This window comes from Indicator indicator, chromosome 11 (genome assembly GCF_027791375.1).
Source record: "Indicator indicator isolate 239-I01 chromosome 11, UM_Iind_1.1, whole genome shotgun sequence".
NCBI lineage: Eukaryota > Metazoa > Chordata > Aves > Piciformes > Indicatoridae > Indicator > Indicator indicator.
In genome coordinates, this window is record NC_072020.1 from 21549032 (window position 1) to 21621120 (window position 72089).

At 39.6% G+C, this 72089-nt stretch overlaps 2 protein-coding genes across 2 annotated transcripts; one reads left to right on the top strand and one right to left on the bottom strand.

Annotated features, from left to right (window-relative positions):
* Positions 1 to 5375: 5375 nt before the first annotated feature.
* Positions 5376 to 11715, top strand: LOC128969848 (von Willebrand factor D and EGF domain-containing protein-like). The gene is made up of 5 exons (XM_054384819.1): positions 5376 to 5598; positions 8337 to 8432; positions 9460 to 9564; positions 9979 to 10074; positions 11606 to 11715. Exons 1-5 carry the CDS (start codon positions 5376 to 5378, stop codon positions 11713 to 11715), a joined length of 630 nt encoding a protein of 209 aa, XP_054240794.1.
* Positions 11716 to 17916: 6201 nt separating this feature from the next.
* VWDE (von Willebrand factor D and EGF domains) lies at positions 17917 to 49812 on the bottom strand. Its single transcript, XM_054384820.1, has 29 exons — positions 49768 to 49812; positions 46765 to 46996; positions 44397 to 44656; positions 42677 to 42766; positions 41592 to 41736; positions 40744 to 40958; positions 40366 to 40439; positions 39357 to 39630; positions 37823 to 38031; positions 36342 to 37327; positions 34997 to 35133; positions 32237 to 32392; positions 31589 to 31693; positions 31123 to 31237; positions 30014 to 30264; positions 29677 to 29896; positions 28650 to 28787; positions 28002 to 28064; positions 25836 to 26513; positions 25412 to 25507; positions 25232 to 25327; positions 23225 to 23320; positions 22009 to 22104; positions 21585 to 21680; positions 21023 to 21118; positions 20836 to 20931; positions 19496 to 19591; positions 18871 to 18974; positions 17917 to 17937 (listed from the first exon to the last, which is right to left on the bottom strand). The coding sequence occupies exons 1-29, from the start codon at positions 49810 to 49812 to the stop codon at positions 17917 to 17919; spliced, it is 5286 nt and encodes a 1761-aa protein (XP_054240795.1).
* Positions 49813 to 72089: the final 22277 nt, after the last annotated feature.

Here is a 72089-nt window from a genome sequence, read left to right on the forward strand (position 1 = left end):
TCATGTCCTTTTTTGCCAGGATGTGTGGCTTGATATCACAGTGCTGAAGAAAAAAGGACATTTCCAGATGGCTCTAAAGCAAACTGGATGTGCTACTTTTAAAGTGCTTCTTGCTTTATCTGGTCCTTGATCTTAAGACTCATTTTAGTGCATGAATCACCCATTTAATTTCCACTGATGGGTATCTGCTCAGCATCTTTCAGATGGTGCATTTATAGAATGGGGCTGGTCTTAAGACCTATAGCATGAGCAGAAAGTTCCTCAGTTATAGTGAGACTGGCCTCAGCTTTCAAAATTAAATTGTATGATATTTGTATGAACATTTGGTCCCTCCTCATTACAGCAATTAACCAAGGTGATCTACAGCAGAAAATCAGGGTCCTGTTTTATAAAATTGAAACTCTGAAATAATGCTTTATGTTTGTGAAATCAGATGAAGGGTCACTGGCCTACCTGCTTTGTAGAAATGGAAGGTTTCTTAGCTTTGACATCAACAAACAATTCTGAAAGACAAAATGAGATCCAACAAGGAATTAAAATTACAGCTGAAAGCTGAGCTGTTTGCTAAGGAGTAAGACAAGCCTTGATTTTTTTGCTCAATAATCTTTTAATGGGCAAAAGCAACATAGTTTCCTTTCCTGTCAGGTAAATTACATCCAGCTTTCAAAAGAGGGAGTAGTGACTGAGTGACCTTGGCTTGCATAAAACGGCACTTCAAACAGAGCTAAACTGCTTCTACTGAGCCTGGCTGGTCTTTTGACAATACTCTTGTATTGCTTTGAGATACCCAGAATCCCCAGGCACAGATTTATTCTGCACTCTAATTGGAAATGCCTTGGAAAGGTGACAATCCAAGAGATTTATAGCTAATTGCAATGATTAAAGTGTTAATTCTGTAATATCTCACTAGCATATACCATTTTCATGTTTCTATCCAGTAAGCAAGATAAATCTCTGAACAAGGACTTCAGTGCACATGAGCCTTGTTGACGAAACAGCATATTGAGAGTTTGCTGTTATGTGAAGAAAACGACTTATTAGAATAATGGTTTTGAAGGCTGCATACAAGACTGGCATAATTCAGATGAATATATCTCTTTCAGATAAATTAAAATGGGGTGTCATATTATAAAATCAGTGCTATATACAGTAATGGGGACAATCTGTAATTGCAGTCCACAAAGGCCCCTAATTTGGGATACCAACAAGAGATGTGCATGGCAGTTGTGGATGAATGTTTGTGCACAGCTTGCAAATATCTGTAATATCTCTGCTCACCTAATTCATATATGGGCATGTTTGAAAATAAACCCATATATCACTTCCCTTCTTTTAGCACAATTATAGTGACTTTCAGATATATTTCTCAAATGCCACCAGAGCCCAATGGCACTGGAAGACAGATCAGTATTCAAACTGTCAATGAAGAAGACTGATGTTGGTCATAAGTCCCTATTATCTGAAAGACTTCTTGTGGACTTCAGTTGGGATACAGCTTTGAGTGATGCTACTTAACTGTATCATCACCTGATGGCTCATCTACAAATGGTAGAATGGAGATTAAATTATGCTGAAAAATCCTTATAAATGTGGGTGTTCATTGGGATGCTCCACTGATAAGCAAAGTGTCAGCTCTGGATGACAAATTGTTAGATGTACTTAAGCACAGCACTGATTCCAGCTGTAACAGTGCAGCTATGACTGTGTCAGAGCTTGGCACCACACACACTGCACAGTGCTAGGGAAGAGGTTAGCTGTGTGTTACACCTCCTAGCATTACCTCCTACCCTACTAAATCTACTTGATTAATGAGATACTGACATTTCATTAGATTAACATGCATCACCACTGAGCACCACAAGCACCCTGTAAAATGTCATATCCTCATTTCTTGGCTTACCATTTTCTTAACAAGTCACTACTTTTCAGAGCAGGTTGTGCTGTACTGTGGCTGGCTGACTCACAAAATCCCACAGCATATGAAGATCTGAGTTTATGCTTCTTGAATATTTTTTCACACTTATATGAAATAAGTCTTTGAAATAGGAAAGAGGTGTATGTCCATGTTTTTAGGATGGCCAGAACTGGGGTATTCCCATGGTGTCATAGGAAAGCCCAGCTCTTGTATCTGCTTTGCCTTATAGGCAGAGCAAGATCACAAACTCCAGGTGAGCATCCTCATTTCCCCAGTACACTGCCATACCTTAGCTCCAACTATAATGCAGGTTTCATTCCTTCCCTGCCTTCTTCTCCAGACTGGACAGCACTGACCCTCAAGAGTCTCTCACATATTGCTGTTTACAAATACAGGGAGCCAGTACAGCAGAAGGATGTTGACACTCTTTCCTCTGCTCTTGAAATATGCAGAAGATGAGCCTGTGACTGTCCTGGACCTAGAACTGCTTTTTTTTTTTGTGTGTTTAATTTGAAATCAAGTATCAAATATAACCATTATGACATGAATGAATGAGAGGAACTTCTCTTTGTCTAACTTTACTTAGCAACTCCATTAACTACTGTCTTTTTTAAATTTCTTGTTTTTTGGTTTTTGTTTTTTTTAATCTCATTATGCTTCTAAGGCTAAAGCATGTCATATGCCTGGAAGCATTTCTGGTTTCACTAAGAACCTCTGTTAACATGACACAATCCCTTTAAAACGCAGATGTGTGCTCAGCAAATTTGATAAGCCCTGAGATGAATTTAGATGCACAAAGATGGTGAAGCAGCTTAATCCTTCCTACAGAAGATAATATTTAAACAAATTTATTTCATTCATTGAAACACCTGGGATAGCTTATTTAATATAGTCTTTGCATTTAATTATCTCCATGGAGGCGCACTTGCTATATTTCAAAATATGATTCTTTTCTTTCCCATTAATTATTTTAAGATCCTCAAAGGAAACCTGGAGAGGAATTTTTAAAGAGCCTTTTTAAAAAGGGCTCTTAATTAATCCCAGACACCAGAAGCTATTTTTTTGGAATAGGGAAGCTGGAATATGGGAGTGAAAATAGATAGTACTTTAAAAAACAGACTTTCTACTTTTATAATGAAGAATAGCTATTAAAAAGTGAAAAGAATTCAATGTGAATTGTTACTAGGTAGTAGCATCAGAAAGGCATACACATTAAAGTGCTTTTTAGAGAAAGGCAAAAACACACAAAAAATAACTCTCTGAAGAAATAAATGTGGTCAAAATTATTGACAGAAGTCAAGGAAGTGTAAAATTATGATATACCCAGAGAACAATATAATAGCCCAGACTCAGCATCTCAGTTCTTCTCTCCTTTTGCTCTTGTGGGGTTGGCATAAAGAAAGCTATTCCTTTTGGGAAGAATTTATCCCCCAATATATTTCTGGCAAGCAATATTATCACGAGTTCTCTCATGGCACAATCCAATTACCCTTACACTTGAAAGAGGGGAATGCTCTATATGAAAACAGGAGACCTTAAGGGTTCTCCCTGCCACAACTGGAACTGCAATATGAACGAGGTTTGGATATTTTTATTCTAGATGTCAGATGAACAGACTATGGCAACTTCTGCAGGAGTAACTACATCACTGGTTTGTTTCGGGTTTTTTCAGCATCAGTATTGCATGAAAGGATACTTGCAACATGGGTTTGCACAGCATGAATGTAATTGTTTGTATAATCTAAAAGTTGCTCTGGTTGCCTAGGCACAAGCAAGAGGGGAATTGTGCCCACTTTAGGCAATTATTCAGCACTGCACTTCTAGCTTCTCTTGTTTAATCATTTAACATGTCACTTTGCACCTTGAAAGGCTAAATGCAGACTTGGAAAGATCACATTACATGTGGATAACCTTTGCAAGAAACTAGGCAGCACCTTGCGGTGTCACTAACACTTTTGCCTTGTACTCTACTCCCTCTAGCAACTCCATGTTCCACACTGCCTAAGTATGAAAGGGGATCAGAGTCAGTTTTCCAGCAGAACTACTTTTGCTTTTCTTTCTATCGGGCAACTACAGAAATTTTAATTTCCAGTCAAAGTGAATGCAGTTACCAGATCATACTACTGCTTCAGCAGGACAACAAATTAACCTGCTTTGTGTCACAGAACTAATTCAAAGTCAGCTCTCACTGTTGAAGACAGACTTGGGTTTTTTCCTTAGTTTTTCAAAAGGTTTGAGGGTATATTTCACTTTTCTGTATATGCTTCATATAGATGCTTATACTTTCTTTTTATCATTATGTTTCAATCAAAATAATCTAAAAAAAAATCAGATTCATAGAATTGTTTTGGTTGGAAAAGATCATTGAGTCCAACCATTATCTAGCTCTACCAAGTCTGGTGCTAAATCATGTTTCTCAGCACATCTCTGCATCCTTCAAATACCTTCAAAGATAGGAATTCAACCAACTTCCCTTGGGAGCCTGTTCCTGTGGTAGAGAACACTCCAGTGAAGAAGTTTCTTCTAATGTCCAACCTAAACCTCCACTGGCACAATGTGAGGCTGTTTCCTCTCATCCAGTCATTTGTTACCAGGGAGAAGACCCAACACTTACCTATGACCTGTTTTCAGGGACTCTGGTCTCAGTCTCGGTGTTGAAAGTGTGCTTCCTCTGGGAAACATTTAAAATGGTAGGAGATGCTTGTGAAAGATGGGAAACAATGAAAGGAAGAGTGTTTTCTGACCGTTTCCATTTGTGTTCTTGCAACTGAAGGTTATCTTCACAACTGAACCTAAATATATTGCTATTTTACTTGTCACAGAACTGTATTCAAGCCATTCTGTGAGATTGGATGTGGAGGAGGAACATGATACTCCTCCTGTCTTCCTATCTGCAAAGCAGCAGTGACAGCAGTGTGTCTGCCCTTCTGCTCAAATCACACACAAGTATTGTGCCCCGATGCTCGTATCGCATGGGGATATCAAAGATGGAAGTGAATAGAAATCAGGAGTCTGTAAGGAGGCCAAGAGTGAAGTCAGTCAGTCAGACGGCAAGAGCTGTGCCATCCTGGAAACAGGTGGAAGGGCCTGCAGGCGTGACCTACGTACAGTGTAGCTTTGACGAATGACTCCCTGGTACCTGGTCCTCCGCCTGTAGACGCCCCCAGTCCCGGTTTATTTCAGCCACCGCAGTCGCCCCCGGCCGGGTAAGCCGCCGGCTGTCACCGAATGCCGGGTGGGGCTTTCACCCACCGTGTCATGGCGCCGGGGAGAGGGAGGCGGGGGCGCAGGGGCCGGCGCCTCAGTGGGGGTGAGGAGGAGGGAGTGGAAAGGACCCGAGAGGGCAAAAGGCGACGGGACATTAAAGAGCGGGGTGTGAAAGGGCAGTGAGCAGAGAGGAGGCGTCTGCGTGGAGGGCAGCGGACGGCGGCGAGCTGCCCGAGCCAGAGGCGCCCGGGCCATGTCGCGGCAGGACGGCGAGGGGCTGCTCCGTCTGCTGCTGTGGCTGGCGCTATGGGGACTGTGGCGCGGCGCTGGCGCCCTGCCCTCCCTCGGGGCGGCTCTGCCCTTCGGCCGGGGTACGGCGGCGGCCTGCAGCCCGCGCTGCCAGCACGGCGGGCTCTGCCTCGGCAATAGCACCTGCCTCTGCTCCAAGGGCTACGAGGGCGAGCTCTGCCAGCACGGTAACCCTCCGACCTCGCTCCGCGGGAAGGGGTGGCGGTGGGGTTCTTGGGGCGGGGACCGTCTGCGGGCCGATGGAGGGCGGAGAGAGGCCGTTCCGCCGGGAAAAGTGAGAAAAGTCCCGCCCGGAGAGCCCAGCAGCGGGGTGCCCGGCCGTCCATCCCCTGCCCGAGGCTGCGGGCACCTCCTCTTTGTGGTGCTTCCCTAGGGAGGCATCTCGGCCTGACCAGAGCTGGGCACAAGCACGGTGTTGGCTCTCCGAGACACCAGCCTTCGTGTGAGCAATCTCTCCAGGAAGGTCTGAAAAGGTTGGGTTTGGATCTTGTGTGAGAGGTTGGTGGTTAGATGCCGGCAAAGACATTTGCAAATGTGTGGTGGAAAAAGAGAGAAAAATACCTGGGTTTGGCTGAGGTGAGGCAATAACAGCAAACTGACAGAGCACAACCAGAGCTAGATCCTTTGTGAAGACTCATGTAGGTGAGTAGGCCATCTGAAAAGGCAATGTTGTCAGAAGATAGCTTTTAGCCATGTGAACATTGGGTAGATGTCTACTTACTGGACAGGCATTTGCATCAGCATCCTTTGATCATTTTCACTGTGCATGTTCAAGTACTTGCCTGAATAAGGAAAGGTACTTTTAGAGGCTCGATTGCTTTCTAATCTTCAGTGAAGTTAAAGTGGTATTTCTAGATATGATTTCTGAGAACAATATTAACAAAGAGATCAAAAAAGTGTGTAGAAAGTAGGGTATTTTCTGGATCTCTTGTTTATTTAGACTTTGTGGTACTTGTAAAAAGACTTCGGTTTACTTCCTAGATGTTACCTGCCCCACAGAGTCATCTGTACGTCCCCTTTCGACACTAGGAGGCATAAAGCTAGGGGGGCTGAACTCTGTTCTTGACAATTTCCATAAAGAGGCAAAGTATTTTTGGAAATGTCATCCGATATGCAAAAGTAAACACTGGAAAGAAGAGTTTTGTTTTAAAACCTGTTTAATGCAACATGCCTGATTTCTAATTTCTTTCTTCAGAAGTTTAATGGCAGAGCATTGAGTCTATTAATTGCTAAAACCCACTTGGCATCAGGAGTTCTTTTGCTTCACACGTTATCCTGTGAGAAGCGGTGATATGATTTGTACAATATTTATTCCTAGTTCTCAATGCCCTTCATTTAAAACGTAATTATTTTTTTTAAACTCTGGAATGGGATGCTGAAAATTTCATTGGGCACTCTAAACATTCATGACATGTTGTTTTATTTAGAAGCTAAGGCTATCAGGTGGTGACAAATGGTGTATAGCTAATGTGCAGCATAGTGGGGATGAATAACTGTAGTATGCACTGTTCTGAGCAGCTATTGAATCCTAGACATTTTTGGGTATAGGAGATGTGAAAGATTGTTGGAGATGCAGATCTGCTTTTGAACTGGAGAGGTGGTGACCTGTCTGGAATTGTTAAGAGAACCACTGACTGCTTCGATAAGGCCGTCAACATAGAAAAAAAATTTGGATGAATGAAGCTTCATTCCTTGTTCTGTCAAGAAAACTGAACTGAAAACTATGTGAATAATACAGAAATAGAATTTTCTTAAATTGAGAGCTCTCGTATGGCATGTCCAGTCAGCTGAAAGTATCTGGTAAAACAGTTATGCAGTGCTGAGCGCTGAATGGTTCTTTCATTAGGGTCCTTTATTTGCATGGAAATCCTCATTCTGCAGATACTATTGTGAAAAATCCTCTTTCTTTCAGAGTTGTTTCAGAGTGTTGTAGGTATGCAAGATGTGGTGTTACTGCTCATCTTTCCCTATTTCTTCCTTCTGTTTCAGACTTACCCACCTAGTCAAAAGATGAAGCAGTGTGGTGTAGAGAACTCATCTTGCACCTCCAGTTAGTTCAGCTGAGGCTCTCTGAAACACATAGAGTTCTAAAATCTGTGTATAAGCAAACGTTTTCTCAGACACCAGGGCTGATTAGGGAATGATTCATGAGTAGCAAGGAGGTCTATGTGATAAATAATTTAGTTTCAATCTGAATTTACCCAGAGTTTTGCAAAATGAAGATTTTTGTTTGTGCCATATCCAACCTGTCAGCAATGAAAAAGCTGCAGAATGTGTGATGGTCGTAGGTGCTTTTCTCCCATCAGATAATTACAGTTATAAGTTAAGATTTATCTCAAGTGATTTCTAAACAAACATTGTACATTTCAGAAAGGTCTCTCAGAGGCCAGATGAGGCAGAAAAAGAGGGTAGAGGAAAAGGAAGTGCTGACTTACTTCTGGATATGTTTTAGAGAAGAGGTATGAGGTGTTTTTTCTGGAGAGGTGTGTAGGAATCCACTAAAGAATGAAAGTTGGTATTTCATCTTAAGGATCTGAAGATGCCTCTGAAGTTGCATCATTTTTTTATGAAATCTTCTTATTACTTTTTTTCACACCTGTCATTTCTTGACTTCAATTATCAAAAGCTTCTTTGGCAGACCATCTGTGTTGCTTTGTTCCCTTTTAATGTGGCTCTTTCTTCTGCCTGTCCTGTCTAGCATCCAAAAACATCCTTAGTTTTGAGTGTTTAAAAGCTCCAAATGGTGGAATGCTCCTTTGCAGAAAAGCTGCCTCACATGACCAGTAATGCAGGATCACAGGATGAATCTGTCAGAGGAAATGTGTAGACAAACTGAGTGCTCAGAGGCTAGAACAATGCAGATCACCAATATTTATCCAAGCTTTGTTTCTTCTCTGTCTTACAGCAACATGTTATCCAAAATGCAAAAATGGTGGGGAGTGCCTCAGACCTGGAAAATGCAGATGTCCACCTGGCTATGGGGGTAGATACTGTCATAAGGGTAAGTCCCTATAAAATGATAACTTGGAAAGACAAGGAGTTTGAAAACAGACAAAATTAATTTGGGACTCCTCAAGCCCAAGATCTGATGTACTTAGAAATAATGACCTTAATTGCTTGGACCTCTGACCTCACTGTCAAAAAATGCAAGGCCTAGAGCATCGGCTTGCTTGCAGGAGGTTAGGATGGACTGTATGTACTGAAATGTGTTGTAAGAATCTGGGAGACTTTTGTCCCTTGGAAAACACCTTGTATATATTCCATCAATATTCTGTTAGCTCTGTAATAGGCCATTTCTGAATAATTTAGTGAGCTGACTTCTATAGATACATACTTCTGTGTTAAGTGGTTGAAACTTTTGGGTGGTATCTGCAATCCATGCTTCTGTGAGGATGCTGTGGGAGACAGTGTTGAAAGCCTTGCTGAAGTCAAGGTAGACCACATCCACTGCCTTCCTATTTTCCAATCCATAGGTCTCTCTCTCTCGTTCCCTTTTGGGAAGGAAAAGGGGTTAATAGAGAGCATCTGTCACTTGTTTAGTGGCTGGGCCAGCCCTAACCCTTGACAGTTAATTTATCCAAGTAATATCTCCCCTTCTTCTCTTGCTTGTGTTGTGTATAGGTCCTGTCAGGTAAGAAAATATGGGAATCCTTCATCACAGGTCACTGGTTCACAGCTGTGATTTGGCAAGATGGATAAGAACACATGGTAGTAGTTACTGTGGTGTAGCTGCTAACTGTTGGTTGGACAAGAGCTGTGCCACAGCAGTAACCATGCGTGCTGGTTGGTACTCTCAGGCTAAATGCTCAACAAGCTTTGAAGCACATGCTTAATTTTAACTGCATTTGGTGTTGGCATTTGCAGACATGGTTGTCACCCTCACTCCTTATAGATCTTTGCCTTGCTCTCAAGAGTTGAAAATTTAGCCTTCGGAAACATGATAAAGCAAATAGATGATGGCAGACCAGATGTTTAAAGATAGTTCTTTGAAGCTGCTTCTGAAAATTGCTGTGTGTGCTGTTCTGCAGTGAGCTGTGAAGGAGGCTGTCAAAATGGTGGGGAATGCATCTCTGTCAATGGAGTTGTGAAGTGCCTTTGTGCTTCTGGATGGACAGGATCAAGATGCCAAGAAGGTGGGTATCTCCATTCATGAAAATATCTTTACTGATTAAAAATATAACTGCAGTAACAAAAACGATTAAAAAGTATTAAGAGGCTAATAACTATGGAAATTCATTGCATTGCTACAGAAATGAAGGACCTTTATTATCGGTACATACTCAGGTAAAATACTGTCAAATTACTTTGCATTACAGTGTATATACATCTGTTAACATTTAAACCAAAATTCTTACAGACTCCATAAATATTTTCTTCTATTTCCATCGTCCTGGAAATGCCTTTAGAGTTATACCAGTTGAGTATCTGGCCTGGAAGAAAATGTGTTTTGCCATTTTGATTTGTATCATCCTGAATCTTTCATTCTGTCAGAATTCTTTTATATCAGTTTTATAAATCCTGCTGACTTACCCATTCTTTTCTTCTAGCAATTTGTCCTCAAGGTTGTCGGAATAATGGAGCTTGTGTGGCTCCTGGAATTTGTAGCTGTCCAGCTGGATGGGTGGGTGGAGCATGTCACTTAGGTAAATGACTTCTGACATCCTTCGTTTATCCTTTTCTCTACTTGTTTCATTTACCAATATAGTGCTCAAACCTCCAGTGCCTAACAAAACTGCTAGAAACGTGTCTTAAGAATAGTAAATGAGAGCTGCTTCAGCATACTGGGGATCTTACAGGTGTGCATAAAGAGTAGATGGCTTTTAAGTTTGGTTGGAAAGACCACCTCAAGTAACTTCAGATTCAGATTTTGGGTGTCCCCAGATTCATTACTTGGTATGTCTGAAATATTTTCTGTAAAGCAAGATCCCAATATAAAGACCTGGAAATGACCTTTACAGAAACACTGTTGTTACTCATGTGGGTTAGAATCTTCCTTAAATTTAAGGATGTGGAAAATTGAAACTTGCTTCTCATTTTGAGAGTAAGTTGGCAGAATGAACTCCATGTGCTCTTAAATGAGTAATCTGTAATCAGGATTAGTACTGACTGACACTCTTGCTAGACAACCGTTTTCCCAAATTTTGGTTGACAAAAGCAGGTGACGATTACAAAACCTTTAAACTTTCTTCAGGAACGGCCTTGTATGCTCATAGCATCACTGTCCTGATGCTAAAGGCAGTTGTCCTGAGAGTGTAAAAAGGAAACTCACAGTGTTTGCTCTCTGAGAGTAAGCCAGTTGGAAAGCAATGGTTAAATGAGCTGTCAGGGGTGCAAGCTCTTTGGATCAAGCCCTCAAAGCCTTCAGCATTTGAAATTTTTGTGTGGTGGTGAGAATCCAAATTAGCTAGTGTTAGCTCTTCTGTAATCTGTGTAGTCATCAACCATTAACAAATAATGCTTACCATTCCCATTTGACAAGCAAAGCACATATCTTTTGTATAGACTGATGTATTGAGATAGAGAGTGATATTCAAAGGTAGGTATGGGAGGTGCAGAGAACTTACAAGATGCTTAGCTCCATTCCCTGCACCAGCAGTAGAGGTAGAATGGTAGAAGCATTCAGGTTCTCCATGTCTTGGAACTCACTAGATCCGTGTCCAGTCTGACTTCTGTTGGTGCAGATGCTCATGAGCACATAGCAGCCCCTGGCTTGTTAACTGAGCTGCTGTGTAGCTAGGGGACAACTAAAGCTGTGCCTGCTCAGTCCTCCTCTGCCCTTCTTGTGGGGAGCAACAGCTAGTGTGTGGCAACTGTTTCCTTATGGGTCAGGATCCACGAACTTCAGTAAGTTTCAGCAGGAATTTTTATTGTTCCCTCATTTTGTGGAGGCATCCATCTCAGCAATAGCCTGTGTCTTAAAGAACAATAGAAATGATGGTATTTTAAAAGGGGAATAGAGCATGAATGAGACCAGAAGTACTGTGGCTGTATTCCAGTGAAGGCCACCATGCCATAAATTGAGAGGCATTGCTTTTCAGTTCTTCCATTATGCTTTTATTTATACTGTTGCAGCACAGTCACCAGGGAACAATTCAGCTAGCACAGTAAGACAAAGAAGAAAAATGATGCTGTGTTGTGCTGAAGACATACTGTGTGTCTGGTGTCTCATTTCAGCTGTATGTAAACTACCTTGTCAACGTGGAGGAAAATGCATAGCTCCAAACGTGTGTAGGTGTCGAGTGCCATACTCTGGTCTGCAGTGCACAAAGAAAAGGAAGGAATGAAGCAACTTCAGCAAAGATAAGCTGCATTTTCGTCATCTAACTCTTCATACAGGGATGAAGCCTGCAGCAGGAGGTGGGGGGGACCTTAAAACAAATGTGGTAGCTGATTGATTTTGGATAGCTTTTTGTCTTCAGTATAAATGCTTTTCTGTGTGGAAGAACAGATTGTAACAGAGCTGATGCTTAAACAAGCGTCCAAGTGTGTGTAGTGTGTGGCACATGTTTTCTTCCATTCTTTCTTTGTAAGCAGGAGTATTATGTCTTGGTTATACATCTGACCTTGAAATAAAATACACTCTTCAAATAAAGTACTTGAGAATAGATCTTTGCTCTTCTATTCATTTTTATCCACCTTTGAATAGAATTATTGCATTATATTAATGATGTGTCTTTAATTCAGGTATCAGAAGTGGATGTTAGTGCAACTATTATTTACCTGCAATAAGATTGCACAGTTGCAAGAGGAAACTTGCAGAGCTTGCATCTTTCTGGAACAACTATAAATCATCTTACGAAAATCTTGGTTATCTCTTTGTGTATGCTTCCTGCTGCCCCTGCCTCTCAAATCAGTTTGGATCTTGATCAGTTAAGCAGTGTTTAAAAAAACCCCAAAGCACAGTTCAGACAGTTCCACTTCTATTTTCTAAAAGCTTAATCCTTGATCTTTTAGAGTCCTTATCTTGACATCTTCTACAATCACATTATCTGATCATCTCTCAACTTCCAATTATTTCTTTGCCTTGTTCCCAGATAGGGAAATGTGTTTATCTCCCTTCTGGAGATGCAGACATTGATGATTCATTCCTGTTCAAGAGTTTGTTGTTACAGGAGCAATATAATGGGACGCCACAGACTGGCAATGAGGAAAAGCCATGTCTGTCACAAATCACCTGTGGGGAGGATGCTGAGGCTTGTCTTCTTGTTGTGTTCCAGTTTGGCCTTATCTAGGATTTGCAGCCTTTTGAATGGGCTGCATGTTGTTGGACCAAGACTCCTAGGTTCACTCTTCCATGTCTTACTTGTGCTGTTTCTTGAAGGCTGCAGTTAGGGAAAGTTTTGCCCAAACATGCAAGTTGAATCAGTTTTTTGAGAGATTGATTTTCATTGGCTTCTGGGTGAAACTGGATTTTTGGTGGGAGCATTTTTAACTGTGCATTATTTAAGCCATTTGCCTGTGCATTGTTTTAATCCATTTGATGGAATAGCATTTTATGCTACCAGAACATGCAGGTTTCATAGGCTGAGTGACTTAGATGGAGATGTTTCTCCATGGATTACAAGCCACAGAGCATTGACAAGAAGCAAAGCAAACAGAGCTCTCTGGTTACCAACCCTCTCTAAAAGAAAACCCAGGCATACAAAGGGCAAATGAAGGATAATGGTTTAGTTCATGAGATTCCTATTTTTCTGTTAGAGGCAGTTGCTGCCTCACAGTGTTGAGAAGTCTTCGCCCTTGCTTTGGAGGGTGTTGCCTTTGGTTTTGATGAAACCTGCTACAGACAGGTGGTGTGCAGGTTTGGTTGCCAGGGGCAGGGGATGCAGTAAGAGGAGTGTATATGTTTTGTGCCTTTGCTGTGATGAATTTCAATTGAAGGAGAATAGGATTAGATTGGATCTTAGAAAGAAATTCTTCACTATGAGGGTGGCAAGACTCTGGAATGGACTGTCCAGAGAGGCTGTGAATGCCTCCTCCCTGAAGATGTTCAAGGCCAGGTTGGATGGTGACATGAGTAACCTGGTCTAGTTGAGAGGTGTCCCTGCCTATGACAGGGAAGTTGGATTAGATTAAAGTCTCTTCCAGCCTAGACCATTCTATGATTCTATGATACACTGGGTGTTTGAGTCATGCTAGTGAAAAATGTGGGTTTCACATATGCAATACAATTATTTTATCCATGGTTCTGCAGTAGGCTTTGTGATGATGAAATTTGGTGTGTGTGTGTCACATTTCACTACAATAACTATGCCATAATTCAGAAACTCAGGAATTAATTTGGATACCTTTGCTGACATACTGGTTGCAGGGAAGTGAATGGAAAAAAAATTAATTGCTTCAGACCCAGGATTTCATAGTAAATGAGCAGAAGTATGTAAATGCAAAGAAAATGTTCCTGGAAAGACTGACTTCTGCTAATGAAGTCAGAAGTGGCAATAATGGTGATTAGAAGCCAAAAGAGATATTGGCATTGTTAGGAGAATGAGACTGGGAGCAGTCAGTGAGAGACACTTGCAATTGGTGTTTCTGAGCAGGCCAGAACAAATGCTAATCCAAGCAGTTCCCTGTTCAGAAATGACTGAAGTCAGCAGGACTTTGATGGCACACAGAATGTGGTGGCATATTTTAGAACTCCTGCTTGAATTTAGCACCATCTACTGGCTACACGGGTTCTCCTTGGGTTTGCTTTTGTTTTTGAGGAATATAATTAACATCTCTGTAATGTTTTAAGTGAGTTTGAAAATGAATTTTCTAGTAGTTACTTTAAAGTAGAAGAGCCTTGGAATGTATTATTGATGACAACCCACGCCCCCAAATTATCATTTCCACAGTTTCCAGCACCCTAACCCTATATTTATCTAAGGAGCTGTCAGTATTCCTTGTCTTCTCTTTCTTTCCAACTCACTGGAGGACAGAAAATGCCAGTTAACAGCATGAAGTTTTTGGAGACAGCTGTGTCTTCCTGTGCAAAGCCAGTCACAGAACAGGTTACCTCCCTTATTTATTACAGCTAACTGAAACATGCAGATACTCAGATTTCACTAAAAAATGACTGGTAATTTTGTAGGGAGTGAGTTTTTGATATTCTGTCTCTGTAGAGGGCATGTGGAAAGGTGAGGACTGGTTCTTTTTAAGTCACTTAGATGCAGATTTTACCATTTGTGCTTTCTCTTCTCCTGTAAGTGGCTCTAGCAAGAACGTAGCAAGAGTTGTGTGGTTTATGCATAAAAGATCCTTTGCTTGTTAAACTGAGCTGTGGCTGAGTAAAACGAGCCAGTGTTGCTATCTGATCTTTTTATACCATAACATGTAAACATCTTCAATCATGAGCAACACTTTCTCATCTCTATATTTGGTTTTGGCTGTGCACCCAGATGTTATGTTTTACTGAGAATTTAAACTTTGGATTTTCCTATTAGAGCAAGCAATGGAATGGCTATAGCTAAGCTGTCAAGTAGATGAAGCTTTTATACTGATTTTCTTGAGGTTTTACACTGATTCTTCTTCCCAGGTTTGCTTTTGGTGGATGGAAATGGCAACTTACTTTCAGTTCTCAGCTTTAAGCAGATGCAAATAATGTTCATAAAAAAGAAGGAGCGTGTCATTTGAGACACATTTTTTTTTTTAAATCACAGCCAACAAGGGTACAGCTATAGGAAACTGAGTCCTTGCCAAGATCTGTGGTATTTCCTCTGATACCAGTCCTTCCTTCAGAAAACATTCATTATACTGCATTTTACACATCTTTTTGACATCGTGGGCAAAAGTCAGACTGCTCTTGGGAGAATTTCTGCTGGCCTGCAGAGAACTTTAGTGCAAGCAGGTAACAAGATAGATGTTGTACACAGGTACTTTCCAGTACTGTCCAGTATTGAATGTCACAGAACTGCAGAACGGTAGGGGTTGGAGCTCATCTGGTCCAACTCCTGCTAAAGCAGGTTCACCTGGAACAGGCTGCAAATCATGCAAGAATATTCAGTGAAGAGAGTTGTAGTCTGTTTAATGTGCTAAGAATCACTGCCAGATCTTCAGTTTGGCACAAGGTGCCCTTCATCCCATCAGAGCAGAACCATGGCAACTCTTACTGTATGCAACCCTTTCCCCCCATTCTGAATCTCCTCTTTTGGGCCTCATTTCAGATTGCTTTATGCAATTCTAGACCAATTTTGTTAACCTGTGTGCCTAAGCATTCTATTTTCCTCTGGCTCTTGTTAAATAGAGCAATTTCACTGCATTATTGCAATTTCAGTGAATTCTGTTTCATGTGTGTGATGGACAGGCTAGTAACAAAATAGTTTCAACTAATTACATAATTACCAGGCAGTTTCTGAGTAGCAGCCTGGTTTTATGCCTGTTTTAGTCATTTTTCTGCATCATGTGCTAGCTGGAAAACAGCACAGCTTAGCACTGAGCATTTTTAACTCCTGTAGCAAAACTGTGGCTGTGCTTTTGTTCACACAGCTTGCATTTGGAAAATGTAAAAGAAAGAATTTCTGGCTTTAGATACGCTGAAAATAAATGGGAGATACTCAAATTTATGATTAAAAAAAAAAAACAACAACAAAAACCTCCATCCTTTATTCATCCTGAAATCCTAGGAAGGCAAATATACATTGATTTAGTTTTGTGAATGGAGGGTTGCAGAAACTCATTAACCAAAGTACTATTAACAGATGTTATCTCTCTCTTTAGCACACCACCTCAAACTGACAGGTGGAATGGGGGTTATTACAATACGAGATGATGTGATATTGGTGTGTTTGCATTTTCAAACATTTTCAGAACCCTGTGTATTCAAAGCGTCTTCCTGAGGCACCAGTTCCAATAGCTCGTCAAGGCTTTGTTCAGAGCAATCTTTGTGAGTTGTGAGAATGGAAATGGTTCTAGGTAGAGTAGGTCTTAAATAACACAACAGTTCCCAGAAGGTCAGGCTATTAGCCACTTGGATGTTGTATTAAAAAAAAAAACTATGGAAACACCAAAACTTAAAATGCAAGTGGGAAATTGAAAAAAAAATGTTAAATATACCAGTTAGGCACTTGGAAGTCCATCAGGTATCATTCTGGAACAATGCACTACTCTCAGAACACCATCTTACTCTGCAAAATTACTATCAAAAGGTGAGGAGAAATCTAGGCACAGGGCTGCCACTGGCTATGGTTTGGCAACCAGCATCCCACAGTGGTAGTAAACAGCAAAATGAGCTCCATTTTCCTCCTGCTCTGAATGGGTTTATGTAAATTAAATACTGCTGTGGAGAACAGGAAGTGATGCTGTTTATTTTTGTTTATAAACAAAACAAAACAAGAAAATCTCCCCAAAACACCCCCAAAACAAGACAAAACTGTAAACTTCAATGGTTTGGCTAAAGGGATGTTTGTGTCTATTACCAGAACTCAGCTGGTTGCAGCAGGAACTGCAATGTCTTCTGCAGCTCTAGAGGAAGAAGATGGTTGTTCTCTGTAGGAAACTTCAGAAAAACAGGGATTTTATTTGTTCAAAAACTGTCAGGCAGCTGGTAGGTGCTAACAGTTCATTGGAGATGGAAAAAAACTCCTCTGTGACAGCTCTACAAACACTTTCTGATTTGATGTATGGAGATGGCACGATGTATGGCAAGTTCTTCCTCTTAGTAGGTCATATTTTAAGATTCGGCACAGCTAAAAGCATTGTCAAATTTATCTAAGAGACTTGGGGATCAAATTTCCTCATGTTACAGAGGGCCACCTCAAACAGGGCATAAAACAGGACACGGGAATCATTTAGGAGCTGGGCACTCACCAGCATGAGCGTAGTAAGTAATGAAGTCAAAACAGAAGAGTTGGTACCTTGCTACAAAGGCTTGCCATAGATAAACCACAATTATTCTGCATCTGTTTGTGAATAAGACCTGCAGCCCTGCCTCCATTTTGAGTAGCCATGCCTTGGTTTAGGTTGCCCCTCCTTCCTCACTACTAGCCTGTCATTATAACAAGCTGATAGAAATACAAAGGAAAGAAGAAAAAAAAACAGTTCTGCTTTTGTTCTGTACACAGCCAATTAATATCTATGTAAACAATGCTTAAAATCAGAAAGTACCATTCACAGGTGATGGAAGTGCTGCCTTCCTTCCTAGAGACATTCAGCAGCTATCACAATCTTATTCCCACAATGGAAGCCTGGTAGTCTAGATGACTACAGCAACAAACTGCAGCATTTTGGGTTTGCATCCTTCATCTAATTTGTGAGCCCAGTGAAGAATCAGAGGGGTCGGGTTTGTGCATGAGGTAGCAAAAAAAATTAAAGAAATATACATATGTTTTGACTACAAAACTGTCATTTTGAAGCACACCAAAACTCGTGACTGCAATACAAAGCTTTAAAAATAATGCTCCTGGAGATTCCTTTCATTTAAATAAACTCCATGATTGCCTTCAACCCTCTTGCTATTTTTAAGTCTCACACATCCTTGCAGCATGGCAATTTAATTGATACACATCTTCTCTTCAACCACGATGCCTTTGTACCTTGAAGAGAAAAAGAAATGAATGTTAAAAGATACTTTAATGGTGCAGACTGGTTTTGTGCTAGTTTAAGAAACAACTTTAATGAATCTCTGCTTTCCTGACATGCAGAAACACAGGGCTGAAATTCTGCTGGCACCAGAGAAGTGTCTAAGTGAAGAGAAGAAACATCACAGGTGATGCTGAATATTAGGTTTAGTTTGGATATTAGAAGGAACTTCTTCACTGAAAGGAAAAAGATACAGAGATGTGGTGCTGAGGGACATGGTTTAGTACCAGACGGAAGAAAAATAGAATCTTTTCTACTTCAGACATCAAAGTTGTAATGGAATGTTTAAATTACATCAGTGAATGACTGTCAGCCTCCAAGCAAAGGAATCCAACAGAAGATTATGTGACAAAACATGGTCATCATTCACTACAGTGCAAAAAAGCGAAGGTGTTCCCAAAGTCACATGTGGGGTAAGGAATGTTTGTGTAAAACAGGAATGAAGTCAGTGATGTTGTAGTTATTTAGCTGACAGAGATCAGGGCTTGACTTGGTGCAATCTAAAAAAGTCAGCAGTGGGAAAATCTTCCCCAAAACAGGACCAGCTGCTGGAAAAAAGAATGGTGGTTGTTACAATATGGATTGGACTAGATGACCTTTAGGGGTCTCTTCCAACCCAAGCCATTCTATGATTCAGTTATCAAATCCTGCTGCAGCTGTGCAGGGAGTGATGAGATAATCAGCCAGAAAGGAAATTTACTCTGGGTGTTGGTACCAACTCTGCAAGTATTAGAGCCTAGGAATTACTGGAATAGCTCTTAGGAATGTTACCAGTTTTCCCTCACTGGAGGCTGAAAGAAGAGATTAGGCAAACAATTTTGGTATATTTCATGGTGCTTCGTTGGACCAGGGTGCACTAGACAATGATGTCTTGACTCTGCATGTACCTGAATTTTCCTCCCACAGAGGACTCCAGTATAGCCAGGACGACATGAGCAGACATTGGGCATTACACACTTGCCTCCAAACAGGCACTTCTGGTGGCACACAGCTAAAACAAGAGGGAGATATGTGGCTTTATTCATGAAAACAGCTTGGTGAAGGAAAAGTGACTGTCATCTCTATTTACTTTTCTGCCTGCTTGTAGGAACTGACAACTTGGCAGGTACTGTCACAGGGGAACAGCTCTCAGCGTAAGGAGGCTTCACAGCCATGTGGCCAACTCATGCAAAGATGTAGAGTTAACAGAGAAACATGCTGAGGGTATGAATGAAACTGATAGGGCCATGAGCAGGGTGTTTTTTAGCAAATCCCACTGTTCCAATCTATGACAGTGGCTTCTCAGCAATGCCCAGTGTTAGAGTAAGCCACTGCATACCAATGACCACGCTCCCAGGCCTCCATCATATTCCAGAGGATTTCAGATGGGCAGAGGAATCTCTACACATTATCCTGCCTTTGACACAGTTTGAGTTAAAATACAACCAAGGTATAGGAATTCCAGGCACTGTGCATTGCTGAAACATTCTTAATGTGCTGAAGCAAGAGGTTTACAGGTCACATCATTCTTACCTGTTTGACACTGGATTCCTTCCCACTGTGGAGGACAATGACACGTACTGGGTCCAATACACTCCCCACCATTCTTACATTCCTGAAGACAGATTGCTGCACAAACATCATCACAAAGTTTGGTTATATCCCAAGTGATTCCTTTTAGCTGTTATTTACATTTCAGAAAGCCTACAGGAGGCTGAGTGCTTTCCATACACAAGTGTCACATCATCTTCACTGGAAAGCTACCTAAGATCAATGGATGTTCAAGAAGAGAGGCAACTAGAAACAAAGAGCCTGACAGCCACAGAAAGCTTTGAGGTGTTCTGATGCATCACAGATTGCTACAAAATCCTGAAATACTGAATCAAGTCAGCACCACTAAATAGTTTTGCTTTTTCCAAATTTTCCTGTCTAAACCCCATACCTTAGTGAGAGACCTCATGAACATTTGGATCCAAAGTTATTTTCTATGACCCATTTTCCTGTACATTTGCCCCTGCTTACTAAAGCCATAATTTCAATCATTGTTATTTCTGATTGGTTAACTGCTTATCTGATAAACACATCTCTCTTCCACCGTGTCCAAGAATATCTCACTCCTTTCAACACAGGCAATATATTTTTTTGGTAAAACTTTCCAATAATTGCAAAAAGCAATAGAGGAAAATTTGTTTTCCCTCCATGCTATTAGAGAGCTCCTTGGCTATATCATTCCCTGAGCCTCGGGTGGGTGGTGTCACAGATACTTAACTCTTTATTGGATTTCTACCACCCATCCCCACACTGATTTTCATGCAGACCCTGCTTTTATCCACGCCGTCACATTTTATTTATGCACCTTCAATACCTTTGTTAAGATACGTGACCCACAGCTGTGCTACCATCACAGGCTTATTTCTACCATTCCTAAACAGCTTGTGTCCATTCCATCTTCTATTCCCATCATTTCCTACTACATTTCCACAGTTCTCCAATCTCTTACTGTACTTCTTTTTCTATTATATCTGCTTTTATGTCCTACAGCACAAATTGAAATCCTTTCACCTCCTGACTCAGCTCTCTGCAGAAGTACAGAGGTTTTTTATTTAGACAAGAATGGAGAAAGAAACAAATATTATTTGCTGTATAAGAATTTTAAAGATACTTTGGTGCATGACTTAGTGAAAGAAATGCATGGTATTACTTCCCCCTCCTAATTTTTGCTGCCGAGTTACAGACCATTATTTTTGCAATGTGTGATGTATATTCTTGAGTTCTTTGGCACTAAGTTCGTATTTACTTGTGTAGACAGAGCTGTCCTTTAGTAACATCCCACTTTGAAGGTATGGTTCTCCTGTTAACTACAAGCTACTTACGTGTGTTACATCTTTTTCCTCTCCATCCCGAAGGACAAGAGCAAACGTTTGGCCCTACACACCTTCCTCCATTCATGCACCTTGGCTCACAGACACCTTAAAGATCAAAACCACAAATATATTTACCAGATTGTAGAACAATTTATTGGTTGCTTTCAGATCCTGGCAGGATTTTAAACACTCTTACTTTTTTCACATCTTCTGCCCGTGTACCCATCAGGACAAGTGCAGACATTATTTCTTACGCAGTGGCCACCATTCTTACACGGCGGGCTGCAGACAGCTAGAAGACACAAACAGGAGGAAAAGGCTGTAGTTTGCTTTTTGTTTGGCAGTGACAGACTTCTAGGAAACAAGGGTGCAACATGAAAATTCTTACAGTTGATACAGACATTCAGCACTATCAGGCCTGTGTCACATTGCCTATGTCAGTAGTAAAGACAAAATCAGATAAAAAAGGGTCAAGGCTGGTAACTTTATGTGTACACAAATAACCAGACTACATAGAGAGTGGAAATGGTTGAACACTGCTCAAAAGTTGAGTGGCAGACAAGGGACTTTTGAGTCTCCTTTCTCCTTGGACATTCACTGAATCAGCCATAAAATCTACAAAATAATGTAATCTCTGTTTTGCACCACTTCTCAGGTAAGTTCACTTGAGTGTAAACTTCGTGTCTTATGAAGACAATGTTTTGTCACAGATTTCCCTTTAGTGGCAGCTAAGAGGGGAGAAAAGGAAAAAAAATTACCATTCTGACACTGGGCACCGAAGAATCCATGCAGACAGAGGCAAACATCTGGCTTAGTACAGGAACCACCATTGAGACAAACAGGATCACACTTTGCTGCAGAAACAGGGTCAGGAAGAGCAGGAAGCATGACATCCAAATAAAGGCTATAAAATATGTCTTTCTGTTGCAAGGACAGGAATTAAATAACTAAGACAACTGCAGGTAACACCATTCACATCAAATCAAATCTTTAACAAAGATTTTCAGATCAGCATTAGACTTTCTAGGGGTGCTGCAGAACTAACATGCAGAGAGAAGAGGGGATGTGGGGGCTCTAAGTAGCTGCCCATCACTGCTGTCTGAGTTTCATGATGCCCAATCTCAAACTATGGGAGGCCCTACGGATGTCCTCCCAGGAACATGGGAGTCATAGGAGTGTTACCTGTACTGCAGGTAGGTCCATACCATCCGGGTTTACACTGGCAGGTGTCTGGAGTAAGACATTCACCACCATTTTCACAGTGTCTGTTGCAAATCACTACCATCCAAGAAGTCAGGCAAAAATAAAGGGGAAAAGGGAGGGGGAGGTGGGGAGGGGCAGAGAGAGAAAGAGATATGCTACAGATTATGCTTGATTTATTTTTCAGATCTTTCCCAAATATTAACACTGGAAATAACATACTATTCCACTAGTTGCAGAGGGTTAATCCAGTTTCCAAGCCATAAAACACTAACATCAGACTATAAAGGTAAATAAAATGTATTTATCTGTGGTCTGGATATATTCAGTGGTAAAAATATAGTAAATTTCAAATAAGCTCTAAACAAAACAGGGAATTCAATACTAAGAGACAAATGGACCACATTACATGATGGGTTTGATGGACTCCAAGTGAAAGTTCCCTCAAGTCACTGAACTTCAGTCCATCACTTCAGCAAGTACAGTTGCATGCATAGAGTGACATGAGACTAACAAGCAAAGACAGTAAAATATCATCACTATGGAAACATAAATCACTTCTTCAGGACAACACCTTATCCTCTTTGGTATTGCTTAACAAAGGGCAGGGGTGCCCTAAATTTGGAGTTGCCAAAGTGCAACATGTAGAATTTGGTATGTAAAAGATAATATAGAAAAGATTAATTTCAATTTTGCAGCTATGATCACAGCAAATTTTCCCATTTTTATGCCAGGTTAAAAAAAAAAAAAGGAAAAAAAGACCCCATGATGTGGACCTGAATTAAGTTTTCCTGTACCCCAGTTCTAACCCACCACTCACTGATGCCAACTTCTAACTGTACTCCAGCATCTAACCAAAATAAGATGACAGAAGTTAAAAAGGTGTAAGGACATATTAAATATCTGCTTCTCCTGAAGGCAGAATCACACTTGCAAAGTGCTCAATGTTTTCACATCAAGAATCATAAGCTATTTGCAATTTCTACAGTATGTTATGTTCTCAGTGTTATGTGCAAATACTACCCAACTGATGTTTGAAACGCCCAAGTGTGGGAGCCTTCAAAGAGGCACAGCTATTATGATGTCAGTTACTAGCACTAGACAGACTACACTGAAAATTGAAACCATAATTTGCTTTCTCACTCCTAAAGAACAGCAGAACTATTCTGTATCCTTCCATTGTGCTTTTTTTGCTTACTTGTGTCACATCTTGGTCCCACAAAACCATATGGGCAGGTGCAGAGATTTCTGGCCAAGCATGTGCCTCCATTTTGACAGGGTGGTTGACAATGTACTGCAGATACAGAATTATGTTGTTCAAGAAATTACCTCTAGAAAAATGCATGGATTGGTTATGCTTTAGAAAAAGGGGAATGTTAATAACTGACAGTCAGCAAAGAACTGGAAATAAAATAAGGAGATGTATGCAATGCATTCTGACAAGAATAAGTAACAAGAACTTATTCTAAGGGAGTACACAGCAGTGGAGGTCACCTTGAAGTAATCTGATAGAGCTTCCAAACAGCACATCCCATTCTTTGGGATTGTTTAGCTAAGAGGCATCTACATTCACTGTAAAAGCTGAATTTAGGAATATCCAGTTACAAACAACACTCACAGAGCATATACAGGCTGGGTGCAGAGTGGGTTGAGAGCAGCTCTGAAGAAACAGACTTGGGTGTCTTGATGGATGAGTTGCTCAACATGAGCTGGCAGGGCACTCATGCAGCCCAGAGAGCAAATCGTATCCTAGGCTGCATCAAGAGGAATGTGGTCAGCAGGGCAATGGAGGGGATTCTGCCCTTTACTCTGCTGTTGTGAGATCCCACCTAGAATACTGCATCTAGTTCTGGTATCCCCATCACAAGAAGGGCACAGAGCTGTTGGGAGCTGTGGAGCTGTTGTAGTGAATCCAGAGGAGGGCCACAAAGATGATCCAAGGGCTGGAGTTGCTCTGCCATAGGATTGTCTGAGGGAGCTGGGGGGTTGTTCAGCCTAGAGAAGACTCTGGGGGGACCTCATAGCTGCCTTCCAATACCTGAAGGGATCCTATAGGGAGGCTAGAGAGGGACTACCACAAGAGGGAATGGTTTTAAGCTGAGGGAGAGTAAGTTTAAACTGGATCTTAGGAAGAAGTTCTGCAGTACGAGAGCAGTGGGACTCTGGAACAGGCTGCCCAGGGAGGCTGAGGATGCTCCTCTCTGGGAGTGTTCAAGGCCAGGTAGGATGAGACCTTGAGCAGCTGCATCTAGTTCAGAGGCATCCCTGCCCATGGTGGGGAGGTTGGAGTAGATGATCTCTAAGGTCCCTTCCAACCTAGGCCATTCTGTGATTCTGTATTTTAAAAAAGTTGGGTGTATACCAACATGTTACTTGGAGTTCTGTTAAAGGAAAATGAACACACCTCTGCTGTCACAACGATCAGTCACAGTATCACAGAATTGTAAGGGTGGGAAGGGACTTCTGGAGATCATGTAGTTCAACCCCACTGCCAGAGCAGGTTCACCTAGAGTAGGCTACACAGGAACGTATCCAGCTGGGTTTTCGATGACTTCAGAAATGGAGACTCCACAACCTTTCTGGGCAACCTGTTTCAGTGCTCCACCACTCCGAATGTGAAGAAGTGCCTCCTCATGTTTAGATGCAACTTCCTATGATAAAGTTTGTGCCCATTACCTCTCGTCCTGTTGCTGGGCATTACTGAAAAAAGACTGGCCCCATCCTCCTGACACCACCCTTTAAGTATTTATAAGCATCGATAAGATCCCCTCTCAGTCTTCTCTTCAGGCTAAAAAGCTCTGAGTTTGTCAGCCTTTCTTTGTAAGACAGATGTTCCAGCCCTTTGCTGTACCCTCTCAAGCAGTTCCCTGCCCTTGAATTGGGGAGCCCAGAACAGGACACAATACTCCAGATGAGGTTTCACCATGGCAGAATAGAGGGGGAGGAGAGCCTTTCTCGACATGCTGGCCACACTCTTCTTCATGCACCCCAGGACACCACTGGTCTTGGCCACAAGGCACACTGCTGGCTCATGGTCATCCTGTTGTTCACCAGGACTCCCAGGTCTTTTTCCACAGAGCTGCTTTTCAGCAGGTCAGCACCCATCATACTGATACATGAGGTTATTCCTCCCTAGGTACAGGAAGTTATTTACAGGAACCTTTGGGTATTTATAGACTCGAAAGTGAAAAAATATTCTGTTTACCTTCTTCACAAGCAGGGCCACTGTATCCTGGCAGACATTCACAGACATTGGGCTTAACGCACTTCCCATGGTTTTTGCATTCAGGTCCGCATAGAGCTGTGCAAAAAATCAACAGTGATCTTCCAAGCATGAATTTGTTGCTGAGGGTTATCACAGGCTACATCAAAATGCCATACTCACCAGCCTGGCAGTTAGAACCAGCATAACCAGGCTTGCATTTGCAAATATTGGGTGCCACACACTCCATATTTTTGCCACATGTTTGCCTGCATCTTGCTGAAAGACAATGGAGAAAACAAAGGAATAAAGAAAATGCAAGTGCCTTTCAGCACAACTATGCCTCACCCAACAGAATGAACAATTCACATAGAACCCATTAGGTCCCTGCCCATAAGTGAGGAGCCTGAGAGACATCAGAAAAAAATATTTCTAAGTGCCTCCATACAACTAAAAGCATGTGGGCTATGCCAATATTAATAATGAAAATGAGAAAATTCAATACCCTGTGCATTTCACTGATCACACAGTAGCAGTGCACTTTAAAGTTATAAAGATGTCACAAGAATCTTTTCTGCCAAGCATTTAGTGCAGTTATTTGTGATACCTTTGCAAGTGAAGCCATCTCCGTAATAGCCATACGGACAACGACCACACTTGACCCTTCCATCCTGACTGGGCTCACAAGGGACGCCAGGAAAACAAGGTAAATCAGAACAGGTTACTGGTTGAGGAGTCACTATTTCACTCAGTTCTTCAGGAAGCATTTTCGGTGGGACAGTGACTTCAACAAGACGAAAAGGTAAAGGACTTGCTTTGTGCTTGGCTAAGAGGTGCTGAACTCTGTGAGCATTTCCACCTTTGAACACTTTGCTTGGCAAAGAAACCACTTTGCTTGTATTTGTTCCTCTGTTAGAAGCCTTTCTGCTGGTATCAACATAGCTGTAGGCCCCAGTTTGTGCCCTTGCTTTCTTCTCAGGTGATACAGCATAGCTCCTTGAAGATGCAGTCATCACAGCAGGTACTGAAGAACTCTCTTCCATGTTAGCAAGGTGACCACTGATGGTGTGGAGCTCATGAGCGATGCTGCCAGTAAGAGCAGGCTGCACAGAAGCACCTCTCTGAGAATTAAGTGGCTTCCAAGCAGTGACTATTTTTACTGTGGAGGCTGGTGGAATGCTGCTACGGATCATTTCTGTAGACACAGACCTCTCAGGGACATCTGTAGAACTGGCACTATGGCTTGAGATGCTTAAAACCTTCTCAAATGATGACTGTAGAAAACCTACAGCACATTAGAAAGAAAGCAGGGGGAAGGGGGAGGTACAGGAATATTATGAGGTCTTTTTTTGCCTTCTGAGGGAATGTTCTGTGAACAGAAAAATGTACATTCTGTGCTTCAGGAAGTTTCTCCATGTGCTACAACTGAATATATGTACACAGTAGAACCTAAATCCTAACTGGCTGAACTGGAGAAGATTATAGCATCCTGACTATGTCCTTTCCTGCCTTCTCTGTGCCATTTTCTTGGCTGGAAGGTAAGGAGAAAGCACCATATATACATATGAGACAGAGAGTGGAGATACGCCCACACTAGGTAAATAAACAGCTTTACTGTCAGAGCAAATTACAGACTCCATATGCTGCTTCCAACTAGGCAACAAAAAGAGAGCTTAAAGATACTGCTTATGGTTCACCAGTAATCAGCCCAGGGTCCAGAAGCAGACATTCAATCACAAGTATGCACATGGTTATGCTTATTAATCTACCATGGAGAGTATTTAGGTGAATAATCCACTACCTTGTAGCATATTTCACCCTCTAAAATCAACTTTCTTGAAGTTTCTGCAGGGGTTTTCTTAGTGCGGTTTCATGTGTTTATATTGCAAACAGAAACTGACTCAGCATCCTCTCTGAAAGGAGTGCAAAGTGGATGATACATTTTTCATACTCTGCCCAGGAAAAGCAGGTGGTCTGGCAGGTTGTGGAAAGGAGTATGGCACTGTAATCCCAGAATGGCAGCATGTCATATATGGGCTTTTAGCATTATAAAGCAGAGAAGGAATGAAACTGGAGGAGATTATCCAATTTAACTTAAGCTTTGTTTCTTTCCCCATTTAGAAGGGTACTAGAAAATGGTCTACGAAAGGTTAAACTTCACTGAATCATATTCCAGAGTACCATCTCCCACCGCTGAAAAGCACACTATTTTACAAACCATGAAGAATTATCCAGAACTGGCAGCAGAGTGAGAGAGATTTCCTCTAACCATTCAGAGATAAAAGGAAAAGACACACTAGAATTTCCTGCAAAGAAAGCCCCAGCAGGCACAGAGCTGGAAATGCCAGCACAGCATTTAGAGTTTTGAAATTAAGATATTCAGTTACCATATCCTTCACCTTTCCTTTGAATTAAAGTATGAGAATGGCATTCAACATAATGCCATAAACTTTTGGTTATCTCATGTAACAGATGTCCCTATCCCCATGTCACCTATTTAATGTCTGTGGTTAGTCACAAAAACAAAGGCAACAATAAGAATGTCATACATCACACTGTCAGCAAAATGACTCAACTGACCTAAGGGATTTGTGGATATTGACATTTCAGTCTCATTTTTCAGATCAGAATTCAGCCCCAGTAATGAATTAGGTTGAGTCAAACTGAAAATTTAAAGTGTGTGACGTTAAACTAACTAGAACCTTTATTTGCCAGCTATATTCTTATCATCATGTGAATCAGAAATTACATTTTCTTCACCAAAAAATATCACCTTTATTCCCTCCAATTTCTCCTGTGGAATCCTTTTTTTCAGCATTAGTGTCTTCAGAGCTTTCTAAAACCAAAAAGATGTGAAGGCACATTAGTCGTTTTGCTGTAACTGCAAGCAAATTACAGAGTTAAAGATTTAGTATATAAAAATAACTCAAAATTAAAAAACAGGTAAGAGTAAAAACTGTTTCTTATAAGTTTTCAATACAGCATTTTAAAAATACAATTTAATCAGTAATTGCATTGTAAAGAAATGTTCAAGCACCTTGTTTGGCAAGTGCCTTGATTTGAGCAAATCAATCTATGTTAAACAAACTAATATAAAAATATTTTGTCACCAATTTTTCATACTATGAAAATAATGTAGAAAAATAAAGTACATTTAATTGTATTCTATTCTGATATCAAAGAATTGGTGTATTTCATAACTATCTGAAAAAGTGTTTTACAGCTACATGACTGAGTGCAGTCTGATGTTGTCATCATCTGAGATCCTGTCCCAGCTGTCAACAGTCAAGAGACACAGTCCTGTTTTGCTAACTACTGAAAACAGTTCTAAGACTCTTAGAAACATGAAGCACAACCAAAGATATTTTACCTAAATGACAGTAAAAATAATAGCATTCTTCTGAAAAACAAATGATTTTACCATAACATGACTTCCCATCTCCTTGCAGATTATTTGGGCATGGACCACAATAGTAAGAACCAAAAGTATTGAAGCAAAACACTCCAGGGAAACACGGACTGGATACACATTCATCTACATCCTCTTGACAATTTTTACCTGCATTGAAATAACAGATTTTTACTTATTTCAGCAATCTTGTATCTCTAGCCTTTGACAGCGTGTCTAGAAAAGATACAATGTATGCAGCTGTCTAAATACAAAAAGGGCATCTAGCAAGTGTGACAAAGATTTCAGTACACCTAAGAAGTACAGCTGAGTAGGTTTGCTATTCACAGTTTTTCAACCTAGGGAAAGAGACCTAATAGCAGCCTTCCAGTTCCTGAAGGGGGCCTACAAGAAGGCTGAAGAGTGACTGTTTACAAAGGCCTGTAAGGATGGGATGAGGGGCAAAGGTTTGAAATTAAAGAAGAGCAGATTTAGATTGGATGTTAGGAACAGGTTCTTTACCGTGAGGGAGGTAGTTTAAACCCATCCTTGGAGATATTCGAGGTCAGGCTCTACAAGGCTCTGAGCAACCTGATCTAGTTGAGGATGTCCCTGGTCTCTGCACAGGGGTTGGACTAGATGGCCTCTGGGGGTCCCTTCCAACCCAAACTATTCTATGACAAGCATCTTGCTTATTATGGAACATGGAGCAAATGGGCTGTAGGGACTATGTGTCTATCTACAGGTATGGGAAGAACCACACTGTAACCAGACTCATCCTTCCTATGTTTAACCACATTGCTGAGTTTATCTCTGCAGATTAAAATAACAGATGCTATCATAATAACTATAAATAATATAACTAAATAAATAATATTCATGCAAGAAAAATCTTGAAGTACATCATACAGCCTTACCACAAGACCATAACATTTCTTCATACTCTAACAGTAAGCTATTTACAGTCAAAAATTTAAAAAAAATAAAAAAGCTGTAGACATAAAAATAGAAACTCCTATTTATCACTAAATGTGATAAGGTAAGTAACATAGCAATCTACCTTGAAGTTCAGGTGGACATTCACAGGAATAGCTGTTTATTCCATCCACACATCTGCCAATACCACATTGGTTAAGTTTGCAGTCATCAATATTCACTTGACAGAGATCACCTTCAAATCCAGCCAGACACACACAAAGGTATCTTCCACTTCCAGGTGGGAAATTTATGTTTGTCACACATGAGCCACTATTTAGGCAATCACATGATTTTACACTGACCTACAAGACATGCCCAATAAGAGAGTTTTCTTTTGTTAATGAGCTAGCAATGAGTTTTGTAATTAGATATCTTAAACATCTTACTAGTAGGTGTCATTTCACTGTAATATTAATTACCTCTATTTCTACCTTAGTCTTTGCATTGCAGTCATCTGTCAAAGAAAATGTTAATTTATGGAGGTTCATTGACACAACTTTCCACAAAAGGAGACCTGATGGGGAAAGACTGGCACCTTCTGGACCAGAATCCAATGTGAAATGAATAGCAGAGCCCTCTGGATCTGAAGCCAAAAACTGATATACAAAATCTTCTCCATAAAAAGTCTGTAGCATACCCTGAAAAGTTTCAAGCACTGGAGGCTGGTTGTCTGCAACAAAGGAGATATTTTCTTCTTTAAAGTTGCAATCTATTTATAAAAGTCAGAAGGAGCATATCTTTCTATTAAGGAAGTCACATGTGATTAATTCTCTTACATTTCAATGGCACAGGAAAAACATTGGATATTTTCATTATAACTGTATCAACATAACCAAGAAATCACCTATTCTCTGCAAGAGCTGGTAAAGATGCAGTGCATCTGTACATAGAAAGAACTCTGAATTTACTGAACTTAACCACTGCATTTTAACTATGCAGAGACAGTTTACAGAGGAAAGTACAGGAAGCCTAAAATTCAGAAGTGATTTGGACTTCCTTTACCAAATGAACAGACACTGCTAAGCAAATCCTTGGGAATGGGCTGCAGTGACTATCCTGGCAAAAACTGAGCACGAGGTGATGGAACAAGTTATTCACTCATTGCTCCTCAGAAAGGTTTCAACCACACACACAATGACTTCCTCATCAGTAAGTCTTAGTCTATTTAGACACCAGCACTGTTGAGCTCTAATCTATTTGGCAGAAATAACTAGAGACTTCTAGAGATATCAGGTGAAAACAAGCAAACAAAACCCCAACACCAGAACAAGTCCTATGAAACAGAGAAGCAGAAGCCCTGGGGAGAGCATGGGTTTTGAAGTTGTGACATAAGAAAGATTTTTCAATTCCTCTTTATGAGGCCTTGAGCAGCTGATTCTAGTTGAGAGGTGTCTCTGCCCAAGACACGGAGGTTGGAGTTGATGATCTCTAAGGTCTCTTCCAACCCTTCTATGATTAAAAAAAAAATCCTGTTTATATAAATTATTTTTATATTATAAAAGTATTAAAAAACAAAACCAAAACTTACTTTCAACAACTGACCAAGTCAGTTTTGACAAATCAGGTCTGCAGAGTAAGCAAGGGCTGGTTGGGTTTGTGTCACCTTCACCATAACAGAGTCCATCTATGTTGCATGTCTTCTCCTTTTAGAGAAAGGATAATGTGATTCTTTGGTTAGCAAACAGTAAATCTAGATGAATTAGTAAAGTGTCAAATAAAATCTGCTCTATTCTGCACTTCCACTAAACAACTGCAGTTGTTTTGAACCCTAAAGAGCTGACAGCATGTTTTATTTTATTTGGTAATCATGTGAAGTGCTTTAGGTTTGATTTTTTAATGTAAAGTTGTAACATCCCAGTTTCTTTTTTTTTTTATGCATGGAAAATCCCTGGTGGAAGCAAGAATAGCAACATTCTGCTGATTTTTCTGTATTGTTTTCTTCCTGGAAAGATGTGTATTTTCATAATAAACATAGAAAGGAACAAAATGCATACCTTTAATGTACATAACCCAGATTCTTGTGGTTCACATATCTGACAGGCTCCATCATATAATATCATTGTTTTAGAGTTGCTATAAATGAATCCATCATTAGAAATCTGCAAAGATGTACAGTTACAATAGATTAACCCATACACTTATCAATATATCACTAGTGTAGGCTGCTAGCATGATCTTCAGCTCATTAATAGACACCTACAATTAGCTGTTTCAGCTCTTGTGACAGTCATCAGAAATCTAATCAATCCTAACAATAAGTCCAGGCAAATATTTGACCAAACACATTGTAGGTGTCTACTTAAGGGTAAATAGAGCTCAGACATTTACCTCACATGGGGATTTGCACACGTAGTCTGGGCTCAACTCAATTTCGTCATAAATGATTTTCATGTCATCTGAAATGCTTAAGGGTAACTACCTGGTGTCTAACTTCTACTCCTGAATAATGTGTATCTCTGTGCCTACCAGTCACCTTGCAAGAGAGCACTCTCAAATGGCACCCAACACCTAAACTTAGGTGATGAAACTGAGACCCCAAGTTAAGCAAGTTGAACTCCATCTTTAGTACCATTTTTAAAAGGATAATAGCTGTATAAACTGGTTTCATCTTAACAGTGAATATTTGAAATTTCTGCAAGTACCTTTATTTGCCACCTGGCAATGGGTTTATCATCAACCAGATCCATGACGTCAGGCTGCTGGTCATCATTTGGTAACTGGCAGTCAACAGTTCTGGTATTTTGAAAGACAGCTGGCACAGTTAGAGGTTCTCCAGGAATCCATTGTCTGTCACTATACTATGTGTTAAGACAGAAAAATCTGTTTTTCAGTAATACACATTATGAAATTATCTCTATCAGAGAAAAGAAAATATGTTTTGCACAATGTTTGAACAGTGTCTCTGGGTTAGAAATCACTGGAAAATATTAAATGCCATTATTTGCTCACATAAATTTCTAGCTAAGCCTGCTACTGTGGAAGAAAAGGCAGAGAAATCTTTTCTGCCACATGGTCTGTTGGCAACTGCGTTGCCAAGGCCAAACAGTTCTTCCAGTTAGAGAGTAATGGGAGGGTCAAGCAGTGGATGATCCTCTAAGAGCACTGATCTGATGTGTAAGTGCCTCTATCCATCTCCATCTCTGCTCCCTTGAGAGGATAAGCTTTGGTCAAAGGAACATGAGGTTTTTGGCAGGGCTCAGGTTATCACTCTGGGTGCTGGGGGAATACTGGCAGTTAGCCGTGAAGTCCTTCCACACACCAGCAGATTACAACATTGAACCTGCAGACTTTTCTTCTAAACCACAGTGAAGACAAGGCATGGAAGGATCTATCCTGAGAATTCAAGGTAATAGAATAGGGATGTTAATAGTATTGGACCAAAGTACTGATGTGGAAGCAGGAATAACCATACTCAAAATCAGACGGAAGGAAGAATCCAGACAAACTAAGACTCAAGAGCAAGACCAAAGTAATTTTGAGCTTGACTAGACTTTATTGAGCTAACACATTTTTTAGTTACTGGAGCCAATCAAGACATTCATTCAGTCCTAGTCATGATAGGAGATGCACTCCAGAAACCTTATGTTATTTGCTGGAGGAAAGTTTAAATCATTTCTTCAGAAAAAAAAAATCAATCAAAACTCCTTCAAATCTACTAGCTCTTTAGCTCATTAGGGTCATTGAAAAACTTGCTTCTGCAGTTCAAGGCAAATAAGGAGGAACTAAAACAGTATTTTCATTTTGGAGAAGTTACACATCTTACACAAAAATCTTAGTAAATTCTGGATCTGTGTAATCATAGGTTCCTTGCCAATGTCCTCCCCAAACCTCTATCAAGAGACGTGCAGTGGTCCTGCATCTGTGAGGTATTTCAATTCAGAATTCTCTGAATCACCTCTTTCAGCAATATGCACAAACCCCGCATCCTTCCTAACAGGACAGGACAGCTGATGGACAATGGATTAACCTTTCAGAAGTGAAAATACAAAGCAAATAAAAAAAAATCAGTGTGTATAAGCTCTCAGTTCTGCCAAAAAGTCTCTTCTATGAAATTCTGATCACTTACATTTCATCTCAAAACATGTGGAGTTCTACACCCTTTCAAGTCCATTGACATTTGCATAAAGTCACTTTTACTCTGGCCTAACAATTAAACAAACAAAACTAAACAAAACAGAAAAACCCAAATATCCTTTCCAGTGTGTTTTCAAGAAAAAAATTCTCAGCTTTCACCTCAACTACAGCAGCAGTGCTCATTTTCTATCCTGGCTCTTGCCAGTGAGAAGATCATCAATAAAAGTGAATAAATAAAAATATTTTGTAGTTGGGAATGAAATACACCACAACAAAGAGTGCTATAGCAGAATAACTAACCATGAGTTAAAACTGAGATATTTCAAACTGTGATAAGTGAACTCCCCAATAATTGTCTCACTATGAGCTGGTCTAAAAGTCTTTTAACTTAATGGAGTGTGAACTTACTCTCAGCTTTATCATTTCAAGCTAACTTGCAGATGAGTGGATACATGTTGTGTTTCAGAAAATCTATAATCAGCATTGCTCAACCTGTCAAAATAACTTTAGCATCTGCTGGGACTAGCTAAAGAAAACTTCCGTGCCTCAAGAATGAAATTTTCCCATTGAATGGTTCCCTTTCTGCCATCATCACATTGATGAAATTCAATTTTACTTTGAAGCTTTTTTTATTCCAATGTTTAACGACATAAATACTTGTAATTGCCTATTGTTTATGCCAGGCTAACTGTTGTAAACTGCTTGTAAATTTTGCTTGAGTCAATTCTAGGTCTGAGTAACAACTGTCTCTACATATAGATTCCTCTTAGTTTACTGTGTAATACTTTTTTAATCCCCTGTTCAAACCTGAGGTATGGAGCTGACATGTATCACTAAGTAGCCATTGGTATTCCACCCCAGGGAAATGGACAACACATCAAAAATGCCTTGCTCTTTTTGTAACAGGTTTATTATTTTTTAAAAAGGGCTATTTCAAGCATTAGATTTGAGACAGAATTCTACTAATGTCTTTAACCTTGCTGTCCTTTTTCAAAGAAGTGGTACTTCTGCTCCTCTTCGCAAGCACTTAGAAAAATGAACAAGGTACTGGTGGTTACTAATATGGCTGCCCTTGCCCCTTTCTGATGGATACCTGCTCTATGCTGTTATCTCCCTCTTGGCTGCTGAACATTTCCATTATGTTTTGTATTTTTCTTATCACAGAGGAAATGGCCATCTTGCAAAGACTGGAGTGTCTGCTGTAAAACACTGAGTGCCTTTGCTTTTTAGCTTCTGCTAAAGCATTGGGTAGTACACACAGCAATGACTTTTTTCCCTTGTTCTCTGGGAAGTTTAAAATGTATTTTTTACTATTGAGGGAGACTTACCTGTAATTTGATAATTTCACATTTCAGATTCAGTGACTCCCTGAAGCTATGTCCAAAAGCTCTCACTGATGTGCAGTCATACTGTCGGATATCACACAGCCCAGCATTCTCCAGCTCTGTGATTTCTGGAGCCTGGTCTTCAAAGCAGAGATTAGACAGCCAGAGTCAGTGTATTAACTCAGTCGTATGCATTTACATTAAGCTGTAGGTTTAGTTCTTTATCCAACTAAGAAAACTATGTCAACAACCAAACCTGGAGCCAGATAAAGAAAGGCATCTGCACTTTCTTTCATTAAAATTAAACTTAAAGCTAGACTTTTGCCTTTTCTTGGAACAAGAATATTATCAAACAGATAAAATATTAATCTGAAAACAAGCACTTGTGGACATGTGTTTTGCATTCTCATCTATGGTTATTTACATCACACTTGCAGAATAAAATCTAAATGAAGCTCAGAGCCTAGTAATAGGAACTGGAAAGGTTGTAGCTATGCAATAACTTATAATAGGAATCTTTTGTTTAAAGACTAAGCAAAAACATCTCAGGTGGAAGTTTTTTCAGGAAATAAATTGACAAAAATACAACACTCAAAAATTGTTTCTTATCAAGCAAAACCAGTTTATTTGACTTCAAGAGGAGTAAACCACTTCTTTTTATTATTCTCTCACCTCTTTCTCCATTTGCTTTTAAATAGGTCACTGAAAGAAAAGCACCATTGTAAACCCAAATATTAATAGGGTTTGTTTTGAAAGGGATTTGGCTTTTGTAGTTCTTTTCCTATGGTCTAGTGTACCTGCTTAAATGAATTTTTAGTGAATGTATTTACAGAAACAAAATGAAAAAAACCCAAAACCTCAAACCACCGACCCAGCTCTATTGGCTGTATTTTCTTATTCACCATCAATTTTGCTTCCACCACATCTAGCTTACAGAGATGTAACATCATCAAAAACATCCCACTTACAGTTAATAAACACTATCACATAGACTATAAAAACTTAGGGAATGGATGGATGTGGCAGATCATCCCTGAAGAAGACGGCATGTGGAAACATTGCTAATCTCTTGGGGCAATACTCTGGATTGTAAACTCAGAGTGGTAATTTTTTTAAATCTGACATACTATAAACTAAGGCCATGTTTTGCCCTTTGGAAACAAAAAGGCTGAATAGATATCAATTATGGCTGTATTAAACTGGAACTAAATTGCTGGCTAACAAACAGGACCACCATAGGGAGCCCTTGTCAGAGTATGAAAAGTAGAAGAGAAAGGAAGCTATATATATCTTGCACAAACACTGAAAACAGCATTTAAGTAAATCTCACTTATTTTCCCCCACTTACCAGATAATATGTTGCAGTCATACGAGCTGTAGCCTTGAAAACATACACACCCCCATTCTGTACATGCCCCATTACCACTGCAGAAACTGGGACAAGTTAATGCAGTAAGTAGGCTCTCAACTGACCCTTCAAGTTCCTGTTGGTTGTAATTTATTTCTTCTAAAACTCTTCTTTCACATTCATTTTCTAGAAGAGCTAAGGAAGCTTCTGCCCAACTGAGGTCATCTTTCAGCAGCAAATCCTTAACACACATGTTGATTGCATCCTCTAGTCGCTGTCCAAGAAGGCCACCACAAGATCTTCCTATACTGGAATTAGCTATTGCCTGCTGGCATAATAACAAGGCACTAGACTCGGAGAGGCCAGAAGGTGTGGGCCAAGAAGGAAGAAACTTTTGGTCTGTGTCAGTAGCATGGTCCTCTGGGAAAAAATAACTATATCCCTCTAAGTCTGTTTGGCTAAGGCTTTGGAATAGAAATACAGGATGGTATTCGTAATAATTTTGGCGCTTCCCCCTGCTTGTAACAGACTGACTTTTGGGAAGAGCACTGCTGTCACGGTGAGGATTCCTTTTAATGTCTGAGCTTGAAGTTCCTTCTCTTTCTACATCAGCATTTTCCACTGAAGCTGCAAAGACACTTGTGTTTCCTAGTGATGTTTTGTGAAGTTCGGTTTGATTACCCTCCCTCTGTAGAAGTGTAAATGAACCCATTTCATGTGCAGATGAACGTTTCTTTAAGCCTCTGAGAAAATCAACAGGACCCAGATACTCAGCAGTGACATCCAGCCCTGGTATCAAAGAAAGAAATCTACCACTTCCACTTTCTTTACAAGACAGAGGAAGTTCTGGCTGAGATATTGTCTTTGGTTTATTCACTGATGGATATAATCCATCATCTTCAAGCACGCAGTCACAGAAAACAATTTTTCTAGAAGGTGTTAAAGAAGCAGGGGTCTTGTCAAACAAGCTGTCTCCTGGTGCAATTCTGGAGAAGAAGGAAAAAGATGGAATTTTAATTGATTCAGTAAAGAATTAATCATAGCATACAGCTATAATGAAAGACCAGTTAAATCACAAAACCATGTCAGTAACTTCTAATAGAGGAATCAAGAGCAGTGGATATTTTCTTGAAACTTAGTTCAAAATCTGCTCAAAATAATCTTACATCATACAACTCTAACACTACTTTGGCACTTCAGTTTTCTCTGAAATTAAGTGTGGAACATAATGATGACATTCTAACATTAACTTAAAAAACTCAGGCATTTAAAAAGTTATTTTATTATATTAATATTAAATTAAAAAATATTTACTATATTTTAATTTATCTTTATTGTTGTATTACTTTACCATTAATTTTTAAATTTTTATTATTTGTATTTATTAGTATTATTATTTTTACAAGATTTAATTTAAGAGTGTGAAGGAAAGGTTGAACCAAAAATTACGACATTTGATTGAAACAGGAGTAGCTTGTTACCTCCATTCCTTAATAAAAGAAAAAGGAACATTAGCTTGGTTTGGGATTTCCACTCCACTTGCAGTGTGATAGTCATTCTCTGTACTTCCATCAAAGGTGCCACAGAGTCCCACTGTATGTCTGTAATCTGAACTGGGTGCCCTAAGTGTTAAGCTCATTCCCCATTCGCTCACATCAGCACGAACAAAAGCTCCTGAAGAAAACAAAACCTAAAAAGAGATTGATGATATCATCATGAGAAGCATGACTTTTTTTTTGCCTAATAAAACCATGTATGGCAAGAAACTATTGGAAAGGGCCAGGCTTATAAAGATAGCCCATTAAATTCTTCCTCTGACTAGTCTAGATCAGACAACTGGCATTACTTCTTGTGAAACCCTGTAAATAAAACCCTTACACATCTCCACTTTAGCAGGCAGCTAGATGGTGCACATGGGTCCAACTTAATCTATCATTAGCAGCTATATTGTGGAAGGTCACAGACTGTGAAACCAGAGATATCAAAGACCACCTGGGCTGCTCACTCTTCACATTCTAGCATATGGACAGGGTTGATTCTGGTAATATGGATAAAATCTTTGGCAGCACCTTTCTCAACTTTCTTTTGTCAGTAGTTAATACAGAGTCCCTTTCTACTGGCAAAGCTGATCCTAAATGTTGTAGATAGCTCAGAATAGTCTCAAAGATTTACTATTTAATTTAAGGCAAATGCACAATCTCTTGAAAGATATATTAGAAGTCTCAAGAAAATAAATCTACTGCAAGTTTAAATGCTGTTTCTATTATGAAGCTGCTGTACAAACCTGAGCAAGTCACTTAATTTTTCTGTTTCCTCAGTGTCTCAGTTGCCTAATGTCATTTTAATACCTCATATCCGAGGTCTTCGGATGAAGTGCTTCAGAAAAAAGTTAAATATTTTAAATAGTCTTATGCCAATAGCCAAATTGAAATTGAAAAGGCATGTCTGTTTATATGGCTTGCCTTTCAGACCAACAGTGATGAGAGAGTAGTTGAAGGCTTCATTTTTATTTTCTGCTTCATTTGAAGTTCAGTGGAGTCCTACATCAATTCTGCCTACAAAAGAAAAGCTACAGGAAATTATAAAGGCAAACGTGAATGTTCTGAGGGCCACATTCTCTAGAGAAACCATCTACACTTCTAATTCTGGGGATGTTATTTGGTATATTTAATTATTTGCCTGCACAGCCTTCCTACATGTCATGAGTGAGAGGGCACACAGAGACCTTATTTTAGAACATTAGGACTGCTAAGTGCCTATTGAAACTGAAAACTGCAGCTTCCACACAAGGGTTGTGACTGAAAGCTATGCAGATTCACACATTCTTGGTTTTGAGGATGATATCCTTCACTTACAAGCAAAACATTGCCAAGAGGACTAGAAATGTAAAATAAACACTATGCCACTGCTTAATTCCAGAAAATAAAACATATTTTAGCTCTAAAATTGTTGTGGATTGGTAAAAATAATTGCTGAGATAACTATTACATCTGCATACAATTATTTACTACTTACTGTTACTTTTCTCCCCAGGTAGGATTCAGTGATTCTGACATTGCTTCCTGTTGTATCTCTATTTATTACAGATAAGTGTGGCTGTGACTCATGTAGCTGACCACTGCACATGTCAAATGCAATTATATCACTTCCTTCTTTGGCAACGAAGCCACAGTTACAGGATGCTGGGTAATGAAGACTTCCACAGTCCCACTGGCGAACATGAACTTCAAAATCTCGGGACGTACTCTTATAGAGAACAAATGTTCCTGTTTTAAAATTGTCATAGAGTCTGGAAATCAAAAGAATAGTGTGTGATATCACTTTGGTTTAAAATAACTGTATCACCACATGCCAGCAACTTTATGTTAAAAATAGATTTCTAATACTTGGTGAACTTTGATAGTGCAACTCATTTTCCTGCATCAGAAAAAAACAAACAGTACACCACACAAACCAACACACAACTTGGTTCTGAACAAACATCATATCTTCCTCTATACAGCTCTAAATAAAAAAAAATTAAAGCTGTTGTACAGCAGAAAAATATGGAATAGAAGAAGGATCATTAGTGGAGTATATGTAGAGAACAGTTGTGAACAGAAACATAACCATGAAGCTACTGCCATTCTTTGATGGCTATTTTAACAGTGCTTATGACAGGGAGCTGGAGGGCCTGTTTCTGTTTCGACAGGTGTACACCTATGCAGCAAGAGCAGTAAGATGCATAGCAGTGTGTATGTGGTGGCAGCTGCTGAAAACTGCCTAAGTACCCTTGACAAAGTGATTTAGAAAGTTGCATACTTTTAAAAAGGTCTTCTTTATGAAGATGGAGTTGGAGAGTGCTTATTTCCCAAGATCTGAAAATCATTTAAGATGCAAATCATAAATAGCGATTTCCTTCTTTTTTTTTTTTTATTTAGGGTTAGCCATCTGTTCCCTGAAGCAAGGTTAAAGTAGCACCTCCTCCAAAACCCACAAAAAATCCCAAGAGAATTAAAATTAAGAGCAGAGATCCAGTGATTACCTTCCATCAAATGTAATTATATGAGGGTCAGTAAATGAGTAGCAGTAGGCAGTAGGTAGATCTTTTACTGTAATCTTCAAAACAAAGAAGCACATAGAAAACCACATCAGATTAAGAAATAAACAGACTCATGACACATTATTTACCTTATGATACTGGTTTACGTTCTCAATAATGTATTATACTTTGAATCAGAGTTGTTCTATCAGTATTAATAGATAAAAATAATTAAAATGAAAATACAGCAGAGAAAACAAAACAATGGAAAATTGACCACTTAGAAATCTTGGTGTGAGTCAGCAAGTCATAGCTGAAACAGACATTAGTATCAGCCACATTTATGGCCGGTTTAGAGAGTTCAACATGAAGATTTTCAACCTGTGTGCTTTCTGGAACGTAGCCATTCCACAGGAAATTCTCACTGGATATAGGTTCAGCTGCAATTCTGGTAATTCTGTCTCCATCCTGCACAAAGTCTGTCACAGCAGTGAAATAAATTACAGCTTGACTACAGATTCCGTTATTGCAGGGTTTCTGAAGAAGATCCACTCGGCAAGAAGAAAGAGCCAGGTTTAAACCTAGCTGCTCTTTACCTGTTTTAATGAAAACGCATCATTAGTGAGTTCTCCTCTAAATAATTCCCATACTGTTTATACAGATACTAATGTATTTACAAATATTTCATAAATTAAATTAATTATGCTGTTTTTCCTAGGTTTTGTCATGCAAACCCCTTTCTGCATCTTCATACACAGCCAAGAAACCAGTTTTGAATTTTCCAGTTTGACAGACAAATTAAAATCATGATAGGCTTACTAATGTTGTCTGCATAAGCAAGGCTCTTCCCAGGGTTCACAACTTATGCTCGAAAAAGTGCCACAGAAAACACTAATAACAGTAAAAAATAAGAACTTCACAAATGCACATCTAATACTTGCAAAACAACAGGTCAACAAAATGAACTGAATTACAAACTTTGCAAGTATTATGGTGTTCTGCCTATCCAAATTACACAATCTGGCTGCCAAAAGCACCTGCTAACTTCAACAAGTAATGGATTTACGGACACATTCTTCCATACTTTCAGCAGCAGTGTATACAGACTGAAAATTTCATTTCGCTGTTATAGAAAGTATTAAAGTATTTTGCAAAGGAAGGACACCAGCAGAAGCATTTAGAAAAACACAATAAACATAGAAGGTGACAAAAATCAGGATAATACTTACCTTCATCAAAGGTATGTAATGTTATTGGGATTTTGCAGTCACTTTCAAGCTGGCTAAACTCAGGACAAGGAATAGGAATGCTACTTTCTATTGCCAGTCTGTATTCCTTCCCATCTTCTGATATATCACTTGTTTCTGGATGGATCTAGCACAGAAGAAATTGCACTTAAAATGCAAGCTTTGTGAGTAAACTACAGCACTGTCCTTTAAGATAATCAAGTCCAACTGCAACCCAACTACCATGACCGCTAAACTACATCCTGAGGTGCCACATCTACAGCTTCTTGAACACCTCCAGGGATGGAGACTCCACCGCCTCCCTGGGTAGCCTGTTCCAATGCCTCACCACTCTCTCAGGAGACATTTTTGCTAATAGTCAATATAAATTTCTCCTGGAACAATTTAAACCCATTTCCTCTTGTCCTATCACTAGCTGCTTGGGAGAAGACCAGCCTCACTCCAACCTCCTTTCAAGCAGTTGTAGAGAGCAATAAGAATTCCCTTTAGCCTTCTCTTCTCCAGTCTAAACAGCCCCAGTTCCCTCAGCCACTCCTAGTATGACATGCCCTCCAAAGCCCTCACCAGCCTTGTTGCTCTTCATGTCCCATCTTCCCTCCCTGAGCCCAGAACAGGTTGGCCTCACCCTTCCCTTACCCTCACAGCCAGCTGGGAAGAGGCCCTGGTGACATGCTGGGAGAACCTGTTGGTGCAAGCCGAAATCACACCAGAAACGGCAGCATCAGGTAAATATAAAGGACAACAGCATACTGGGGCTCAGCTCTGTGCTGCAGCCCTCCTAGTTTACACATAAAGCATCAGCACAGACTCTAGCTACTGGAAACCAAGGCTTTTGTTACGTGTGAGCTGCTGATTCAGCCTTCCTTCAACATGAGTACATGCGGAGCAGAGAAACAACTTCGACTCTTCTGCCTTTTGACTAATATAAGTTCACTACAGCCAACAACACACTCTGCTAATTCACAATTAACATATCCTGAGTGCCTTCTTATCAGAGAACTGACTGCTTTAGCAATACCCAGATTCCTCCTACGATAAAGTAAAACATAGCTTTCTTCCAAAAGTACCTTAATGCCAGCAAAAAATTCCTTGCTCTCTGCAGAAGAGCTTTGTATATCTGGCTTCTCCAAGAAGAAAGCAGCACTGCTACAATAGACCTGTTGGGCAAAACAAGCATAATAGAAGATGTCTTTTGTATGAAGTGGTCACACGATGACAAAACCCAGGCACCACAAATCAGTTTTAATGGATTAATCATGCAGCAGCCAATTATTGATTCAGAGAAAACAAATCTAATGAATGCAGAATACAGCTTCTTGCAATCTCTGGCTCTTACAGCCTCTCACTCAGATGCAGTTGCATCCAAAAATCCTCTTAGTTCACAGTATCAAGAAAAATCAGAGTAGAGAATGGAGAAGATGCAACTGGAATAACAATTTATCTGTTTGCACCAGAAGTTACCAACTGACAGTGGTGCTGCTTAGGAAAAACACAGAAACTACTCAAGCATCCTAAGACCCTTTCCTTGCATGCTCCACCAGTGGTGCAATGGCTTCTTGATCCAAAGGCTGCATACAAATCATCATGTTTAACAAGGATTTAAGTCTCTATGGACCTAAACTCCTTCTGGAGCATTTCTTCATCCCATGACTCTGTGCTATATTACATGTTATTTGTTTCTTTTCACTTTTTTTTTTGCCTTTTAATTTTACTGAGGGCCTATTAGATCTCAGATTATACAAAACAATCAGCCTCTCCTTCTCCTCTTCTTACTATATTTTTCTCCTAGTTTCATGGACCTGGATAATCTTTTCAAAATGAAGAATAAACCACAATTTCCCTCCACTGAACCATTTCCATGCTACCATAAACTGTGGTTTTGCATCTTTTGTTTATTTGGCTGCATCCCTTTTGAGATGGGTTGACCACACATGCAGTACTTCAGGTCTTGAGAGAGCTAAGGCTTCATAGCAGCAGCAGCAGATAGTTTATAACTGTGCCTTTCCTTTTGACTGTCAATGAGCTAGCACTGTCAGGCAACTATTCACTAAGGACCCAAAGGATTTTTGAGGATTAGCCATTGCTGTTGCTGTTCATAAGCCCTGCAAGCAGCTTGGCTTTGATTTGAACACACATGCACACCAACCACATGTTTTTTGGGGTTTAATTTTAGCCAGGAAAAAATAACCTGTATTATGGCATATACAAGTAGGAAGCTTCTTGATTTTCAAATGCTTAAGCTTCTCAAAGTTACCATGACAGCCTAGGTCTCGATTCTGCTACCACAGAAGGTAACACAAGTACTTCCACTGCTTTTGATGGCAGAGATAAAACCATTTAAACCTGATCCCGGAGACAAAGCCACCAAGCAGCAGCTCATAATTGATTCAGAGAAAATAAATCTATCTAATGAATGAAGAATAAAGCTTCTTGAAATCCCTAGCCTCTGACTCAGATGCAGCGACATCCAAAAATCCTCTTAATTTACAGTATCAAGCAAAATCACAGTAGAGGGTGGAGAAGATACAACTGGAATAAAAATTTATCTCCTAGAGGTACACTATACTGTACTGTCTCAAAATCTTAATGAGAGTGATAATTACTGATATATTCTGTGGTATTTCCACATTCATATAGGCACTGTTGGTGTAAACATCTAGAGGCAGTAGGCTTCTGCCAAGAAAAATTAGGCAGCAAGGTGCTGGAACTCCATCTCTAACAACTGTTAGTGTCTACTGAGTCATATTTACAAAAATAAAAAGATATTGTAATTATGCTTTAACATACTCTGTCTCCAAGTCTGACGTTTATTCCATCTAGTTCTAGAAGTGAGAACATATGAACTGTTGTTTCATGTTTCAGTTCTTCTTTGATACCTTCAGAAGAAAGTCTTGACCAAGTTACAATGAATCCAACTGAGCTGTTTGCAAAAGGAACACCAAAGGTACATCTTAGGTAAATCCTGCCTTTGACCAACTCGGCTACAACTTCAGGAATGACTGGCAGTGGTGGTGACATAGGTGGAGAAGATGAAGGAGCCAGGTTACCTAGTCAAACAGAAGTGTGGTTTGTGCTTTTTGTTCTATGCAAAAACAGTATCAGGTGAAATGAACATTGACATATATTTTGCCAATCAATACACTAATAACATTTACCTTTTTTTCATGTGTGGAAGTGTTACATAATTGCTCAGAGAATCGGGGAAATGTGTATGTTGCTTTTATTAGTTACTAACAGGAAAAAAACCCTCTTTGATTGTATTTCAGCCAATAGAAAGATGCTGAAGAGGGTGGAAATAAAGAAAAATAAGGGAATAAAATACAATTAGCTATTTTACTAGACAGGGAACAGCAACATGCAAAGGAATTTGCCTGACAGAAGAGTATTTTCTTTACTTACAAAAAAAGAGGTGGAGAGGTGGAAGAAAAAAGGTCTATGTAAAAAGGAACAGAATAAGCAACAGCATGATTTGTAGACTCCTATTTAACTCCCAAAGAATCAATGTAATCTGTAAATCATAATTACTAAAAGTAATTTTGGTACTTTGAACACTATGCTGAGAAAGTTCTTTTGCAATTCATAGTCTGAAATTCCCTCCAGACTGCTCATTTTGCAATAAACAGAGCAATACTGTTGACAACGTGAAAAGGATTTTATTCAGGACATAATATCACTATATGTTGACATTACTGGATCATAGATGCACAGAAAATCAAAACAAAATAATTCCTGCTACAAATGCTTGAATTTCTACTCCCTCAGGATCACAGGTTTGTGGCTTTGCATCTGAAACAACTAGAAATTGTTCTTAAATTGTATATTCACACACATACAGAGTGTACACATGCACCAATCCTCTGGTAATACTGCCCTATATTAAAAATACACGAAATATCACAAGACACTAATTGAAGTGTAAATTGGCAGAAAGAAGCAGTCTTGTAGCCCAGTTCATGTACATTAATGGTAGTAGTCAGTACAAATCCTTATGCTGGAAATCACAAGTAGATTGGCTAGACCTAGAAGGAAAGGCATGTAACATCCTACCACCTCTACATCTTTTACTGCACATGTACCAAACCAACACTTAAAGATATTGCTAGTGAACAAAAGGCTAACTAAACTATTCTGTTGAATATCTATTTTATCTCCCCAAATTCGTATTTGAATGCTTGCTCCTTAATTGTAACCCTGGAGAGCCAAATTCAATGCAGATCTGCTTTGAAAAAAATAATCTTTCCTACAGGGGCCTAAGAAAAGCATGTGTGCACTGCTGTTGTCTGGTAGTTTGAATGCACTTTGAAAGTGGATCTGTGATTATAGACTTGAATATATCAGCATGATTAGTCACTGTACTCAAACTAAGTCAAGAAGGGCAGCAGCAACACTGAAAACTGAAAAAAGAATGAAGAGCACATTTTGATGTTTCACTCTTCAGTGATACATTTGAATTTCTTAGTACGTAGAGAGACAGAAAATTTGCAAAATTTACAAGTGTTAAAAACACAGTACACATAGAAAACCAGATACAAAAAGCACCCCAAGAGTATAATGCACTTCACAAGAAAACATCTTAAAAGAGGGCTTGTAAACTCAAAATGGTTTTCAGATGTACAGTATTCAGCACAGCCAAAACAGAGTTAATTTTCTTGCCTACTTTGTTTTGAGGCACTACAAATTTGCTAGCTCGCTGCCTATGCTTTTTATATCCTTTCCTCTTCAGGAGCCACCATCCAAAGTAAATGCAAAAAATTCCTAACAATGCTAAGCATTAAACACAGTTTGCTCAAGTTCTTACACAAAATTTACTCTGACAAGTAATTCTAAGCACATTCAGTAATGGGTATTTGCAGAGTAAGAGTGCCATTGTAGGTACTCTGAATTTTTACTTAGAGATGTGTCTTACATACCCATCTCATTATATGAAAATTTCCAGCTGTTATGTTTCCAGGCTTTGAACAATACCTGAGGGGTAGTATGAACCTACCTTACCATACCAAAAAGTTTTTCTATCATGTCAATATTAAAAGTAAGGATTGCAAGAAATTTTAGCATGTATAATGATTTTCAGACGTTTCAGCTCAGACAAATACCAGAGAAACACACTTACTCCTGAACACACACACTCAGTTGAATAAAGCATGGATTTTCTCACCTTCTGCACAATACCCCATGCATCCTTGAGTGGGCTGCAGTAAGTAAACAAAGAAATCTCCACAGTTCCTCACACTGACAGGGATTCGGAAAAGACAGCAGTCTTTTGAAGTGCTGAAGAAAAACTGCCATGTAGCACAAGCTGTTAACTGTTTGATCTCACCAGGTTGAGGCATGGATTCTGACTCTCTCAGAGACAACCAGACAGGGGCTTGAGTCCCACAGTGATTCATCTTCAGCACCAGAGAAAAACATCAGAAAATGGTTAATGCTGTATCAAACTGCTGCTCTGCTTTAATGAGAGGTACATATGTATTCAATTAATTTTCTGCAAGAGCTTTTAGCGAAGTTTAGACAGGACAATTGAGGACTTGCTTACTTTCTTCCTCAAGGCTGGATACCAAAAGAGACTTAAGTCTTTCTCTCAGTCTAATGAATTTGTGGTTTTGAAGTCCAGCTATAATTTAGTGCCTGAAGGGAGCCACACCTGAAAGTTCTACCCAGAAAAGCTAACAGTTGCATTATGGCTTAGTGAGCTACTCTACACCCCTTAAGCTACAGTGACTGACTGTGTTTACACTGCCAGAGCACAGCAAAGACAGGGTAGAGCATGCATATACTGAATGCCAGCTAAAGGTTCTAAAGCTGACATATTTTAACTGCCCTTTGCAATAGACTGAAGCCTCAGCTAACCTGGACTTCTGAGACGTAGCCAGCTGATGCAAGGTTACAGACTTGCAGCCCTAGCCAAAAATTAAGACATCAAGGCCCTGTCTTTCAACTCCACACCCCTATAACAAACACTGATGACTATGCAGCAACCCTAAACCCTCTGGTATTTACAAAGCAGTGGGCGTCAAGGTCTGAGGATAAGATGCTGATTCAACAGGTGATTTAAGAGGGCTCTTGTCCCCACACATGCAAATGAAAGCCTTGTTCAGTGCTTTTCCTCAGGCAGTGGTAAGCGTGCTTGTGTAACAGCCTACTTCACCCCTCACCACTGTGGCTATGTGAGGTCTTCAGGTCAAGGAAGCTTCCACGCAGGTCACAACAGCAGTACCAATCTTGGTAACCAAAGCTTTAGTCCAATTGAGCAGACACAAGAGTTTACCAGTGGAATAAAAAAAAAAAGGAGCAAAGGAGACGAAGAAGGAATCTGGCTCATGGGTTACCAGAAGGAGTTAAAGACCACCTCCTGCCTCTCATCCTGCAGAAAGCAAACTAAAGCCAAGAAGGAGGACACAGTGTGTTAAAGCCAGCATCTGAAAAGTATTCATGTGAAAACTATAAATCTGAAATTGAGATTTTGAGAACCTCTGGTTCGTACATCACCTCAAGTATTCCTTTATTTGACCTGATAGTGAAACGAGGTCTCAGATTATCTTGTTTTTAGACCTCTTGGTCTAAAGATGACTGCAGACTCATTGAGCAATTACTCATCTCGAAAGTACACCTTTCTTACTCTAGAATAACTGAGCCCATCATCAATCCATCAGACAGAATTAATGAGAAGCAGACAGAAATGGGGTGGACTGTTTTACACAGTCTAAATCTTTGACAAGGATTAAATATAGCTATAATAAAAATTCTCCTAAACGGAAAGGAAGGAAGAAGCTTCTCAAACAAGACACCCATTTCAGTTTGACTTCAAAGTTTTGACTTTGAGATTTCAGAATAAATGTCTTAGGTTTGTCAACAAATGCAAAGAAGCAGCTGCCAATGCATAAATTTAACTTGCTGACTAAGTTTTGAATCAACCTCATTCCAGCTTCCATTATCTGGACTCCTCTGTGCTAGGATGGTAGCCCATTTTTACCATTTACTAAGCACTGAGAACTTCAGTCAGATTCCTAAAACTTTCCTAAGTGATCTGAGCAGGTATTTTGCAAGTTTTCTGAAAAAACACGTTGCTTTTTTGCCTCTATCATGCTGATTCTTTGCATAGAAGTATGCATTTTGAGAAAATACAACTAGTTAATTAATCTGTTTGTATTAAATCTAACTGAAAAAGGCCTTCAGGAATGACAGTTTTTGCTAGGTTTTTGCAGTATCAAAGCCTGGATAGCAGCAGCCTCAGTAACACAGCCCTCTGGGTCCTTGAGTCAGCTGCACAATAAAGGTACTTTGACGGCTTTACACTGCTATAAAGATTTCATAAGAAATAAAAAGAAAATTTAAGTTTAGAATAACCCCTCTTTTTTCATTTTATTAGTATCTTTTAACTGCTTTGTATTCCTTTAAAATGTTTCATTGTTGGACTTTTCTTTTTCTTCTTAAAAAAAAAAAAACCCAAAACTGCGACCAGGGAATTTCAATTCATTAGGAACATCACAGGAAAAATATTCTAATGACATTTTAATATTTTTTTAACAAGGAAATATTTAAAAATAGGAAACTACAAAGATATATCTCCTTAGAATATAACAATTACAGAGCTGTGAGTACATTCTAAAATAAAGCATTCCAAGTGTAAGGTAGTACATATTCCAAGTAATCCTTGAGTCTTAGGGGACTTGCAGATGACAACGCAACTAATCTTCAGCTAGCTCTGTTAGTTCAAGTCATTTTAGGATTAATCTCTTCTCTCTAGCATGATCACTTTAAAAGCCCCACAATTACTGGATTCATGTGGCTGCAAGTCTTCACATTGCTTTCACACGGCTCTCCTAAGAGACTGACCATCACACAGTGGCTGCTTTGCAACATGATATCCCTGCTACACTGCCACTGAGAAAATCTTCTTTAGCAGCGACTACAAATGACAGCTTAAGTACTCTAAAAGGATGTAATTTATCATCCTCTGCTATTGCCCATTCAGTGTAAAATTTTCAATGCTTAAGACTTAACTGTCCAGTTAACACATTTTAATATACTCAAATAGTTAATAGAGAATGTAGAGTACTCCATATTCCTCTACACAGTGGCCATAAGTATTTGGGGTTTTTTATCCCTATGCTAAGCAAATAACACGTATTTCTCACAATCAATTGAGTTGTAACAATACCTCCACACACTTGGTTGGCATCTCAGCAGGCTTATCAAAAATCATAAAGCGATACCATCCTGGTGCTAGGGAATGGTCACATATTAAATCCTGAATAGCTGACTGCTGGAGGTGGGATGAATCAAAATCAACACTTCGGTACGGGCTCTGCAGGATCTGGTGTCCACCAGGAGAGCATTCAAGAACTGTGGAGCAAGAGGATTTGGAGTATCAAGATGGAATAGCTAACAAGTATGTTAGAAAAGATGTTAAGGATTCTTAATGGGAAAACGAGGATACAGCACAGTACAATGTGAAGCTACTTTTACTGAAAAACTTAATATCTTACTAACAACACCAAACAGGTACGTCAGCAACCTAAAACTGAACGGAATTCATCACGCGGCAACTTTTCTTTCTCAAAGTGGACAATATATGCAATTAAATAACCATGTTAGCCACTTACTCTAGATGCAAAAACAGTGGAAAGGAGTATGTTTATACTTCCTGGATTTTGACTTTCTAGTTTTGCTGGTGCTTATGAAACCTAAAAACCTGAATAAAAATGGGGTGTCAGATACATGAGAGGATCAAAGTCTTACCTCAAGAGAAGTAAGGATTATCCAAAGGTCTTTTGTAAACAGGCTATCACTCAACAGGGTTCCTGTGCATGAAATGAAGAATTCCCTCAAGTGGATGAGAGGTGGTTGTATACAGTTTGCATATATACATGCAGATCATAGCAAAAGGTTGCCCAGGGAGGTTGAGGATGTCTCCTCCCTGGAGATGTTCAACCTGGACTAGTGGAAGGTGTCCCTGATCACAGTGAGGGGTTGGAACTAGATGATCTCTAAGGTCCATTCCAACCCAAACCATTCTATGATTCTATATAAAGTGTGTAAGTGAAATACAGCTGCCAAACCATTTTTTTAAGGACATCTAAGTGTACTTGTGGGGCCCCCCCCAAAAAATCTCAAAATTGCTGATAGGCAAAATGAACGATCAGAATCTCAAGAAATCTTTGTGACAGTTTCTTTTAAATGCAGACTCATTGAAAAATAAAGCAGAACACCATAATTTCTGAGCTGGACCTGGCAGCTGAGTTAAGTCCTGTCAAGAATGACAGCAAAAGTTCTGGCTTATGGCAGAATTGCATGCAAAGTACTGAATGGCTGTTCTTCCTCAGGAATGTGCTTGGAAAGTAGGAGGAAAATGAGGCAAGAGAATGTTAATAAGGTAAGAGAATGTTTGTGAGTAAATGACATTTCATATATACCTATCTGTTTACGTTGTTTTTGGATCACAACTGATGCTGACTGCGAATAGAATTTCAGGATATATTAAATGGCACAGGTAATCATAATTCCATAAAAATTGATTTTTTTAAATGCAGCTGTAAGTAAAGTGCTGTAATTTTACATTCTGGGCAGGGACATCTCACACTAGATCAGGATGCTCAGAGCCACATCCATGGCCTTAAAAACCTTTCTCCATCTCCCTGGGCAACCTGTTCCAGCATCTCACCACCCTCATGGTGAAGAATTTCTTCCTAACATCCAATCTGAATCTACCCATTTCTAGTTTTGTTCCATTCCACCTAGTCCTCTCATTACCTGATATCCTAAAAAGTCCCTCACCAGCTTTCTTGTAGGCCCCCTTCAGATACTGGAAGGCCACAATAAGGTCTCCTCAGAGCTTTCTCTTCTCCAGACTGCATAGTCCAACTCTCTCAGTCTGTCCTCACAGGAGAGGTGCTCCAGCCCTCTGATCATCCTCGTGACCCTTCTCTGGACACGCTCCAGCACATCCAGATCCTTCCTGTAATAATATATCCAGAACTGGACGCAGTACTCCAGGTGGGGTCTCACCAGAGCGAAGTAGAAGGGGAGAATCACCTCCCTCGACCTGCTGGCTACGCTTCCTCTCCTTTAAATGGAGACATGCCCCAGTGAAAGAACACACTTCATCTCTTTCATGCACAGTGTGAAAATCCTATACGCTTTCAAAGCTTGAAGATTTAATCTGATATAGCTTCAGGCTACCCAGGCAGGTAACAATAGCTTTATCTTCTATCCTCTAAGGGCAGAAGGAAGTCAATGTGATTGACTGTGCCACCACTGTGCTTCTGAGTTGCCTGTAGTAGCCTGTAGGCTGTTCATGTCCATACAAGTTGACCTTACTGAGAATTTATCCTTCATTGGAATTTGAAGGAAAGCCCTTGAAGAACCACAGGTCAGTCATGTGTGTTATTAAAATGTTTTCCAAGCAAGCTACAGCACAAGCAGTTTATGAACCATGGTGAAAGTTTCTTCCTGTCTTCTATTTTTTTTTTAATTGGAATTCACCCTTTCATAAAGCACCCTCATTAGTTTTCTTTCCTGTAACTGAATCACTTCTAAAATAATTAATATCTGTTACCTTTTCCATTAATAAATCAAGCTAGACACAAGACAAGTCTTTATTTTCTTTTGCTCCACCATTTAATTAGATCATTGTTTGATAGATCTTTAAAACAGCTGACTGTACTCACTTGTAATAGGGTTATAAATCCTACTAAAGATCAAATTATACATTTCTTGTTATTATGCACATCACTTTAAAATGTCATCCAACTCTTTGTGTATTCTTTCTTCCTAATATTTCCATAGCTGTTGCCTGGAAATCTCATGTTGTGTAAAACTGGTTATTTTTTTTCCTTTCTTTTCTTTTCCTTACCTGTTTTGCAATACAACTGAAAATAACTGATACAATCAATAATACAGATTAGAAGGTTTTGTTATACAACTGAGTGTAACTGTGCTAACTCTAGCAACAGCAGAAACAAAGCTATCATGAGAAATGAATGTTGTATTCTCTGAAAAACTTATCCCTGCAGACCAGATCTGCTCAAATCACAGGCATTTAGGAGGGCAGCTGGCTAAATTTACCACTCAAATCAACATTTCCTTATTCAGGATGTATACAAAAATAATTTTGATATAAGCATTCTTTCAAGTTTCCTTCTCAGAATGACAAATACTGATTTTGCTGCAATGCTCCCAGAAAAGCTTTGCCTGTGCCTAACACTCAGCAATTTTCAGCCCAGTGAGTCAAGTCTGACAAAACAATAAGGAACTGAGAACAGGGTCTGATAAGATGAAATGGCTAAGGAAACTTACCTACAGAGCAGCCTTACCTGCCAGCCCCGCCTAGTATGGGAAGGATATTAAGGTATGGAAATATGTACCTGCTCCTGTTGACTTGATTCATCCACAATCAATATACATTCTGACATGTTCAGACACAAAACTGAAAATTCATGCTTGTTTTAACAGAATTTATCATTTAAGTATGACATTTCTTGATAGAAATCTTTCCATGTACATGGATTAATAATAATAATTAATTTTAATTATTTCCTTTTGGATCTTTAAATGTGTTAGTGAATTAATAAGTTTAATTTTAAATATTTGCTTTAGAATCATGAAATTCTACTTATAAAACACACAAATGAATACTTGATAATTAAATCCATTAAATTCAGTCTCCTCTGTAGATTATGCACCAGTGGTTAACCTTTTGGAGACACACAACAGGCTGTGAAGAGAGACTTGCTTCTAGAAAGTCAAACTCTATCACTTTGTTTGGCAGTCCAGATACTGCCTGCTGAAAAAGCAATCTGTTGCGGGAAAATACTCAGCTGTTTCCCTAGAATTTGAGTTTACTTATCACATTCTGTGCTTCTTTCCACGAACATCCTATATACTGTGTATGGCGCTCTACCATTCTTTAACTGAAGTCTCTGCACACCAGAAATAATTTGGTGCCCTATTTGCTTTTTTGTTACTGTCTTCCTGATTTTCTTCAAGATTAATATAGCAAGCTTTGCCTGGATCCATCCCAGACCTCCTTGGTCCTGCTAGATTTGAAACAATTCAGATATGGTTTTTGCACAGGTTTTGCAAAGCACTTTTCAGAGGTACCGCCGGTAGCGGTGTGCCAATGCATTTGAGTGCTCCAGCATACAGGAAAAAGGGAGCAGGGATCAGCGGGTGAATTAACATTCCTGGTATCTGAGTTTAACTTGGTAGGTCTTCCCTGCAGGTGCACTGTGACAATGACAATTCCTCGTTTGTCAGTTAATCAAGTTCAGTCTCTTCCAATGAAACCAATTAGCTGTCGGGCAGGAAGACAGGCGATGTGGGGGCACCGGGGACGGGCCTGACAGGCAGCTCGCTGCCAGGAGTACTTCAAAGCCCGGCAGGGCTGAGGACAACCGCTGCCCTTGTCGTACCCCCACTGCCGGGCGCAGCCGCCCGCCTGCCTCCCTCCCCTTCACCTGCTGACAGCGACGCGCCCGCCTGCAGCCGCTCGCCCTGTCTCGGTGCCCGGCCCGGCGCCCCTTACCTCGCCGGTGGGGCCTCGCCGCCGCCAGGCACCCCAGCACGGCAGCACAGAGCCAGATCCGGCGACTCGCAGGAGCGGTCCTCGCCATGGCCCCGCTGCGCCGCCTCACTCCCGTGCGCCGCCCCGCTGGTCCCGGCTCCGCCGCCGCACTCCCGGGGCCGCGCGGCAGCAGCCGACTCTTCTGGCGGCTCCCTGTGCCCAGCCCGCGCCTTGGTGCGGCCCCTCCCTCGGGGGGTCCTCGGCGGGGCCCGGCCCTTCGCCCGCCTCCCTGACGACCCGCGGCCCGGCCCCGACGGGGTTAGCGGTTGAGATGCCCGCTCCCGGCGCTGGGGTGACGGCAGGAGGCCGCAGCTTGTGCCAGGCGGGTTTGGGTTCTGGGCGCCAGCGGTTCCCCTGTGTGCTTGGGCATCTCCTGCCTCAATTCTCCATGGGGGAGACTTTAAGCAAGAAAACAACCAAACACCCAGTAATGCTTGTTGGTAGCTTCAGGAAGATGCATTTCTGTATCCTAGACAGACCCGAAGGCCATGGAAGTACAACGTCCTACTATCCTCCACCCCCTAATTGTATGTGCAGTAAAATGCTGGAAAAAAGAGATGGTTTCAAATTGCTTGCTGTGAATCCTTTGGCCATTTCCTTAAATCACCCAGAGTGTTGTGTACTTTTGCTTTAGTAACAAATACAGCCTGACGAATCTGATTCCATTAATGCAGAACAAGTTTAGCAAATGTAACTTTCAGGGACCCAAGATTCAAGTCTTGGTGAGAGATGCCTCTCATTAGAGACATCCAGCAAAGGACAGAACATTTAAGTTTTGGTGATGCTGGGTATTTTCCTTTCTAGGCCTGAGGTCATGTAAGCACTGAACTACTTCGCGCACACCAAGGCGTACAGCAGTCCCTGGAAATGCTTCACAGTCTCTGCAGGATGTCAAAGAATCACAGAATAACAAACTGGCAGCAATTGGAAAGGACCTCTGAAGGTCTCTCTGAACCTCCCTGCCAGAGCAGGATCACCTAGAGTAAATCCCCCAGGTAGGTTTTGAATGCCTCTAGGGACAGAGGCTCCACAGCCTCTCTGAGCAGCCTGTTTCAGTGCTCTGCCACCCTCCAAGTGAAGTGAAAAGTTTTTTTCTTTATGTTTAAATTACACCTCCCATGTTCCAGTTAGTGTCTATTGAGCCTTTTCCTGTCTCTGGGAGCCACTGAGCCCTAAATTTCTTATTAAATGTTGCTAACACTAAACCATCTTACTGCCATCCACTGAACATCTGTCTGCAAGGATAAAATATTTGGTGAGGACAGATTACACGAGGTAGTGAGCTGGCTGGCTCTTTGTAGAGCAGGTTTCCTTGCAGAAACAGGTATTAGGGCAGAGACATAGCATCTTTGTGTGGGCAACCTCAGTCCTCTTTTGCTCACATATCCTGAGCCTCTTATTGCAAAGAGTGGTTCAGCTCCATGACAGCAGCAAGTTTTTAAAAGGAATTTCCAGCACAGCCTTAATATTTAGTTCTGAATCTTGGATTTCTGTCAGTTTTGTGATACAGATACTTTTCTCCTAAGCATTCAAGGAAATTTTAACTATGAGTTTTCTTAATTGTTCAGTCAACTATATGGGTTATTTGTTACCAAATACAATAAAAACTTTTATCCTGAAAAGCTGCATACATCTGAAATTGGTTTGGGATTAATTTTTTTTTTCTCAAACTGCCTGTTTATAAGAAAGACAAAAGCAAAGAAAGAGGTATTTTACAAAACGAGTTACAAAGTAAGGACCTAGAAAGAGAGATGTGAGAAGCTTTGACAAAATTTAAACATTGAGCTACTTCTTTGACCCCTGCTAGTCATGATGGAGTGGTATTTACAGGAGGATTAACACCTTTCATCATGGATCATGAAGGAGACTGAAAGAGGTGGCAATAACGGCTGCTGGAGTACAGATACCTTTCATCTTTTCTGTACTGGTTTTACTCTACCAGCTCCCTCTGCTACTATCAGCCTTGTAGCCTCTTATAGTGACAGCAGAGCAAGAGCATATTGTGGTTAAAAGCTGACAACTTGCCAGAAGTGCTCATGGTGACAGAGTTGTGTCAGTGACAGTGAATTTATGAAAAACGAAAGTAATTCTAGGACTGCTCCATGCCTATAATAGGAGAATAGGTCTTTCCAGCTTGCTGCAGTTTCAGAAAGTTTTAGACAGTAGTTTGCATAGCTTTGTACAATTAAGTAAATTATAGTCTATGTGAAATCAGTTTGCACTGCTGAAAACACCTTTTCCACTTAGAATGCAATATGAAGTAAATGTATTTTCTGTGTGCATATTTTTAAGTAGCAGGATATTTGGAAGGAAAAACCAAGACTGTTGAGTGGAGAAAGAATTTAAGATACTATAAATGATTCTGTAGTGCAAATCATTACTGTTGTAAACAGTTTAAAGTTTGACTGAGAATACGACACAGGGAGTGATGATACCAATGCTGTGGAGCATTTAGACGTTGCAGCACAAAGCAGCATTTCCCAGAGTGAATTTGATGAGTAGCAATGAAGAAAGAGATATGTAAGACAGGTTATGAAAATTATTCCAGGACTAACTTCCATTTTAGCAGTCTCAGTCTGTTCAGTAAACCTTTTAAATATATATTTAATTTAAGGTGGATTCTTAAGTTTCATCTGTGGGTGAACTGAATTATTTTTTGAGTGAAGCCTGAGAAGTGCTTTTGCTGACTCAGGACTGACTTATTAGGGAGGGAAGAGCATAGCGATAAATGGGAGAAAGCAGACGTGTTGGATGACAAGGAGCAGGGACTTGGGCAATGCTGAAGATAGAGTCATTGCAGAAGTTTAAAAATTCAGATGAAAAAGAAGGTGGCTTTGCTGATGCTAAGTCCTTGGTGCTGCAGCTAGATTGATCTGGCTTAATGGTTTATCTCTGTAAGTTCATGACTGTGCAGCTCCAGCATGTGTGCTTTTGTGACAGGAATCCTAAAAAAAAGGTGAAAGCAAAAAGGGAAATTTCTCATGAGAACAACCAGCATAGCAACTTCATCTGTAACTTTTGTTGACAACATGCTGATGTGTTCTCTGAAATAGTGCACCTTAGATCAAGAGCATAACGTTTATGCAATACATGTCTTAACACAGTATTTAACAAGATGATGTTATCTCAAATTGCATTTGGGAGGACAGTCCAGAGTGGGCAGCGGGCAAGTGGACAGCAGGCTGATTAAAGATAAAGGAGTAATAGCCTCAAGTGTCTTAGGCCACCAAATCAGGAAGAACAATCAGCAGTGTTTGCCAAATAGTGTGCATAGCTGTTCAGATGTGTACTGGAAATGAGAAATCCCCTTTGAGTTTTCAAAGTATTTGGCTTCAGACAAAGCCACCAATGTTTTTTTGTAGTTGTATTCAAGCCCTAAACTCTAAGGTAAATAAGGTTATCAACTAGAACAAAGGCGGTGCTTGTGGTAGGCTACTTGGAATAGTAAGTAATTAGTGTGAAAGCTGGTGCACAAGAGAGGAGATGCAGAGGTTGAAATCTGAGAGCAGCAGCAGTGCTGTCCTGCACAATGAAGACCCATCTGTGAGCTTAGAGATTCTTGGTGATATTTTGTACACTAAGGTAAAAAAATTTAGAGAAGAAAATGATGACGTTTAAGCTAAAATTACCCAAGATATCTGATATGTTCTAGGCCTTTTCTTTCAAGCTGTGTAGTGAAGAGTACAAATGGAAGTCTTTCCGAGATGAATCCTCTGTACTGTACCTTTAAGCCTGTCTGTACTGCAGGCAAGGTAAATCTGAATAAGCCCTTTAAACCTATGTTGCTGTATTTGTTATCAGTGCAGAGATAGAACATGGATGATAACTCCAAATAAAGCTGTGAGCAGAACGTGGAAGCTGGGAGAAATTTCCCTGCAAAGCTTCAAAGGGTCATTATAGTAATGCCAAGTGCTGACTGTTTGGAAAGAGCTGCCTTCAGCAGATAACACTTCTGGAAGGAGCAGATGGCTGAGAGATAGCACACAGCTCTGGACAGATCCAAAACCACCAGAGGGATGAGTTCACTTGCACTTGCCCTTTAATGTTTTGAGTTCTTTCTGTTTGTAAAAAGTAATTTCTATTCAACTGTGACAGTTCGTGAATATGAATACTAAATGAACTTGTTTTTTCTCAAACAGTAAGTTGTTAACAGTCATTGTCTAATCCAATATGTTTTGTCCTTAAACTCACATTCCAATCTTCACTTCAAATTGTCATTCCAATCTTCACTTCAAATTGTGGGTTGTGTGACTTTTAATTCGGCTAATGTTCATTTGATTTAAAAACACGGTTTAAAAGCTCTGAAACTAATGTCCTGATATATCACTAAACCACAGGAAGATACATTAGAACAGATTGCCAGTTCCAGTTCAGAATGAGCTATTTGGTTCTATTTCCCCATCCTTATCTGTGACACCAAATAAATAGAAACAGAGTAGTGATCATATAGATTTATTTATTTCAGTCACTCCATGGCTAACACTTTAGCATTACAAGAGGTTAAATTTCCTCCTGTTTATTCTGCTAGTGGTTTGTTGTTTTTTCAGTTTTTTTTCCTGCAAAGTACATGGCTTTTGAGTGGCATTTGTTTTTCAAAATGCTTTTAAAGTTTGTAGAGGGTATTTTTTAAACTGCCATGTAAATGTATGCAGAATTGGCAGTGTGTTTAGCTTTTGAAAGTAATGACATCTTTAGATGTTTTAGCTCCTAATTCTCTTTTGTATTTGACCTCTTGCATATACTATATTTGGCTTATGTAGTAAAGAATGTCAGTATAAAAATCTCATGTGATTTGGCATGCATAAGCAGTATGAAGTTTAATATAAATCATAGGATATCTGTCTCCGGGGTTATTAAGAGCCAAATAAAATCAGTGTTAGGCTTTCCATTAACTTTGATTGTCTTTGGATAACGCCCTTACTCTTTTATAGTTCTCAAGTATTTTTATGCTCTTTGTTACATAATGGCTTGAAACCTAACTCAAAGGTCTATCACCTGTACTTACTCAGAGTGTGCCGAAATATTCTGAAGTCTGGGAAGTCTCTTGGCTAGTGGAATATTAATAGAGTAATCTTTGTTTTACCCTTACTAAACATGCTCATCAGTTGCACGTGATACAACTCTCAACTATTATTTCTTCTCCTGTCTTCCATGCTGTTTATGTGTGTACATCTTGCTTATCTGCAATTTTGGAAAAGTAAGAAAACATAGAATCCATTCTGTAGCTTGTACAGAATAAACACTACTTGAGTAAGGTCTAAAGCATTAAACTTGTAGGTAATGATCTAATTCATACTCTTAGTCTTACTGATTTCAGCCTATCTGTATTTGCACTGCTATTTTTTATATTTATGAAATAAAATTAACATTACTGGGGAAAAGCCTTGACTAAATGATGTGGTCTTCTAAAATGCAGATGAGAAAAAATATTCTTAAAATACATAACCTATTTAGAGTTTGAAATAATGAAATCTTTTTCTCATCTTTCTCGGAATTTTACCTTATATGTGGGACCACCTTACTAAGTTGTGAGTCAGTAAGATCACTGAACAGCCAACTCTGGCTGTGTCCAAATGCAGACATAGCATCCCTATAAGAGGTACATTCTATCTGCATTCAGTGGCTATCTGATAACACTGAATATACAAACAAATAAACTGTGGCTAGCTTGGCAAGGCTACATTCACCAAAGCAGAAAAAGCCCATTTTATTGCTTTGTTTTGTGAAAAAGTCTGGTCTCTGTCTCGAGGAGAGCTCACAGCTGAGGATTATAACAGGAAGCAAACACATGGATAGGGTTTCCTCAGCTTTGTCTGCTGTGCTAAGTTTGTGCCTCCCCTCAAGCCTTTGCCTGTGTTGCAGAGAAAGTCAATATTTATTTATTTAATAAAGGGTGGGCTGGTAAGAACAGATGCACTGTAAAGCACAACTCATCAATTAGCTTTAGTTGGGTGGAGTTACACTGATTTTTGCTGAAGATTTCATCCAGAATTCCTTTTTTCAGGGTTGTCTCTATATAGTAAAGAAAAAACAGAAGAGTCCTTGAAGAGACAAGCAGATGCATTTTTTTTTTCCTCTTAATTTTCCATGGGGCTTTGTTGAGGCTTTAAACAAGTATTTAGAGGAATACAGATTCCCCCTGCCTCACACTAAAGGAAAATATATTTCCTGTCTGTTCCACAGATAAAAATACGTATTTTTGTCTGTTCCTCAGATAAAAATATGTATTTTTCTTGGAGAGGAGTAAGATATCTCACTATAGAGAGCACTTTCTTGGCACAGCAAATATTAAAATGGTTTTTATCATCTGTAGTTTGAAGAAAGTGGAAGAGCAGTCTCAGTCTGGTGCCCTGTTAACTTCCCCTTCTGAGTTTGTCCATCTAAATTTTTAGGTTAACACCACTGGTTTTTCAAATGCTTAAAAGAGCAGTGCATGACTCGATCTGACAGGAGCAGAGCACAGACCTCATTTTAAGGTAGTAATAAACTAAATGTTCAAAAAATATCTTACAAAATTGTTCAAGGTAGTGTTGTCAGTTGGATTTCTGAAAAATCAAACCGTGTGAAAATCCACTGCAGTTATTTCAGTAGTACAGCAGATTTAAAAACCTGGTGCTAAATTAATTACACTGAGCTATTTGGAGGGTTATTAATTTCAAGAAGTGTTAAATATGATGCAGCTACAGTGCCAGCTGTGATCTAAATAGCATGGGAAGAGGTGTCTGTGCAAATAATACTAAGAAGTATTACAGGGAGGAAAGGAAAAGAACTTTTAAGCCACCCTCATCTAAGAGAGGGTCAGCCTGAAAGTTTAGACTTAATATTTCTGAATCAGATCAGTTATGGGCCTCTGACGGGAAAAAAAGAAAAACAAAGCCAAGCTGTCAACAAAATTCCCAATCAAACCAACGCAGGCTGGGCTCAACCTTTCAGTTCCTATGGCTTGTTTCAGTGCTGCTGGAGGAGTGACAATCTTTGCATCGGCTCTGCCCAAGACTGAATTTGATACTAACATCCAGATCTTATATGTGTCTATTCACATGTTTGTGTCCAAGGAGAGGAGGGTGATTCAGTTGCCAGACACTGAAGTCAGAGCAAAGCCTTGTAGCATCTTTCTTTATCATACAAGTTTTTTTCCCCCAATGACTACATGGGTCAAGAATTAATAAAACAATAACTTCAGCAATAAAATTTGGACTGAGATAGTACTATTTAAAACAAACAAATAAAAAACTCCAACAAACCAGCTACTTTGTTTCTCCAGCTAGAACGTGACTGTAGTGTATTGGCTTCCCCTAAGTTTCCTCTCCTACACAGACTATCTGTAGACATTTGCCTCTGTCTTAATCCCTCCCCAAACCCCATGATTATAACATAATCTCTTATTTTTTTTTCCAGTTGAAAATGCATCCTGTCTGTATCAAGGCTGCCTCACTCCAGAGCTGCTATGTTTTTATCTGTGGTCCTGACAAAGGGCACCCATGATTAACTTGTTACATTTGGTGGGATGTTGTTTGAGTTTGAAAAAACATGTAAGTGGGAAAGTCGAGAGTGAACTTCTTCTCTGTATTCCTTAAGCAAAGACTCATTACTCCAACCTTCTTTGCAATAAAGAAGATACTATCTTTGATCTGATTTCATAGGTGCTTACTTTTATAGTGCACCAAATATTCACAGAATCACACGGAATCACAGAATGCCAGAATGGAACGGACCCCAAGGATCATCTGGTCCAACATTTCTAGGTGATAGTGTAGTTTAAATAAGATGGACCAGCATCCTGTCAAGCTGATTCTTAAAACTGTCCAGTGTGGGAGAATCCACTACTTACTTCACTTGGGAGATGGTTCTCCAATGTCTGTTCTCATGGTGAAAAATTTTCTTCTGCAGTTGCATCAGAACCTTCCCAAGAGTAGCTTGTACCCATTACCTCTTGTCTTTTCCATGTGACTCGTGGTAAAGATGGAGTCTCCCTCCTCCTGGCAGCCACCTTTTATGTACTGGTGCATAGTAATAAGGTCTCCACTAAGCCTTCTTATAAAGGCTGAACAAACCCAGTTCTCCCAGCCTTTCCTCATGTGGTCCTTTGATCATTCTCATGGCCCTTCTCTGAACACTTTCCAGCCTGGCCACATCTCTCATGTATTAGAAGGCTATAAAAACCTCTGGCTTCTCTCTAGAAGTATCAACGTCATAGTTAAATAAAACTATTTATTAAATAAATGGATGGATGTATAAAACAATACCCATATGTAGATATAAAACAGATGAAGATATTGAGTCCCGTTGCTAGAACTGTAATACTTTATTTTACAGTATGGATGTCTTTGACATAATTACTAGCATCAAGTCCTCATCTACTTACTTATCACACAACACTTCTTCCAACTTGAAAATGTTCAGAAGACATGTCAACAAAAAGATGAAGAAATGTGGTTTTGACACATACCTGAAGGTTTTGAAAGGTGACCAGAAGAAAGCCATGAATGTTTTTGCCTTTGCTGTCAGCAGTAGAAAGCTTACTACTGGTAAAACACGTTCCTATTTCCTGCTGTATCTCAGTTTTTGATTAAATGAAATCCATCAGCTGGAAGATCTTTCAAATGCTGTGCATAAGGAGCTACAGAAGTACTGTGTCACTGTTAGTAGTAGAGAATCCTACTACTGTGGATATTCTAAGAGTTCTTCATTATGCGCCTGAGGCATGAAGATATAAAATCAAATAAATATATCTTATTTTTAATAATCTTGTGTTATTGGTTTGTGATACCATTCAGTCTTCAATTCTTTTGCTGTATGGTTCAGAGGCCACCCATGGGCTTGGGGAGCACTTTCAACAGCTCATTGCTGAAACTGACAGATTAAAGCAACATAAAAGATACCAGAACAAAAACAAACTGTAAAAAGCAGATGCAAACTATACTGGTTTACTACAGCAATGTCTGAATTCAAGTTGGGAAGGAAAGGTTAAAATGAAGGGAAAAGATTGTATGTTGTAATAGTTCCAGTTAGACTGGTTGGGCCCCACTGAGCTACATGATTTTGTGCTGGTAAAGTTAGTAACTGTATTTATATGATTTTAATACCATTCCAGTAATTAGAGAGGGAAGGTTTTGGATGTAAGTGGGGGTTCTTTCAGTTCCACTCCATCTAATGTTTCTGCAGGATCTACTGTCATGGATTCAAAATACAGTCCACAAATATAAAATCAATACAAGAGCTAATGAAAAACACTGCAGAATAAAACTTCCCACATCTTCAACAGTCCTCAAACACTTGTTAAATACTTGTTTTGTAACCTGCCCTTAAATGTGATGAGTACCTTGTGAAAATGTAAAATGCCACAGTTTAAAGCTTCAGGTACAGACTGGCAGATAACATCTATCTCAAACACATCTACTGTGTCCCACCAGGAGTATTCCAATCCCTCTGCATTCAGATGAAAAGATTAATTATCCTGGTCGGTGCTGTTATTTAACTGTTGGAAAGCAAAAGCAATCTGTTTTGATTACTAACCTAAAATGATTATTGCTCAGAAATGAAGATATGTAGAAGTAAAAGTGATTAATACAATGAAACTTATTTTCTTTCATTCTGCTCTAAGCTTACACATATTACAAAAGGAACAGGCTGTTTAAAATCTGTTGTTTTTTGTCTACAGTGATATAGACATGTTCATATGTCTATGAAAAGGGACTGTTAATCAAGAAGAAGAAAGATAACGTAGGGGAGGCAAAAAAGTTATTATTTGTCTTGTGTATAATGACAATCTTGAGAACTAAAACCAGATTTCTAAGCAAGAGATATCCTCTGTGGCGTTTCTTTCCCAGTCAGTCCTTGATAACCTCCTTGACTTCTCTTTTCAGAGTGCATATGTAGAAGCCAGCTCATCTGTGTTTTAGGGATGAAGGGTCATTTTGAACTCCACAACCCATCAACAGCAGGTCTACCGAAGTTAAAACATTCAGTCTCTAAGCCGTCTTCAAAGGCAATGTAATCAGGCAGACCTTATTTCACCTTTCCTCTTTGAAGATGCAGATTTAATCTAGAGATATTACATCTGCTGATTTGTAAAACTTGGAATTCCCTGTCTGTAGATCTGTGACTGTTAGTGATGCTCTTACCTCTATGTTTCCAGACTTGCTGCTAAGCTAAGAACAGATGTCCTGCTGTTTGAGTGGAGCCTTAGCATTGTGTATTTGAAGATAATCCCTAGACCACCAACATCTTCTTGGCATCTGTGAACATAAAGGTTATGACAGTTGCCCCTTCTGAGTGTAATCTTCGGTTTTACAAGAGTTCTGTTAAAAGATTTTCAAGCTGTGATTATCTCTCCCTGCTTTGTGTGGTATGGCTAAGGGAAAAAACACTCAAAGTTTTAACAGCAGTACATTCTGCAGTGTTTTAGGACCTTCAATTTGCAAGTAAATTATGTACTTAGCTTTGCACACTTGACTTCTCTGGACTGTTTAACAGCTTACGCTGTAGCACATGTTTAAGTGTTTGTAGGATCAAGATCCGCATCCTCTCTGCGCCATTAAATGTTTAGCAATTGAAGAGTGGTTAGATTCCCTAAGGGCTTGTCTTTTATGTATAAATGGAGAACATCCATGGCTTGCATCTGGGATTTCTCATCTTGTTTGGGTGATCTAATCTCCTTAGTGTGTATGTGTGTACTCATGCACTTAAATATGCAGATGTGGTATTGACCAGAATAAGCTTGCTGGGGGGAAAAAGGCGAGCAGAGGAAGGAATTGCCAAATTCCTTAAAACGTTTCCCCCCATTCTGTAGAAATGATAAAACAATTTGGTTTCTGTCCAGCTCAGTAAATTATCCACTGCTTCCCTATGTGCTATCTGCCTACAAAAGGTCAGGACAATTTTCAATATTCCAGACCTTTGACTACCATTTAGTGTACCAACTAGAAAGCAATTAAGCCTACCAAATATTCCTTTTATTTTTTTTTTTCTTCTCATATTAAATTTCATCTTTCCCTGGGCCTCCCTCCAATGCTGGTCTGAAGTAGTCTATCATCTAGGGACAATTTTTATTGTCAAATTTCTACCAAAAAAAAAAAAAATCTTCAGATTGAAGACTTCAGTTGCATTGTCTGCTAGAATCAAAACATTAAACCTATTGATTCAAAGACCTTTTCTTTCAGCTGTAATTTCACTCTGGAACTATTCTCTGTACAGTAAATATTAATACTGCTCTTCCAACCTGTGGATACTTACCTAAATAAAAATAAAATTTAGCTAACAAGATATTGTCTGTTTGATAAGACATATTAATGGCTTAAAAAAGTGAAAAACAGTGCTAGGTGTAAATACAATAACCAAGCTTTCTATATGAGACTTTGTGTCTTGTTTGTCATGTTTTTGTCATGTGTCATGTTTGTGTCGTGGCAAAATTCACATCTTTCAATGAACACAAGAAATTACTTAGAGTTTATTGTCAGCATAATGTATTATGTACATTAAATAAAACAAATAGTAAGTAAACCATTAATTATACTACAAGTTCATTATTTTTAACAGTATTTATAAATTTGATTGATTTTTCTTAAAGCTTGCAGAATAACTATAACTGTCTAGGTATATGTAGAATGCATGAAGATAAAGTACTAGAATATGCCTGCAAAGTGCTTGTTTTTAAACAAACTGATCATAAATCAGTTTATTTAAGGTAGGTTTTAAAGATTTTTCCCTACTATTATAGGTTTTATAGATCACTAATATAAGCAGAAAGAATATACTGCTTTACCTTCTCACAGGGTTTTTGTAACTGTAACCCGTGGGCTCTAGAGCAGTCAAATGATTAATAGAAATCATCAAAACTGTTTAGAGAAACATTTCCCAGCTGCTTGGTAACTGTTTTGTCAGCAGTTCAGTACAGAGCTGTGCTCTCCGACCTTGGCTCTGCATTAACCTTACATTCTGTAGCACAACCATTTGGCACTCTGGATGTGACTGAAGAGTTCCCACACTGCAGCTCCACAGGCCTGAGAGGGCTGCTTGCATGTGTGTTTAAGTGCATGTTTGTGGTTATGTCAGTGGTACTTCTAGAGGTAGTTTTTAGTAAAAAGTGTTGCATAAAAGCTTACTGAATAAACTTTAAAGCCATTTGAAACTCCCTAGATGAGATAGCTGCATGTAAGCCACTGAGACTCAGTTACACTAGAAAATAAAAGCATTTGTTTATTTTTTGAAAGCTCTGCTAAAATGAGTTTTCCAAACATACACTCCAGAAAACCAAACCAGAACAATAGAAACCAAACAACTGTGCCATTGCCCACAGCAGTATGACAATAGAATAAAAGCTACATTTTTGTTACTGGCAGGGTAGGGTTTTCCTCCTACTAAAATGTTTGTCTCTTGTGTGTATTCCTCTGTAAAAATGTAGAAAATAAGATAACCCTTCAATCAGAAAGCTTAGTTGTCTCTAGAAGTATTTTTAAACTACTGAAGCAAACAGAGTGCTTTAAGCCCAGATTCTACAGATATGTAAAAACAAACATTTTGATTACAAACTTTCCAATTCATGCAAGTCATGTGTACAGAGCTGCAGCAGCATCCTGCCATGAAATAATTACAGAAACACAGAATCACAGAATGTTAGAGGTAGGAAGGGACCTCCAAAGATCATTGAGTCCAACCCCTCTGCCAAAAGCAGGATCACCTAGGGCAGACCACACAGGAATGCATCCAAATGGGTTTTGAAAGTCTCCAGAGAAGGAGACTCCACAACCTCTCTGGGCTGCCTATTCCAGTGCTCCATCACCCTCACTGTAAAGAAGTTTCTCCTCACATTGAGGTGAAACCTTCTATGTTCAAGTTTGTACCTGTTGTTCCTTATCTTATTACTGTGCACCACTGAAAAGCACTTGGCCCCCTCCACTTGACACCCACCCCTCAGATATTTATGTACATTGATCAGATCCCCTCTCAGTCTTCTCAAGACTAGACAACCCCAGGTCTGTCAGTCTCCCTTGGTAGGGGAGATGCTCAAGTCCCTAATCATCCACCCCTGATTCTTTCTCTCTTATAAGCAGCATTTCCTGGAGGATCCTCAGGCTCTAAAAAGAGCTGCCACAAACATGAGATAGTATCAACAATTCATGCACACACTTTGGTATTTAGATTATTTCAGCACAAGTAATTATTGAATAAAGTAATCATTTAACCAATGGGAAATTTGAGAGAATCTTGAAGACTACAAGTCCCATTAAATAAAAATCCCATGTGAAATGTGAATTGTGAGACAATACATGATTATTTTTTTTATTTTTATGACCCAGTTTAAAGATAACCTTTTAAAAGTCACTCAGACAAGATCTCTTTTATTTTATTTATAGTAGTAACTATAATTTTGTGTCTTTCTGAACTAATTCTAGGTGAAAGCAATGACTAAACGTGAAAGCCACTCAATATAGTGATTTTGTTTTCCTGGAAAGCAAAAATATAACATGCTGAATTGCTGTCATTGGAACTGATTTTTATTAAAGTCTGAATACTTGATAGATGTGAAAAACATTCCTTACATACTAGAGTATTCTTTTACTTAGATGTACTTAACTAGTTGAGGACCTTAAAATAACAATCAAAGTTCTATGACAACTTTTCACATATCTTGAAAGCTCTTTCTAAATAGGACTAAGTAGAAATTCAGAAAGCATGAAGAATGCTGTAAGGATTTGGAGCACAAGTAGCTTTTGTGAAGGATGCAATTTAAAAAGCAGCTTTAATGATGATCTTTAGACAATAATGATAGATTGATGTGCTAATTGAAGAAAATGAGTTAATCACTTTTGAGTCTGAAACACAGAATCTTCCTAGATGCCTCGGGGGTCTGTGCCCTTAATATGCCACAGCTTTGAAGCCAGCTTGTTTTCCTGACCAAGTCAAATGCAGAATGTTGCTCCAGGGTACATGTTTTCCTGACCATCTTTTCTTTCCACCATGAGCACAAACAGACTGAGTTGTGGTTTGGTTCCATCACTGATGAAAAACAGGGGGTTGATGAAGGATTCTGACACAAAGCTCAGCAAATGGGTAGACCTCCTTACTGGATGAAGCAACATGTGCTCCTTCATGTTTGATGTGAGTGGGATGGCAGTGAGCTCAGGACTTTATTGGCCAAAAGACCAAATGAAATGTTCTGAGGGAATGACAAAAAAAAAAAATTCCACTGCAGTACAGAAACTACACTGTTCTAAGGTTCCCCAGAATACCCACACGGACAGGATTGCAATTATGCTGTCATTAGGTCCCCAACTGTGCCTGTTTTCAGCTCCTTACTTTTCCTGCCAGGAGATCTGTGAATGCATGGCACAAGAAAAATCTAGTCCAAATTAGATTAGGTTGGCAAAACTTCCAACGAAACAGTTTGTCCTGATGAAAAATACCTTAATTCCTGTGAAATTTCATTGAAGCAATAATCTGCTTCTTTGCCTGGCAGGCTGTTTAGGAGACCAGGTTTCCTAAGTCTGTGGTCCCTGGTAGCTTCTTTTGAAGCTGAGAATCTTGAACAACCAAGCAGGGATTTTAGAACTACAGAAGACTTTATGCTAAGTGTGGTGAGTTGCCAGCTGGCAGCTATGCCCCCACCCACTTGCTCACTCAGTCCTCTGCCAGTGGAATGGGGGAAAGAATCAGAAGAGCAAAACTGAGAAAACTCAGTTTAATAAGCCAAGGGGGGAGGGGGGAAAGGAAAAAAAAGAAGTGATGCAAAAGCAATTACTCATCACTAGCTGACTGATGCCCAGACAGTCTCTCAGCAAAGGCTACTTTAGAAACCACTCCCACAAGTTTTACTGGTGAGCATGACATTACATGGACTCTTCAGTCAGTTGGGGTCAGCTGCCCCATCTGTGTCCCTTCCCAGCCTCTTGCCCACTCTCAGCCAGCTGGGGTTTGATGGGTTAGTTGGAGAGAAAGCCTTGACACTGTGCAAGCACTGTTCATAAACAGCTGTAACATTGGTATGTTAACAGTGCTCTTTTGGTCACAAATCCAAAACAGAGCACCACATGGGCTGCTGTGAAGGAAATCGGCTCCATCCCAGTGAGCCCCTGTACAATAAGATGTTTAGTAAGTGTTTGCCCCTGAATTCCACATAAGAAAGCTGGGTTAGTTGTAACTCTTTCCTAGGAGAGACAAAGTTCTTTTGCTTTGTATTAACATCCTGACTCACTAGGAAAACATGAGGCTATTACATCAAAACACTTTTGGTAATTTGTCCAGTTTTCACTAGGAGGTGGTGAAGGCTTCGTATTTGCAAATAACTTCTTGTCAGTTGTCACTTCTTCTCATGCACGTTTCCCAAAGAAGAGAGAAGTTGGGAAAACAATCCTTTATCTATAGCTTTTAGATTGATTTTTGTGTGCCATTCACTAGTTTTCCCCTGCCTGAGTTTCCCAAATCCTTTTTTGCATGTTTGATGTGCATCTGCATACCTTGGTAGTGTAGAAAGGGAAAGAACGTAACATGAGAGTAATTTCTGCAGAAGAAGTCATCATAAGGCTTGTGTATTGTTAAAGTTACAGGTGGATGGTTTAACAGAACTTAAGTGATGCACTAGGTTTGTACTGATTTTCACAGTGTGGATAGTGGGCCAGACTCTTAACATTTTGAATCTCAAGCTAAATGTCAATGCCTAGCTGTTCACTGGAAATAAAACAGCTTTGGGGGATGTGAGCATCCTAATATTATTTGTCTATCTTAAACATCTGGTACTATGTGGCTTTCAGAATTGAGATGTTGATTATTGTATTCTTATCTTCAAGCAGAATCAATCCTACTTGAAATCTTCTGAAGGCAGTGGTGGTTATCTAACTTGTAGTTAATTGTCCTATAGAGTCAGTTCTTAAAAGTTCTTTTAGTTTCCTGAATTAGGAGTTATTGCATCCTTTTTAGGTATGTACTGAAAACATCTTCTATTAGGAACAATTTAATGATTTTTTTTTTTTCAAATAATGTTTTGTCAAAGAAATAGAGTTCACATGTCATAATACAGCCTGCAAGTGAAAAACTCTGTGTCAGCTGCAGACACATTGCCAATTGCCCAGGTGAGCAGCTGTAGCAGCTAACAACATGAGAAGAGCTGGTGGCTGGTGAAGTTAGTTTGTTTCCTTACACACCAGCCTGGCTTTTCACCCTCTTTATAATTATACCTGTGAACACATTAAGCAAGCAATCAGGCTCAGGGGAACTCCTCTTATTTATTATCGGAATAAAGTACATTGACATTAAATAACTATCATGAAGAAGTAAGTCATTGTCTCCCAGAGGGAAGCTGTTCTTTTATCTTGTCTTGGAGATTGATAATTTCAGAGCCCACAGACAGGTCTCATCTTCTTTTCCATGTTTTTCCATTTACATATGCTAATGGCTATTCTGTCTGTAGATGGTACCAGTTTCCTAAAGCCATTGTTACAGAAAATTAAATTCCTCAGAATTGATTGATGACACAGTTAAAAATTTAACTTAATTAAAAAGTATAATTAGTTGCATGTGAGCTAACCTTGATGGAATGGGGAGTAGACTTAAGCAAGTACTATCACAAAAATAAGCTAATACATAGACTGACATTTATTATGATCCCTCAGATATCTTGTGGGATGAACAGACCAGCTACTTTACCAGTATGAGCAGTATCAGAGTTATTCTTCTCAAGGAAAATAAAAGTACTTCTTGATTCTCCTAAGTGGAAACATAACTCTCTACCTCAACTTTTATAAGAGTATTTTAAGCCTCTGGTGTACTAGTACAGTTCATGATGTTGGAGGAAAGACACTTCTCACAATTTAATATTTGTTTCCTGTGGAAAATCATGTGCCTTTGGGTTGCACCCTCTCATGGGCACATCAAAATGGATGGTAGGAAAGCAGGGCCTCAGTATTGCAAGGAATTGCCTGTGTGCACAGCTGGATCTTCTGCTGAAATTCGTATTGCATATAACTGAATTCCTAGAGCTGCAAGGGGCTGGAGGCATGAGGGCTCCATAACTCTTCAATCTGTGATGATTTGCTGTCTACAGTTCTTATATGCAAAGCTCTCAAGTTGCCCAGCTCTACAGCTGAGCAGAACAAGGGGACAGTAAAAGATTCAGCAGTTTCCCTGTTGAATTTCCAATGAGTGTCAACTCAGTGGCAAACCACAATCTTACTTTATGTACAAAAGCTGAAGTTCCATTTAGGAGCAAGCTACCAAATCACAAGACACAAGGAAGAAGAAAAGATTCACAGGAACAACTAGATAGCAATGTATATGATGTCTGCAGTGTGGCGGGGAGGGAGAGAGGCAGGTTTTAAAGCTTCACCCAATGTTCCATCTACACATAAATGGTTTAAACACATTCGAATTAATCATTCCTGAAGTCCAGTCTCCCAGACAATGTTTTCAACAGGCCAGTTTTCATGTTCCAAAGGAGGATGAATTCCTGTAGGTTTTAAAACAATATTTCATATCCTCTCTTCAGTTTCATACATATTTGATACCTCATTATCAATTCTGGGTGTTTAATGAAATATGAATTTTTTTTTTTGTAGGCAATAAATATGAAATGAGAACATTACTTCACTTGGTGTCTCAGCTGAATACTTTTGAGTTCCTTTGGGTTATGACTTACTGATTTGTAGTGTTTAGATCGTGCATGGTTTACACGGTCTAAAGGAGCTTGCAGAACAGTTACCTTACAGGTCTAATTGCTGCAGGGGAAGTGTGTATTAAATACTTCATCGGGTTGCCAAACCAAAGTTTGCCAAAACTCTAGTAAAATAATTCCTTATTTAAGTTGAAAACTCAGCAGTCTCCCTAGAGATTACAATCTCGGACTTTTTCTTCATTGTTGATTTATCCCAGGTCTTCAGGAGGAAAGTGAGTTGCCAGATCTTAAGATCACTCTCCATATCTTATTA

Excerpts from the sequence above, each read along its gene's own strand:
- LOC128969848 (XM_054384819.1), top strand. The coding sequence starts at position 5,376 with ATGTCGCGGCAGGACGGCGAGGGGCTGCTCCGTCTGCTGCTGTGGCTG. Across the intron at positions 5,599-8,336 it reads GGGCGAGCTCTGCCAGCACG|CAACATGTTATCCAAAATGC; the intron begins GTAACCCTCCGA and ends TCTGTCTTACAG. Across the intron at positions 8,433-9,459 it reads GGGTAGATACTGTCATAAGG|TGAGCTGTGAAGGAGGCTGT; the intron begins GTAAGTCCCTAT and ends GCTGTTCTGCAG.
- VWDE (XM_054384820.1), bottom strand. The coding sequence starts at position 49,812 with ATGATTTTTGATAAGCCTGCTGAGATGCCAACCAAGTGTGTGGAG. Across the intron at positions 39,631-40,365 it reads ATAATTACATTTGATGGAAG|ACTCTATGACAATTTTAAAA; the intron begins GTAATCACTGGA and ends TTTGATTTCCAG. Across the intron at positions 38,032-39,356 it reads ACCTGGGGAGAAAAGTAACA|GTTTTGTTTTCTTCAGGAGC; the intron begins GTAAGTAGTAAA and ends ATCTCTTTTTAG.